Source organism: Triticum urartu, chromosome 6 (genome assembly GCF_003073215.2).
Source record: "Triticum urartu cultivar G1812 chromosome 6, Tu2.1, whole genome shotgun sequence".
NCBI classification, from domain to species: domain Eukaryota; kingdom Viridiplantae; phylum Streptophyta; class Magnoliopsida; order Poales; family Poaceae; genus Triticum; species Triticum urartu.
In genome coordinates, this window is record NC_053027.1 from 496,455,058 (window position 1) to 496,527,146 (window position 72,089).

General features: G+C 47.8%; 2 protein-coding genes across 2 annotated transcripts; one reads left to right on the top strand and one right to left on the bottom strand.

The window, feature by feature from the left end:
* Nucleotides 1-33,882: 33,882 nt before the first annotated feature.
* Nucleotides 33,883-38,905, top strand: LOC125514540 (mitochondrial metalloendopeptidase OMA1-like). The gene is made up of 3 exons (XM_048679878.1): nucleotides 33,883-34,959; nucleotides 35,142-35,293; nucleotides 38,342-38,905. Exons 1-3 carry the CDS (start codon nucleotides 33,997-33,999, stop codon nucleotides 38,592-38,594), a joined length of 1,368 nt encoding a protein of 455 aa, XP_048535835.1. The 5' UTR covers nucleotides 33,883-33,996; the 3' UTR covers nucleotides 38,595-38,905.
* A 2,832-nt stretch (nucleotides 38,906-41,737) lies between these two features.
* On the bottom strand, nucleotides 41,738-45,594 carry LOC125514541 (glutamine synthetase). Its single transcript, XM_048679879.1, has 11 exons — nucleotides 45,426-45,594; nucleotides 44,552-44,591; nucleotides 44,251-44,354; nucleotides 44,079-44,127; nucleotides 43,551-43,657; nucleotides 43,185-43,272; nucleotides 42,963-43,091; nucleotides 42,792-42,866; nucleotides 42,589-42,680; nucleotides 42,338-42,497; nucleotides 41,738-42,241 (listed from the first exon to the last, which is right to left on the bottom strand). Exons 1-11 carry the CDS (start codon nucleotides 45,497-45,499, stop codon nucleotides 42,089-42,091), a joined length of 1,071 nt encoding a protein of 356 aa, XP_048535836.1. The 5' UTR covers nucleotides 45,500-45,594; the 3' UTR covers nucleotides 41,738-42,088.
* Between the last annotated feature and the right edge of the window lie 26,495 nt (nucleotides 45,595-72,089).

The window sequence follows — 72,089 nt, forward strand, 5'->3', positions numbered from 1 at the left end:
AAAGACCGGTTTGTTCATGGCTAGACAGGAGGTCCGCTAATCCTTTCCCATTTCGAGCTTCTTCTTTATTTGGTTTCTCTGATGAGAAAGGCCAGGAGGATGACAACAAGTAGCGGAAGCAGCAATGTCAGGCAGCGACAACCATCAACGGGAGCGCCACATTGATTCCTTGGTGAGTTTCTCTTATCTACGCGATAAGTATGAATATCTAAGGTGCACAATATAGAATTAAGAAAGCATTAAAAATCTACATGAACTATGCATTCCTATCTTTGCACCGTAGTGTGTAGTCAGTTGGGATTTTTGCAAAAAAACTTTTGATATATTCATCATGCCATGACAGTACAAAGAACATAAAAATAACAAAACAATTGCATACATGTCCATATACCACATAGCGATGACTACAAGCACTAGAGCGAGCGGTAGGTGCGCCGCCTTCATCGCCCCTCCTTCATGAGCCGGGACAAACTTGTTGTAGTAGACAGTCAGGAAGTAGCCGTGTTTAGGCCCCATATGACTAACGCGCCAGAATAGCGATTGTCGCCGACGAAGAGATGTATAGATCAAAAAAAATCCAACCTGTAGACATACGAACAAAGACTGGATCCAAAGAGATCCACCAAAGACCAGCACCGACCAAATCTTGCGGGATCCATCAAAGACACACCTGTGCATGCCCTCTGGCGAAATAAACACATCACCGAAACAGGGGCTAGACGGGAAGAACCTTATTACATCCTCAGATAGCCACCACCGCCTCCTTTTTGAGAAGGACACAAATCCTAAACAAACCCATAAGAATATCTAAAATTGTAGCAAGATCCCTCCCACCGGCAAGGGTCGTGGTCCACCGTGCCTCCATGGCCCTAGGGCCATGGAAGACGAGGCAGACCAGCGACGGCAACGGGAGGCATAGAAATCATAAGCGTCTTTTCTTTGAAGAGGAGGCGGTGACTACGTTTGAAGATGCTATAGTAGTTTATTGGATTGACCACCCCTTAGGCTGCCCGTAATGGGAGTATTATAGGTAGTATCATGCATGCCAACTAAGCAATTTAGATGAGGTGGCATAGAATTAAATGAAGAAAGAGAGGCTTGAGTATCATATCATGATACCGTATCATATTAAATCATATGCTACTTTGTGTCATGTATGGCAATAAATGTAGTCCTCTATGATACCAACATATGATACTATGCATTACAGATGTAGTGTCACAGACTAGTATCATATGCATGATACTAGTACAACCAGCTTTATCCTCCGTAGCCTAATTTATTGATCTGCTAAGAGCAACTCTAGCAGACCCCGCAAAAACTTGACCCGCAAAACGCGTTTGCGGTTTCACGAAGATCGTGTTTGCGGGTCAAAAATTAGCGCGACCGAACAAAAACCGTATCTAAACCTGCATAATCTGAAAAAAAAACACTTTCGCGGGAGAAATTGCACAAACATGGTTCATCACATACTACATATATTTTACATGATCAACAAACTACAAGCATAGTTCACACTACATACTATGTGAACTAGTACTAGAGGGGGTCGGATCTGACGGTTGCGAGGTCACGGCAAACAGACGACGCTGTGGAGGAGAAGGACGCTCAATCCTCCTCGCCGGAGCTGCACAGGTCGACGTACTTTGCTGCCTGCTCCTCGTGGATGTGGCACCACTCATCCTCCTTCTCCTTGGTGGCGAGGTTGGCGGCGACCGCCTCCCGCCACTAGAGGGCTTCGAGCTCTTCGGTGTGGCGCTGGCGCTCCGCCTCCTCGCGCACGCTTCGCTCGGCGATGGCGGCCACAACGACGTCGACATAGTCTTTCGGCCCAACGACTCCACGGCGGCCGAGCGGAGCGGGCTCCTCGGGATCCTCCTTCACGAGGGCGAAGGGGAACGCGTCCGGCTCCTCCGGCTCCTCCTCGTCCTCTGACCACTCCCTCTTCACGGGGAGAAGGCCCGCGCCGGAGGAGGAGGAGCTCCCGGCGTACGAAGACCTCGCGGAGGAGAAGGACGCGTGCTGGCGGTCGTACTCCTTGGTCTCGCTCCGCTGGAAGCTCGCCGGCGGCGACAGGCCGCGGTTGGTCCACTTTTGGGCCCCGCGCTTCCTCGCGTCATCTGACCGAACGCGCCCGAGGGAGTCCTGGATTAGGGGGTCTCTGGACAGCCGGACTATATCCTTTGGCCGGACTGTTGGACTATGAAGATACAAGATTGAAAACTTCGTCTCGTGTCCGGATGGGACTCTACTTGGCGTGGAAGGCAAGCTAGGCAATATGAATATGTATATCTCATCCCTTGTAACCGACCTTGTGTAACCCTAGCCCCCGCCGGTGTCTATATAAACTGGAGGGGTTTTAGTCCGTAGGACAACATACAATCATACCATAGGCTAGCTTCTAGGGTTTAGCCTCTACGATCGCATGGTAGATCAACTCTTGTAATACCCATATCATCAGGAACAATCAAGCAGGACGTAGGGTATTACCTCCATCAAGAGGGCCCGAACCTGGGTAAACATCGTGTCCCCTGCCTCCTGTTACCATTCGCCTTAGACGCACAGTTCGGGACCCCCTACCCAAGATCCGTCGGTTTTGACACAGACATTGGTGCTTTCATTGAGAGTTCCAGTGTGCCGTCACCATAAGGCTCGATGGCTCCTTCGATCATCGGTAACGATGCGGTCCAGGGTGAGGTTTTCCTCCCCAGACAGATCTTCGTATTCGGCGGCTTCACACTGCGGGCCAATTCGCTTGGCTATATGGAGCAGATCGAGAGCTATGCCCCTGGCCATCAGGTCAGATTTGGAAACTTGAATTACACGACTGACATCCGCGGAGACTTGATCTTCGACGGATTCGAGCCCATGCCAGGTGTGCCGCTTAGTCGCGACGAGCATGACGTAACTCTGCCGTCAGACAATGTTCGGGAGATCACATCTGTAACTACTCCAGCCATCAATCCGGAGCAAATTGCGCCATCCGAGAGCGGAGGGATAAACCCCGCCATGGAGGCCGCACTCTCAGTGGTGATAGAGCCGGATACTAACTTCACCCCTTACGAGAGCTGCGTCGCCAAACCACTGGATTCTTCTCCAGCCACGGGCTCCGAGCCGCCTACATCTGCACCCATCGAATCCGATTGGGCGCCGATCATGGAGTTCACCTCCGCGGATATCTTTCAGCACTCACCTTTCGGTGATGTGCTAAATCCATTAAGGTCTCTCTCCCTGTCAGGAGAACCTTGGCCGAACTATGTCCGGCTAGAATGGGATGCAGACGGCGAAGAAATTCGCTGCCCACCCACCACCCACTTAGTAGCCACTATCGACGACTTAACCGACATGCTCGACTTCGACTCCGAAGACTTCGATGGTATGTACGACGACGCCGAAGATGAACAGGAACCACCGCCCACAGGGCGCTGGATCGCCACCTCAGCATATGATATATACATGGTGGAAACCCCCAAAGAAGGCAATGGCGACGAGACAGCGGAGGATGACCCCTCCAAGAAGCAACCCAAGCGCCGACATCAGTGGCGCTGCTCTAAGTCCCGCCACAGCAAGAACAGTGATACCGGCACAGGAGACAATAACACTCCGGATAGTGCCGAAGACAACAACAATCCCCTCCAGCATGATGTAGAGCCGGAGGACGAACAAGCTAGCCCTCCAGAGCGGTCAGCAGATGGAGAACCGAAGGAGGACAATTACATGCCTCTCTCCGAAGATGAGGCGAGCCTTGGCGATGAAGAATTTATCGTGCCTGAGGACCCCGTCAAGCAAGAGCGCTTCAAGCGCCGGCTTATGGCCACGACAAATAGCCTGAAGAAAAAGCAGCAACAGCTTCAAGCTGATCAAGACTTGCTAGCAGACAGGTTGTGACGCCCGGATAATCAAGCTACAGTAACCTCTGCTAATGATGCCACGTCACCACTCTTACTGTTGTAAACCTCGCGATGATTCAATCCCGTTCGAATTCAAAATTCAAAATCAAGTCAAATGGTAAAGTTTTCAAACATTAAAATTAAAATGTTCTAGAGGTGGCAAATAATGCATAGGTAATTATGGTGGAGGATCACATTTTTTATAAAATAATTAAAAGCACTAAACTAAATAAAACAGTGGCTTAAACAAATAATTAAATGCATTTTATAAATATTAAAACATTAAACTATTTTATTAGGTATGAGAAATTAATGTGGCAATAGAGTTTTTATAAATACTAATTTAGGGGCTAGTGGTATATTTTATAAAACTAAAAATAAAGTAAAACTAATATGAAAATAGGAACTATAAATAAAATAAATAAAATGAAAACAGAATGGTAAATAAAAAAACAAGAAAAGAAAATAGAACCCCCCTTCCCCAGTGGGCTTCGTGGCCCAGCCGGCCAACCTGGCCACCAGTCAGGCCGGCCCATTCCCTGCACCCCTCCCTGACCTATATGGCCCAACCCCTCCCGCCCCCATTAGCCCCCCCCCCCCCCCAACCCCCACCCCCCCACCCACTCACCCTACTCCCTCCCCCGATTCCCCCTGGATCGGGATCGACCCCTCCACTCTCCCCTCACGCCTCGCTCCTCTCCCTCCCTCCCAATCCGGATCGGGGCGCAACGGCGCCCCCTCGCCGCCGCTCCGCTAAGGCCGCCGCCCCTCCCGGACTCTTCCGCGCCCCTCCTCTCACCTCCCTCGACTGGATCGGGCCAGCGCCCCGCTGCCCACCTCGGCGGGCGCCTCCCGTCCCCGCCACCAGGCTGGCGCCCCTCGCCGAGTCCACCTCATCGCCGGACCATGCCGGCAGGGTCCCGCCGGCGCGCACCGAACCCGGCCGCAGCCACTCCCAGCGAGTCGCCCCGCTCCGACACCCTCCAACGCCGGCAGGCCGCCGGCCACGACCACCACGACCCGTTCTGGCCTCCCCAAGCTCCTCTACTGCTCGATGTGAGCACCTCGCATATCCCCCCATGATGCCGCTGCTGCTCTTACTTCCTGTTACTGCTGCTCATGCTTAGCTACTGCTGCTCCTGCCGTTGCGTTGCCGTTGTCGCTGCGTCGTCTCCTTGTTGCTGGTGCGCCACCGCGCCCCGGCTCCCCTACCGCCCGCGGGCCTGCTCGTTGCCGGCCCCGCACTCCATTTCCCCCACGCCGGCCGGCCACTGGCCTCGCCCCGCCACACTCCCTGCGGGCGAGCGCCCGCCCAGGCGCCCGTAGCCCCCTTCCCGTGTGGACTCGGGCGCACGCCCGCATGCCCGTAACCGCTATGGCCCCCTCTGGGCCTATGACACAGGGGCCCCACGCCCCAGAACGTTTATTAAAAAAATGAATTAAACGAATTAAGAATTAAAAATAAATAAAATAATAATTAAAATAATTAAAACATTAATTGAATTAGTTAATTAATTAGTTAACTTCAATAATCTAGATTAGATTAACCTAATCATTTAGATAAAGCTAACTAACCTTGTTTAATTATTATGAGTCTATGACAAGAGGGACCCACTAGTTAGTTTGACCAGTCAACAGTCAATGCTGACTGGGCTGTTGACTTTGACCGGCCCCATCAGTCAGCCTCTGCTGACTGGGCAATTGACCAAGTCAACTGGGCCTATTGGTCAGCCACACAAGCCCATCTGTGGGTACACTTCTGTGTACCCATAGCAATTTAACATTTAATTTTCGAATTAAAAATAATTTAAAATGATTAAATCCTTTTTAAATTCATATAAAATAAACCGTAGCTCGGATGGAAAAACTTTGTACATGAAAGTTGCTCAGAACGACGAGACGAATTCGAATACGCAGCCCGTTCATCCGCCACGCATCCCTAGCATAGCAAACACGCAACTTCCCCCCTCCGGTTCATCTGTTCGAAAACGCGAAACACTGGAGATAATTTCCCGGATGTTTCCCCCCCTTCACCGGTACCACCTTGTACCGCGTTAGGGCACACCTAGCATCACGCTTTGTCATGTCATGCATCGTTATGCATCTGTTTGCATTATATTCATTGTTTCTTCCCCCCTCTTCTTCCGCTAGACACCGAGACCGACGCCGCTGCTACCCAGTACGACTACGGAGTTGACGACCCCTCTCTCTTGCCAGAGCAACCAGGCAAGCCCCCCCTTTGATCACCAGATATCGCCTACTCTTCTCTATACTGCTTGCACTAGAGTAGTGTAGCATGTTACTGCTTTCCGTTATTCCTATCCTTATGCATAGCCTGTCCTTGCTACTACTGTTGTTACCATTACCTGCTATCCTACTGCTTAGTATAGGATGCTAGTGTTCCATCAGTGGCCCTACACCCTTGTCCGTCTGCCATGCTATACCACTGGGCCGTGATCACTTCGGGAGGTGACCACGGGCATACACTATACACTTTATACTGTTACATTACTTGTGATACTGTTCGGAGGTGGGGGCTGAAGGGGCAGGTGGCTCCATCCCGGTAGAGGTGGGCCTGGGTTCCCGACGGCCCCCGACTGTTACTTTGAGGCGGAGCGACAGGGCAGGTTGAGACCACCTAGGAGAGAGGTGGGCCTGGCCCTGGTCGGCGTTCGCAGATACTTAACACGTTTAACGAGATCTTGGTATTTGATATGAGTCTGGCTACTGGCCTATACGCACTAACCATCTACGCAGGGACAGTTATGGGCACTCGACGTCGTGGTATCAGCCGAAGCCTTCGTGACGTCAGCAACGGAGCGGCGCGCGCTGGATTGGACTGGAACGCCTACTAGGCTAGGTCTGCTTCCGGCCGCCCACGCAACGTGCAGGTGTGCTAAGGGCGATGGGCCCAGACCCCTGGGCGCTTAGGTTTAGACCGGCGTGCTGACCTCTCTGTTGGTCTAGGTGGGGCTGCGACGTGTTGATCTTCCGAGGCCGGGCATGACCTAGGAAAGTGTGTCCGGCCAAATGGGATCGAGCGTGTTGGGTTATGTGGTGCACCCCTGCAGGGAAGTTAATCTATTCGAATAGCCGTGATCTTCGGTAACAGGACGACTTGGAGTTGTACCTTGACCTTATGACAACTAGAACCGGATACTTAATAAAACACACCCTTCCAAGTGCCAGATACAACCGGTGGTCGCTCTCTCACAGGGCGATGAGGGGAGGATCATCGGTTAGGCTACTTGGAGGACTTCAGTCTACTCTCTTCTACATGTTGCAAGACGGAGGCTGCCAGAAGCGTAGTCTTCGAAAGGATTAGTTATCCCCCTCTTGTTCTGGCATTCTGCAGTTCAATCCACATATGATACCCTTACTCCATTTGATACCCATGCATATGTAGTGTAGCTCCTTGCTTGCGAGTACTTTGGATGAGTACTCACGGTTGCTTTCTCCCCCTTTTCCCCCTTTTCCTTTCATTCTGGTTGTCGCAACCAGATGCTGGAGTCCAGGAGCCAGACGCCACCGTCGACGACGACTCCTACTACGTGATGCCCGCTGACGACGACCAGGAGTAGTTAGGAGGATCCCAGGCAGGAGGCCTGCGCCTCTTTCGATCTGTATCCCAGTTTGTGCTAGCCTTCTTAAGGCATACTTGTTTAACTTATGTCTGTACTCAGATATTGTTGCTTCCGCTGACTCGTCTATGATCGAGCTCTTGTATTCAAGCCCTCGAGGCCCCTGGCTTGTAATATGTTGCTTGTATGACTTATTTTATTTGTAGAGTTGTGTTGTGATATCTACCCGTGAGTCCTTGATCTTGATCGTACACATTTGCGTGCATGATTAGTGTACGGTCAAATCGGGGGCGTCACACAGGTGGACCGAAGTCCTTGCGGCCGAAGAGTATGAACTCGAGCGCCCCTCCAAGAGTTACCCAAAACGCAGGTTGCTACCTAATACGTCTCCGTCGTATCTATAATTTTTGATTGTTCCATGCCAATATTATTCAACTTTCATATACTTTTGGCAACTTTTTATACTATTTTTGCGACTAACATATTGATCCAGTGCCCAGTGCCGGTTCCTGTTTGTTGCATGTTTTTTGTTTCGCAGAATATCCATATCAAACGGAGTCCAAACGGAATAAAAACTGACGGACATTTTTTTGGAATATATATGATTTTTGGGAAGAAGAATCCACGCGAGACAATGCTCGAGGGGCCCATGAGGTAGCGGGCGCGCCCCAGGGTGTCAGGCGCGCCCCTGACCCTCATGGCCACCCCGTAAGGTGGTTGGTGCCCTTCTTTCGCCGCAAGAAAGCTAATTTCCGGATAGAGATCGTGTCAAAATTTCAGCACAATCGGAGTTACGGATCTCCGAGAATATAAGAAACGGTGAATGGGAAGAATGTGGAAACGCAGAAACAAAGAGAGACAGAGAGACAGATCCAATCTCGGAGGGGATCTCGCCCCACCCGTGCCATGGAGGCCATGGACCAGAGGAGAAACCCTTCTCCCATCTAGGGAGGAGGTCAAGGAAGAAGAAGAAGAAGGAGGGGGGCTCTCTCCCCCTCGCTTCCGGTGGCACCGGGGGCCATGATCATCACCGCGATCTACACCAACACCTCCACCATCTTCACCAACATCTCCATCACCTTCCCCCCTCTATCTACAGCGGTCCACTCTCCCGCAACCCGCTGTACCCTCTACTTGAACATGGTGCTTTATGCTTCATATTATTATCCAATGATGTGTTGCCATCCTATGATGTCTGAGTAGATTTTCGTTGTCCTATCGGTGGTTGATGAATTGCTATGATTGATTTAATTTGCTTGTGGTTATGTTGCTGTCCTTTGGTGCCCATCATATGATTGGGCGCGTGGATCACACCCTAGGGTTAGTTGTATGTTGATAGGACTATGTATTGGAGGGCAAGAGTGACAGAAGCTTCAACCTAGCATAGAAATTGATGCATACGGGATTGAAGGGGGACCAATATATCTTAATGCTATGGTTGGGTTTTACCTTAATGAACATTAGTAGTTGCGGATGCTTGCTAATAGTTACAAACATAAGTGCATAGAATTCCAAGTCAGGGATGACATGCTAGCAGTGGCCTCTCCCACATAATACTTGCTATCGGTCTAGTAAAGTAGTCAATTGCTTAGGGGCAATTTCACAACTCCTACCACCACTTTTCCACACTCGCTATATTTACTTTATTGTTTCTTAACCTAAACAGCCCCTACTTTTTATTTACGTGCTCTTTATTATCTTGCAAACCTATCCAACAACACCTACAAAGTACTTCTAGTTTCATACTTGTTCTAGGTAAAGTGAACGTGAAGTGTGCGCAGAGTTGTATCGATGGTTGATAGAACTTGAGGGAATATTTGTTCTACCTTTAGCTCCTCGTTGGGTTCGACACTCTTACTTATCGAAAACTGTTGTGATCCCCTATACTTGTGGGTTATCAAGACCTTTTTCTGGTGTCGTTGCCGGGGAGCAATAGCGTGGGGTGAATATTCTCGTGTGTGCTTGTTTGCTTTATCACTAAGTAATTTTTATTTGCTGTCCTTAGTTGTTTTCTACCTTTATTTATGGGTAGGAAATGCAAAATACCAAAAAAATTAGTTGTACCTACTGAACCAATGGTTGAAGAACCACTCAAAATCTATCACACTGCTGAAGCTTTTTACTTGGATCATCTTCGATCCCTTTGTGCTCGTGCCGAAACCCCAACTAGCTTAGTTGAGGGCAAATCCTTAGATGAGCATGCTTGTTATGTGCGACACTGTATATCTAAAAAAGGGAAACTATTATGGAGTCAAATTCAACGTTTGCAATGCTATGCTTGGAATTTATGTGAGATATATGATTTTACTTGTTGTTCTGAAAACCTTAAGAACACCTTCCCTATCAATGTGAGTTTAGTAATAATGGAATCGTATCTTCGTATGCTAAGGGTGTTTATAATTACTATGATGTTCAACAAATTGAAGAATTTGTTGCTTTTAAGGGTGCTTCTGAAATTGCTTCTTTGATTGAAAAGTATGATGATACTCTTCACAAATCTGAAAATTTTGCCATACTTGAATATTGTTATGAGAATTATGCTTCTAATGCTTATGTTAAACTATTTATTGAGGACTACTCCGCTGTCCAAGAAGAGACTAATATTTTGCAGGAGTCTATGGAAGAAGAAATTGATGAAACTGTGAGCTCATTGGATGGAAAAGATGATGAGGAGAGCGAAGAACAAAAGGAGGAAGAGCGGATTGATCACCCGTGCCCACCTTCTAGTGAGAGTAACTCTTCAACTCATACATTGTTTAATTCCCCTTCGTGCTTACCGAAGGATGATTGCTATGATGACTGTTATGATTCCGTTGATTCTTTTGAAATACCCCTTTTTGATGATGCTTGTGGCCAAGATGCCAATATCAATTATGCTTATGGAAATGAACTTGCTATAGTTCCTTATGTTAAACATGAAATTGTTGCCATTGCACCCACGCACGATAGTCCTATTATCTTTTTGAATTCTCCCGACTACACTATATCGGAGAAGTTTGCACTTATTAAGGATTATATTGATGGGTTGCCTTTTACCATTGCACATGATGATTTCGATAAATATAATATGCATGTGCTTGCTGCTCCTACTTGCAATTATTATGAGAGATGAACTATATCTCCACCTCTCTATGTTTCCAACATGATAAAATTGCATGAAACTGTTTATACTATGCATTGGCCTTTACTAGGTGTGCATGAATTGTTCTTGTATGACATGCCGATGCATATGAAGAGAGTTAGACTTCGTCATTGCTTGATATATGTTGCTTTGTGCTTACTACTAAATTACAAATCATTGTTAATTAAAATTGGCTTTGATATACCTTGGGATCCGGGTGGATTCACTACTTGAGCACTATATGCCTAGCTTAATGGCTTTAAAGAAAGCGCTGCTAGGGAGACAACCCGGAAGTTTTAGAGAGTCATTTATTTCTGTTGAGTGCTTTCATATAGTTTAAAAACAACAAAAATAAAGAGGGGAACCCAAAACTTTTCAAAAAGGAAAGTGAAAGTGAGAAAGACAAGCACTGTTGAAGTGGGAGAGCTCCTTGAACTTTGTTCATGCTCATGACAACTTTGTGAATCTTGATTACAGAAAATTTTCAACAAAAATAATTATCCCCTTGTACAATTCTATTGTATTATAAAAATAATGTGCCAAGGTTTGCCTTTAGGATGTTTATGATGCTTGTTGGTTTGTGCGGTGCAGGACAGAAACTTTGGCTGTAGTGCATGAATTTTAATTTTTTACTGGAACGTCAAATGGTTCTGATTCTTTCTGCACTGTCTTTCTGTACAAATTGTTTATTTTTCCTAATTTTTTCAGAATTTTTCAAGTATCATAAGTATGGTGAATGTTCAGATTGCTACAGACTGTTCTGTTTTAGACAGATTCTGTTTTTGATGCATAGTTTGCTTGTTTTGATGAAACTATCAATTCATATCAGTGGATTAAGCCATGAAAGAGTTATACTACAGTAGACACAAAGCAAAAACAAAATATGAATTGGTTTGCAACAGTACTTATAGTGGTGATTTGCTTTATTATACTAACGGATCTTACCGAGTTTTTCTGTTGAAGTTTTGTGTGGATGAAGTGTTCGATGATCGAGAAGGTCTCGATGTGAGAAGGAAGAGAGGCAAGAGCTCAAGCTTGGGGATTCCCGAGGCACCCCAAGTAAATATTCAAGGAGAATCAAGCATCTAAACTTGGGGATGCTGGGGAGGCATCCCCTCTTTCTTCAACAAGTATCGGTATGTTTTCGGATTCATTTCGTTCATGCGATATGTGCAATCTTGGAGCGTCTTTTGCATTTAGGTTTTTATTTTTATTTTTATGAACCATGCTGGTATGAGATAGTCCTTGGTTGATTTATAGAATGCTCTTTGCACTTCACTTATATCTTTTGAGTATGGCTTTATAGAATGCTTCATGTGCTTCACTTATATCATTTGAAGTTTGGATTGCCTGTTTCTCTTCACTTAGACAACCGCCATTTGTAGAATGCTCTTTTTCTTCACTTATATTTTTTAGAGCACGGGCATATCTTTTGTAGAAAGAATTAAACTCTCTTGCTTCACTTATATCTATTTAGAGAGATGACAGGAACTGGTCATTCACATGGTTAGTCATAAAATCCTACATAAACGTGTAGATCGCTGAATATGATATGTTTGATTCCTTGTAATAGTTTTGCGATATAAAGGTGGTGATATTAGAGTCATGCTAGTCGAGTAATTGTGAAATTGAGAAATACTTGTGTTAAGGTTTGCAAGTCCCGTAGCATGCATGTATGGTGAACCGTTATGTAACAAAGTCGGAGCATGAGGTGTTTATTGATTATCTTCCTTATGAGTGGTGGTCGGGGACGAGCGATGGTCTTTTCCTACCAATCTATCCCCCTAGGAGCATGCGCGTAGTACTTTGTTTCGATGACTAATAGATTTTTGCAATAAGTATGTGAGTTCTTTATGACTAATGATGAGTCCATGGATTATACGCACTCTCACCCTTCCACCATTGCTAGCCTCTCTAGTACTGCGCAACTTTCGCCGGTACCATAAACCCACCATATACCTTCCTCAAAACAGCCACCATACCTACCTATCATGGCATTTCCATAGCCATTCCGAGATATATTGCCATGCAACTTTCATCATCATCATATACATGACTTGAGCATTCATTGTCATATTGCTTTGCATGATCGTAAGATAGCTAGCATGATGTTTTCATGGCTTGTCCATTTTTTGATGTCATTGCTACGCTAGATCATTGCACATCCCGGTACACCACTGGAGGCATTCATATAGAGTCATATCTTTGTTCTAGTATCCAGTTGTAATATTGAGTTGTAAGTAAATAAAAGTGTGATGATCATCATTATTAGAGCATTGCCCAAAAGAAAGATAGGCCTAAGAAGCCTAAATAAAAAAAGGGGGGGCCAAAGAAGCCCGCAAAAAAAGAAAAAAAGAAAAAGGGGCAATGTTACTATCCTTTTACCACACTTGTGCTTCAAAGTATCACCATGTTCTTCATATAGAGAGTCTCTTGAGTTATCACTTTCATATACTAGTGGGAATTTTCATTATAGAACTTGGCTTGTATATTCCGATGATGGGCTTCCTCAAATGCCCGAGGTCTTCATGAGCAAGCAAGTTGGATGCACACCCACTTAGTTTCAGTTTGAGCTTTCATATACTTATAGCTCTAGTGCATCCGTTGCATGGCAATCCCTACTCACTCACATTGATATCTATTAATGGGCATCTCCATAGCCCGTTGATACGCCTAGTTGACGTGAGACTATCTTCTCCTTTTTGTCTCCTCCACCATCATATTCTATTCCACCTATAGTGCTATGTCCATGGCTCATGCTCATGTATTGCGTGAAAGTTGAAAAGGTTTGAGAACGTCAAAAGTATGAAACAATTGCTTGGCTTGTCATCGGGGTTGTGCATGATGTGAATATTTTGTGTGGTGAAGATGGAGCATAGCCAGACTATATGATTTTGTAGGGATGAGCTTTCTTTGGCTATGTTATTTCAATAAGACATAATTGCTTGGTTGGTATGCTTGAAGTATTATTGTTTTTATGTCAAATGATAGACTATTGCTTTGAATCACTCGTATCTTAATATTCATGCCATGATTAGATTACATGATCAAGATTATGCTAGGTAGCATTCCACATCAAAAATTATCTTTTTTTATCATTTTCCTACTCGAGGACGAGCAGGAATTAAGCTTGGGGATGCTGATACGTCTCCATCGTATCTACAATTTTTGATTGTTCCATGCCAATATTATTCAACTTTCATATACTTTTGGCAACTTTTTATACTATTTTTGGGACTAACATATTGATCCAGTGCCTAGTGCCAGTTCCTGTTTGTTGCATGTTTTTTGTTTCGAAGAATATCCATATTAAACGGAGTCCAAATGGAATAAAAACTGACAGAGATTTTTTTGGAATATATATGATTTTTGGGAAGAAGAATCCATGCGAGACGATGCTCGAGGGGCCCACGAGGTAGGGGGCGCGCCCTAGGGTGTCAGGCGCACCCCTGACCCTCATGGCCACCCTGTAAGGAGGTTGGTGCCCTTCTTTCGCCGCAAGAAAGCTAATTTCCGGATAGAGATCGTGTCAAAATTTCAGCCCAATCGGAGTTACGGATCTCCGAGAATATAAGAAACGGTGAAAGGGAAGAATGTGGAAACGCAGAAACAGAGAGAGACAGAGAGACAGATCCAATCTCAGAGGGGCTCTCGCCCCTCCCATGCCATGGAGGCCATGGACCAGAGGGGAAACCCTTCTCCCATCTAGGGAGGAGGTCAAGGAAGAATAAGAAGGAGGGGGGCTCTCTCCCCCTCGCTTCCGGTGGCACCGGAGTGCCACCGGGGGCCATCATCATCACCGCGATCTACACCAACACCTCCGCCATCTTCACCAACATCTCCATCACCTTCCCCCCTCTATCTACAGCGGTCCACTCTCCCGCAACCCACTGTACCCTCTACTTGAACATGGTGCTTTATGCTTCATATTATTATCCAATGATGTGTTGTCATCCGATGATGTCTGAGTAGATTTTCGTTGTCCTATCGGTGGTTGATGAATTGCTATGATTGATTTAATTTGCTTGTGGTTATGTTGCTGTCCTTTGGTGCCCATCATATGATTGCGCGCGTGGATCACACCCTAGGGTTAGTTGTATGTTGATAGGACTATGTATTGGAGGGCAAGAGTGACAGAAGTTTCAACCTAGCATAGAAATTGATGCATACGGGATTGAAGGGGGACCAATATATCTTAATGCTATGGTTGGGTTTTACCTTAATGAACATTAGTAGTTGCGGATGCTTGCTAATAGTTCCAATCATAAGTGCATAGAATTCCAAGTCAGGGATGACATGCTAGCAGTGGCCTCTCCCACATAATACTTGCTATCGGTCTAGTAAAGTAGTCAATTGCTTAGGGGCAATTTCTCAACTCCTACCACCACTTTTCCACACTCGCTATATTTACTTTATTGTTTCTTAACCTAAACAGCCCCTACTTTTTATTTACGTGCTCTTTATTATCTTGCAAACCTATCCAACAACACCTACAAAGTACTTCTAGTTTCATACTTGTTCTAGGTAAAGTGAACGTCAAGCGTGCGTAGAGTTGTATCGGTGGTTGATAGAACTTGAGGGAATATTTGTTCTACCTTTAGCTCCTCGTTGGGTTCGACACTCTTACTTATCGAAAATTGTTGCGATCCCCTATACTTGTGGGTTATCACTACCTCACCTCGAGGGGGAAGCATTGAAACCTCATTTACCAGTGTACGATGCGGCTGACCGGCCACTACGCGGCCGAGCCAGAGAAGCGTTTCAGCCTGAAGTTCAGCTCGCACCCCATCGCCACTCAATCAAAAATACTAAGGATCGGGGAAACACAGAGGACCTGCGAGACATATTCGAAAGTAAGACAAAAATCGCAAGGTCAATATACGGGTCACGGACACACGTGCCAACACGGGACGATGATCGTCGCGTCGGATACACCAAGAGTAAATCTGGCCGGGCCGAATACAGCACACAAGATTCGTATGAACTGCGTTGGGATATAGCCCGGCACAGAGGCTCCGCACACCCCCTATGCTTCACTGATGAAGTTATGAATCACGAATTCCCGGAGGTTTCAAACCCGTAAATATCGAATCATACGATGGCACAACAGATCCCGCTGTATGGATTGAGGATTTCCTCCTTCACATCCACATGGCTCGTGGTGATGATCTACACGCCATCAAGTACCTCCCACTAAAACTCAAAGGACCAGCTCGGCATTGGCTGAACAGCTTGCCAGCAGATTCCGTCGGCAGTTGGGAGGATCTGGAAGACGCATTTCTTGACAACTTCCAGGGCACTTATGTGCGGCCACCGGATGCTGATGACTTGAGCCATATAACCCAGCAGCCAGGAGAATCGGCCAGACAATTCTAGACTCGGTTCCTGACTAAGAAAAACCAAATTGTAGACTGTCAGGACACAGAGGCCCTAGCGGCATTCAAGCATAACATCCGCGACGAATGGCTCCGCCACCTCGTCCAGGAGAAGCCGAAATCTATGGCATCCCTCACAACACTCATGACCCGCTTTTGCGCGGACGAGGATAGCTGGCTGGCTCGCAGCAATAACACATCGAGGAATCCGGACACCTCGGATGCCAAAGATGTTAACGGTAGGAAACATCATAACAGACCAAAGCGCCGCAATAACGGCGATAACACCGAAGATACGGCAGTCAATGCCGGATTCAAAGGCTCTAGATCCGGTCAGCGGAAAAAGCCATTTAAAAGAAATGCTCCGGCACCGTCCAGTTTGGATCACATACTGGATCGCTCGTGTCAAATACACGGCACCCCCGACAAGCCAGCCAATCACACCAACAGAGAATGCTGGGTGTTCAAGCAGGCCGGCAAGTTAAATGCCGAAAACAAGGACAAGGGGCTGCATAGTGATGACGAGGAAGAGCCCCGGCTGCTGAACACAGGAGGACAGAAGGGGTTTCCCCCACAAGTGAAGATGGTGAACATGGTACGCAACCCACATTCCCAAGAGGGAGAGGAAGCGTGCACTAAGGGATGTCTATGCGATGGAGCCTGTCGCCCCAAAGTTCAACCCATGGTCTGCTTGCCCGATCACCTTCGATCACAGGGACCACCCCACTAGCATCCGTCATGGCGGATCCGCCGCACTGGTCTTAGACCCCATCATTGACGTATTTCACCTCACTCGAGTCCTTATGGACGGCAGCAGTAGCCTGAACCTGCTCTATCAGGATACAGTGCGAAAAATGGGTATCAATCCCTCGAGGATCAAACCCAGCAAAACCACCTTTAAAGGCGTCATCCCAGGTGTAGAGGCCCATTGCACGGGCTCAATCACACTAGAAGTGGTCTTCGGATCACCGGACAACTTCCGAAGCGAAGAGTTAATCTTCGATATCGTCCCGTTTCGCAGTGGCTATCACACACTACTCGGACGGACAACATTTGCAAAATTTAACGCAGTGCCGCATTACACATACCTCAAGCTCAAGATGCCAGGACCCAGGGGGTCATAACAGTAAATGGAAACACAGAACGCTCGCTCCGCACGGAAGAGCACACTGCGGCCCTTGCAGCAGAAGCACAAAGCAGCCTTTTAAGGCAGACCACTCATTCGGCGTCACAGCCCCCGGACACCTTCAAGCAAGTCCGGAACAAGCTGCAACAGGATCGCCTGGCATGATTAGAGCTCGCCTAGCAATTCGGCCCCCGTCCCAGTCCCAATCAAGCGACAAAATCCGTGCCGCGCGTACATAACTACGCACTAAAAATACCATGGACATAGGTGGGGGCACGATCAGGACACGCCCCGCAATGTGTCTTAACCGCCCTAGGGGTTGTATAACTTTATCATTCCTTTTCTCTTTCAGGGCCTAACTCTCTGGAAGACCTTTCCGGCAGTACGATTGCCGGACACATTCCAGAAGCGACAACCAAGGCGGCAAGAAGCTAAGATGAACACGGGAACCCCCAGGTGGTCTCTAATAATAATTGATATACCCGTTTTTTACTAATCTATGTGCAGCTCGCCCTGGGATACGACATTTCAAATTGTCCTGCTTTCTGCTTATTGCACTACTTGTAGCAGTACGCTTCGACGTATTATTTAAAGAACAATGCATATCGATAGTCTATCATTGCATTATTTAAGTTTTTCTTCTTTTTTCTCTTATATGTCCATTTACGATAATCCGCACCCGCACGTTCGGGTGCGGTTAGTTCGCCAGGGGCTCTCGTTTACCCCATAATACGGCGCAAGAAGTCTGAACACTTTCGACAGTGCGGCACCCCGAACTTATAGCATTATATGCATCAGCTCTGAATCATGTCTTTGGTCAAATGTTGGGTTTGCTCGGCTCCCATGCTTTGGTACCTTACGTTCCGCTATATCGGCTAAGGTAGCGGTGGGAGAACTACTGCGATTGTGTCCCGGTTCTTCCGGACGAACACCTCAGTAGAGAAAGCCGAAAACTGACTATCATGATAAGGCGAGAGACTGGTCGCTGTTCGAGAGGTCTCGAGTCCTTAAAGACTTTTTCCGCTTCGGGCGAGGAGTCGGCCTTGTCCGGCTTAGGCGTGTATAGCGGCCCAAATTCAGCCCTCCGAATACCAGGGGCTTCGCCAAAATTTAAAATTGTAGACTTCTATGGCTAAGTGAGAGTGATAAAGCATTATAGTTTGATAGCCTGGTTCGTTGCGCTGAACACCTCCCTCGAAGGACCCAAAATTGGGGTAAAGAGTGCTCACTTTTATCCCGAACACCCTAGTACTAGTTACATGGGGGCAGAAGCCGACGACTGACCAACCCTCAGATTTTATAAACGGCCGCACAGAAGGTAATATTTTAAATTAAGAAAGCGTCGCATGGCGCAAATGAACTCGTTTCATATTACAGGATCACATGAGCATGTTCATTCAAAAACTACATCTTTGGCACACTCATCCGCCACTAGGCGGGAACCCTTCAGGACACTCTCATAATAATTCTCGGGGCAGCGATGCTCCTTGCCCTCCGGCGGCCCCTCCTTCACCAGCTTCACGGGGTCCAGCTTCGCCCAGTGCACCTTCGCATGAGCAAAAGCCCTGCGCACACCCTCGATGCAGGCAGACTGCTTTATGACTTCCAATCATGGGCAGGCTTCCACAAGCCGCCTCACCAGACCGAAGTAGCTGCCGGACAGGGGCTTGCCAGGCCACATCCGGACTATAAGGCCCCTCATGGCCTGTTCGGCCGCCTTGTGAAGCTCGACCAACTGCTTCAACTGGTCACTCAAGGGCACGGGGTGTTCGGTCCCAGTATACTGAGACCAGAACAACTTCTCCGTCGAGCTCCCCTCCTCAGCTCGGTAAAACTCCGTGGCATCCAGTACACTGCGGGGAAGATCTGCAAACGCTCCTGGAGAGCTTCGAACTCGGGTAAGAAAAAGGAAAGTCTCCTTTACGTGCTTGCTTTGCATAATGAATGCCTTACCTGCTGCTATCTTCTTCACCGCATCAATCTCCTGAAGGGCCTTGTGGGCTTCCACCTTGGCGCTCCGGACGCTGTCAAGCGCCTGCGCGAGCTCGGACTCTCGCGTCTTAGAGTCAAGCTCCAAGGACTCGTGCTTTTTGGCGAGAGCCTCGAGCTCTTGCTGCACCTCGCCTACTCGGGCTTCTTGCTTTTCCCATTCAATGCGATCCTTGGCCGCTTTGTCTTCGGCCTTGGCCAACGCCTTCCTCAGGGTCGCCACTTCGGTCGTGGCCCCTAACAAATCCATGATGATCCTATTACTTTACACCTGAACTTCTTTTTAATATATATACAAAGGTATTGCTTACCTTTGTTCTCCTCGAGCTGCCTCTTGGTAAGGCCGAGCTCAGTCTCGGACCGCTCTAGGTCCTGCTTCAGTGCAGAGACCTCCGCAGTACGTGCGGCAGCGGCCAGCAGCGAAGCCTGCACATACACATAGATACATTCTGATTAGACTCCTGAGTCATCATTTGATCCTCTATTCGGCTTTTCTTCTTGAACGCTGAACAGAGCATCAGGGGCTACTATCTATGCGGTACTATTTTCTTATATTTTGATTGCTTACCTCAAAGCCTGTTAGGAGGCTGGCGCAAGCTTCGGTCAGTCCATTTTTGGCGGACTGAACCTTTTCGACCACCATGCTCATGATAGTGCTGTGCTCTTCGTCGATGGAAGCGCTACGAAGCGCTTCCAGCAAGTTGTCCGGTGCCTCTGGATGGACAGAGGACACCAACACGGATGGTTGGCCCCCCTTAACGGGGGACCGCCTGCTGGAGTCCAGAACCATCGGAGGTTCCGGCGCAGTGTCCGGCTGGGGCCCGAACTCGGAGCCCGTAGGAGCCTCGCTTCCTTGGTACCCAGGGTCCGGGAAGTCGCCGCAAGGCGCCCCCAGGACCACCTCCCCTTGGCTCGGTGCCTTTTGAGACAACACCTCGGCATTGTCCGTAGGGCGAGGGGTGGAAGCGGTCGGAAGAGAACCGTTGTTCATATCCGACGAGTCCAAAGAGCCGCTCGACAACGGTACGTCGAGATGACCTCGGGACGGACTGCATAATCATGTTCGGCATGAGGAGAGGCAGCGCAATATAACATACCATGAAGTACTATGGTGTCCGGACACTTACGGCTTCGCCAGGGGCTTGTCCCTGGATAGCCACTTGTCGCCGCTGTCGGCGGCCGTCGTGGCGCAGTCCGGAGGGAGGGTCCTTCCCTTCTTGGACCCTTCGGCCTCCCTGGATGGGTCGGCCTTCCTTTTCTTGTCTCCCCCGGCTGGGGGAGAAATTTTCTCCTCCTCCTCCTCGTTTCTGTGGGAGGAGTGTGCGTCGGAGTCATCGGACGATGAGTCCGATACAACCTTGCGCCGGAGACCCTTTCGGGTCCCGGTAGCCTTCTTCTTGGCCTTCTTTGCCGGCACCTCGTAAGGTGCCGGAGTCAGCATCTTCGTTAGAAGAGCGTCTGCAGGATCCTCGGGCAGGGGGGCTGGGAAATCAAGCTGCTCCGCTGTCTCTATCCAGTCATGTTAATGACATGGAAACTTAGATCCTGCACATAACTAAACCGGGGCAAATAAATACCCTGAGAGATGTAAAACCTACCGGATTGGCGCGGCGCTTTGCGCTGAGTCCGCGGTCCTCGGTGAGGGAGAGAGGAATCTCGGCGCTCTTGAACAGCACCCTCCAGGCGTCCTCGTGCGTCGTGTCATAGAGCTATCGCGGCGTCTGGTGCTTGGTCGAGTCAAACTCCCACAAATCAAATGCCCGTCGTTGACACGGAAGGATCTGGCGGAAGAGCATAACCTGGACCACGTTGACAAGCTTGATTTTCTTGTTCGTCATGTTCTAAATGCAGGTCTGGAGTCCGGTCAGCTCTACCGAAGAACCCCAGGGCAAGCCCTTCTCTTTCCAAGAGGTGAGCCGCGTGGGGACTCCGGATCGAAATTTGGGGGCCGCCGCCTAGTTGGAGTCGCGCGGCTCGGTGATGTAGAACCACCCCGATTGCCACCCCTTTATGGTCTCCACATAGGAGCCCTCGAGCCAGGTGACGTTAGGCATCTTGACCACCATGGCGCCTCCGCACTCTGCCTGCTGGCCGATCACCACCTTCGGTTTGACATTAAAAGTCTTTAGCCACAGGCCGAAATGGGGCTTGATGCGGAAGAAGGCCTCGCACACGATGATAAACGCCGAGATGTTGAGGATGAAATTGGGGGGGCAGATCATGAAAATCCAGCCCGTAGTAGAACAGGAGTCCGCGGACGAACGGGTGGAGAGGAAATCCCAGTCCGCGGACGAAGTGGGTAAGAAAAACTACCCTCTCATGGGGTTCGGGCGTAGGGATGATCTGCCCTGCATCTGGCAGCCGGTGCGCGATATCCGCGGCCAGATATCCGGCTTCCCGTAACTTTTTGATGTTATCCTCCGTGACGGAGGAGACCATCCACTTGCCTCCTGCTCCGGACATGCTAGGAGTGGTTTGAGAAGAAGAACGCGAGCTTGGGCGCTAGAGCTCGAGTGTGCGGGAATGGGTAAGCGAGGAAGAAGATGGCGTGGGTGAAAATGGTAAATTCTTGTCCCTTTATAAGGGCGGAAGAGGCGATGTGTCTCCCCACTTGCCTGGTAAAACCACTTATTCCCCAGGCACCGTAATTGATGACGCGGTTGGGTTACCCACGTCCGTATTGATGAGAATCCCGTGATAAGGGGAACATGATCTCTGCTTTGACAAGACGTGTCAAGAAAACCGCCTCGCGATGTGTGCGGTGTTGGTTGAGAAAAACAGTTTGAATAATGATCGAGCCGTGGCGTGATGTCATGCTGTCGAAACGTGTCAGCAGATTAGATTGGTGGAAATATTATTCTCTCTACGGTGGTATGTGGAACTTGTTGTGCAGGGCCGGACACTATCCTTGTGTTCAAACTCTTCCATGGAGTATTCGGATGAGGAACCCGCCTTGCAATGCCGAAGACAATACTGCGCGCCGGACTCATCTTCATTGAAGCCTGGTTCAGGGGCTACTGAGGGAGTCCTGAATTAGGGGGTCTCCGGACAGCCGGACTATATCCTTTGGCCGGACTGTTGGACTATGAAGATACAAGATTGAAGACTTCGTCTCGTGTCCGGATGGGACTTTCCTTGGCGTGGAAGGCAAGCTAGGCAATATGGATATGTATATCTCTTCCCTTGTAACCGACCTTGTGTAACCCTAGCCCCCACCGGTGTCTATATAAACCGGAGGGGTTTTAGTCCGTAGGACAACATACAATCATACCATAGGCTAGCTTCTAGGGTTTAGCCTCTACGATCTCGTGGTAGATCAACTCTTGTAATACTCATATCATCAAGAACAATCAAGCAGGACGTAGGGTATTACCTCCATCAAGAGGGCCCGAACCTGGGTAAACATCATGTCCCCTGCCTTCTGTTACCATCCGCCTTAGACGCATAGTTCGGGACCCCCTACCCGAGATCCACCGGTTTTGACACCGACAGCGCCGCTCGCGCTCCGGGTCCCTTCCGCCGCAGGAGCCGCGTCCGGAGCTCCACATTCGGCCCCACATGGCGGCTGGAGGCGGGGCGGGTGGTCGGCGGCGGCAAGAAATGTGGAGAGTGAAAAAGGGAATCACGTGGCTTGGCGGCGGTGGGGGATAGGGTTTGAACCCGCAAACGAGTCGCGGAACCGCAGATATAGCATTCGGGGCGTGCGGTTTGCGGGGCAAAAAAATTTGCAGGCCGGGCGAGTATGTGTGCTCTGTTCTGGCCGAAAAATTGGGCCGAGCCCACATACTCACCGGAATTTTACATGTCTGTGTGTTTTACGGGGTGTGCTAGAGTTGCTCTAAGTTACTATTGAGAAACAGTAAAACGGGCGAGCTATGCCCCTCCACAGCGATTCGACCTCTTCAGCCGTTGGATTCTGCATACAAACGCACCAGGTCGCTCAACTATCCCGCAGTGCACGCGTGAGCCTTTTTTATCTCGCCAGTCCCGAGCTTCATGACTGGCCCACGTCTATGGGTCCTCACATTAATCGGGCCGAGGAACCATCAACGGGCCGCAGTTTCTCTCTTATGTACGGTGTTAATCCGTGGGCTTCTTGTATGCAGTTGTCTCATGAATCGTGGCGCGTGAGATGACGGGTGGCGGCGGCAGGCGATGTGGACAGGACGAGGTGCGGCACCACCAACGACTTAAGAGTACGAAGAAAGAAGAGGAGTGCTTGATCCATCTAGCACAGCTGCTTAGGAAGAGACAGGGGGTTGAAGAAGACATGGGATCCAATCCAAGTGTCCACCGCTGCACCATCTGGCCACAACATCTACGATTTACCAGAGTCAGCGCCTTCCATCATGGTAAGATTTCGTTATGAATTGTTACTAGGATTCCTGCATGGTACAATTATTTTGTTCTGCTCCAATTAGCACTCAGATCTTAGTTTGTGTTGCGAACGTTCCGCTGCCAACTCCCTCTAGATGCCCACTCAGCTCTAAATTAATGGTCTACCAAATTGTTTTGGGTATGTGTAAGAAAAGCAAGCAAACGACATGAGCAAATTGTACCATGTAGCTTGGTAGTCACGTCATGATTATAGATATATATGTTGCTTGCCATCAGAAAAATGCAGTCCACTATGATTACAAATATATATATATATATATATATATATATATATATATATATATATAGGTAAATTGTGTGGGGCACCTAGGTGCCTGGGCACCTAGACCCATTTCGGCAAGTCATATCCATTAGTGCATGCTATACAATCCATGTAATAATAGCTTTCCATATTCTGTTTGCATGCATTATTACCATAATGGTCTATGATTGCTTTCCAAAAAATAGTATTCTACTTATTTGCTAGCAATAGTTCCTTTTCCAAAACAAAATTGTATGGTGTTTCTTCTATACTAATGCATGCTAGTGTCGGTTCTACAAAAAAGATGGTGTGTCTACGTATATACACAAGATATATTTAATTTCAAGGTATCTGAACTTTTAAGAAAAATTAAGGCCGGTCTGAAACTTTTAACGACTAATTTATCTATATAATTTAATGTGACCAAATAATATATATGTAGTACGAGCCTTTCCTACTATTTCAATGGTCAAAAAAAATATAATACGTCGTCCTAGTTATCTTTCTTACTTTTAGGTATGTAGAAAGCATGTGCATACCGAGAACCAATACTTTTGCTCGTACATATACCTAAGATATTGTACACATATACTTTTTTAATAAGATGAATCATGTTGTACAATAGTTACTCAACAAGTATTGGGTTCCTGTATTTTGGGCGGTGTCATATATACACATCAAATGTATGATACCCGATATATCGTATGACTAATGTATGATACCCCATATATCATATGACTAATGTATGATACCCATGGTTTCATATACCCAATGATGATAAGAGTACAACAGACCTCTTATTCGGTATACGTTGGGTATACCCATGGTATCATATACCTAACGTACTTTATCCCTAATGTCCACAAAAAATATGTATACTCATTTGGTATATCTATATACCTATTGAGTATACCAATGGTATCGTATAACCAATGGATATTCTTGTGTATTTTTTAAATGATTTAATTTTCAAGGTATCTAACATTTAAAGAAAATTAAGGTTGGGTTACACTTTCTGACAATTAATTTCCCTATACAAATTAACGTGGACAAATAATATAATATGTCATCCTAGTTATTTTTTTGTGTTTTAGATTTGTACAAAACATGTTGATGCCGATGGCCAATTTTTTCATTCGTACATATACCTAAGATATCATATCCATATACTTTTTCTAGTACACTTATATTCCTTGGAGATGTACACAAAACTGATATACTTTTGCATGGGGATATACCAGAAAATGATAGACCCTTTGGTGATACATGTATACTTGTTCGAGACATACCTAAAAATGATACTAGAGACATACCCAAAAAAATGTATACCCCAAGAATATAAATAAATGTGACATACTCGAAAATTATATACCCAAAATCCATATACTCGCATGTGATGTACCCCAGATTAAGTACAAACTATCGGTCGAGAATACATCAAAGGTAGGTATATACCCAAAACATTAGTACGTGCATTTATATAATATGCATAAGGACGCACATGCAAGCCGCATAAGAATACTAAGTTTGTACATATATACCTTCATAGGAGTTTCTGTTTATACGTCCAATGAAATAAATTAAGAAGAAATTGCATTTATCACTTTCCTATTCAACACATGTTATTAATACACCTAAATCATACATTTATTGATACTTGCTAATTACTTCCATAAAGCATATATGGAAGTCGCTTAATATACTCGCACCCATTACTATCTACATGCATATGTCTAAGATCTGACGGTTACGAGGTAAGGAGCCTGGGCACCTAGGTGTCCCAAACTGTATATATATATATATATATATATATATATATATATATATATATATATATATATATATATATATATAGGTAAAATAGATGGGGCACCTAGGTGCCTGGGCACCTTGATCGTTTTGGAAACCATGATATATTTAATTCGTTTCCTAACTGTTCTTCATGCAAGACTTTCCATGCTTGTGTTTTATTTTTGGTTCTAACAATTGGACATGCAAGACTTGCCATAGAATCAAACTATTAATGTTGACTTTTTTTTGAATTGCTGCAGGTGTATAATGTGCGTATTTTTGTTCCTAACTATCTAATACGTGTATCTAATACCTACCGATGAAATTATATGCATACGCATGTATGTATGTATTCAATAATTTATTTATTTCAACTATTACATTTTTGTTTCGTAATTATTTAAAATGGGTATCATATACTTACTAATGAATGTATGTACGTACGCGGGTATGTATACACACAATAATTTATTTGTTGACTAATTGCATTTTATTTTTGTTTCCTAACTATCCAGTACGGTTATATAATACCTACTGACAAAAATATTGTAATAGCCGGTTGACGTATATAACCGGCTATATGAAAAAGGGTATAAAAATATTGTATATACCCGGTCGACGTATATACCCGACTATGTGAATAAGTGTAGGAAAATATTATACATTCAATAATATACTTCAAGTGGCACACTTGTATATCCGGCTGTACGAAAAAAACATAAAAAATATTGTACATAATCAGTCGACGTATATACCTAAAATAAATATGGCTACATGATGTACGTCTATCTAATATATACCCGATATATTTCGAGTACAAAAATATACTTAAAATATTTTGGGTTATGTATGTATATACCTAGTGATTTATTGAAGGTATTAGCTACTCAGTGAAAAATAAAGGCGAAGAAATAAAAATATATGATATCCATTATACGCAAAGAATACCCGGCTACATGACGTATGAGACATGCATGGGCTTAATTTGGTGGGTATTAAGTGTCCATATTAAGCAATAATTAGCAAAAATTTCTTTCCTAATACAAAACTAATTAATTTATCAATTAATGTTAATACTAATTACACGTGCACGCATCTTAGTGTCATCCAACGGTTTTTAGGCAAGGTGCCCAGGCTATATATATATAGTGTTACTATTCATCACCCAGGGTGCAGAATAAGTTATTCTTCACCCGAGATAATCTTACAATCATTTCATAATAAAGTTACGTTTGGAATTTAAATAGTTATATTTCTATTGATTCACTACATAAAATTTGACATAAGAAAATAAAAATATAGGTCATAAGACAAGAAAATTTGCAGTTTATGTGTATTTTAGACAATAATAATGCTCTCTTGAGCATTGCTGTGGCTGCCAGCAAGCACTCGTGGCGCCTTAGGCCTCAATTCATTTGTTCGTGTGCTGTGGCAGGTCTAGGTTAGCTAGGCTTTTTTTTTTGCTATTCGATGAGGACGGTTTGTTTTGTATTTTATTTTAGTAAATATTTGTACATTTGGCGATTCACACTATCTTAGTGATGTATTCATAAACAATGACGCACTCCCTGCCATGTTTAAGAAAAAAAATTGCTTGAATTTCTCCAGTGTTAATTCAATTGTTACAACGGTGGTTGTGCACTTAAATCTTTATGGCAGTAGATTAAACATGGAGACGGAGTGTTGTCGTTAATTTTAATTTGCTTCGATGAGAACATAGAGCAAAACCTTTTATCTTATGAATCCTCCTTTGTATTGACAGGTGATGACATTATTTGTTATGGCCTTTCATCTAATGTACTCTAATTCAGATGAAACAAATATTTATAATACCAAGATTTTTATTTTCAAATTTTTATGTCATTTCATTCTTAAGATGAACGGGCGCGGCAACGCGCTACCATGTTCTAGTGTCTGCGTAGAATGGAGCGCTTTCTTTCACTCTCGGTGACGTGCTTATGGGCCAGCTTGTCAGCCTGCGACTGGGGTGTGGTGCGCGCCGACCTAGCAACAGCCATGCGTGGCTTTATTTCAATGCCAGTACTATTCTCCCTTACTACGAGATGTAGCGCCCTCTTGTCTCTGTGTTGTGTGTTTCTTAGTGGGCTGGTCTAATAGAGCGATTTTAGGAAGGTTCTACAAACCGGTACCGACTGGTCTTTAGAACCTTTTGTGTGACATTTTCTTTTTTCTTGTTCCGTGTTTTTTTATTGCTTTTATTTGTGTTTTTGGTTTCTTTATGTTTTCTCTATTGTTTTTCTTCTTTTGGGGGATTTTGTATTCTTATTGTTTTTTTCCTCTTCAAATACATGTTGATTTTGTTTTAGTACATGTTGAAATTTTTCCGTATACATGTTCAACATTCTTCAGATACACGTTAAATATTTTTCAAAGGTACATCATTTTTAAAAACAAGGTGTATATTTGTTAAATACACATTGAGCATTTTTCATTCAAATACTAAGTCCTCGATCTGGAGCCTCCTGGTGTGATCTGTTATGTGACGGTCTCTATGAGGGCCACTTGTTAGGGGGTGTGTCACAGGTTCAGAGTAATGCATATGTATATAGTCGTAAGGGTTTAGCAGCGCCGCCGCTGGCGACTTCTGATCGCCGGGGGAGGTTTTGCTGTAGCCAGGTTTACCGAACCGCCGCCTATTACAGGCGACGGGGGAGTGTCTCTCGATCCCTCGTGTGTCTCATCCCGAGCCCTACAGCGGTACAGCCATGGCGGAGGAGAGGGGTGCGCCATCGCGATCTAGCGGAGCAGATGAGTTTGATCTAGAGGGTTTGATGAAAAACATGGAATTGCTTGATGAGGATTTGGACGAAGTTGTCATCGGTAAGGAGGAGGCGCAGAAGTTCAAAGCTGAAGCCAGATGGCTGGCGATTGCCCGAGTGAATACGGATAGAACTTTTAGTTCCACGGCGTTCTTTGATAATATGAAGTTCATCTGGGGATTGGCTCAAACGCCGAAATTCCGTGAGGCATGAGAAAATCTAGTATTTATCATCCAACTTTTCTGTCTAGGGGACTGGAGGAAGGTCGTGCACGGAGGACCTTGGCTCTTCAGGGGCCTAGGAGTGATCATTGAGGATTATGACGGCAAGACGGATCCTAAAGCAGTGGTGTTGGATGGCTTGTATGTATGGTCCCAAATACACAAGATCTCGGATGTTTATCGCCGGCAACCAGTGGTTGATCGGCTAGCCCGAAGGATTGGTAAAGTACGTGAAGTTCAGATGCGACCAACCCTCTACTATGAGGGAGACTATGTTCGCGTTCGTGCTAGGGTTCTTACCACCAAACCCTTAACTCGTTTTACTCCTCTTACGGTGGTGGACGAGGGCACACACATGTTGATCGTTAAATATGAGAAGATCCCTTTCTTCTGTCAGATTTGCGGTTTTATGGGCCACAGGTATGCTGAATGCGGCAATGGCGTATGGAGAGAGGAGGACAAAAAGTGGGGCAAATGGATGATTGCTAAACGTCGCACAGCGCATTACTCTCAGCCTTTCAGAGGAAATTTTTCTGCTCGGGGCGGTAGGGGGCGAGGTCGTGGCGGCACTGCAGGCCGTGGGTACATCCCAGCTCGCGGACGTGGTGAGGGTACGGAACCGACGAGTAGAAGCACTGCTCATGCAGCAAGAGTGAACGATAACGGGGGAAAACAATTGATGCACATGTGGACAGCAGCGGAGAAAATGCAGATACTGAATATGCACGCACAAGTGAACCAATACCCGGCACAGTTACAGACCGGGGTGAATGGGAGAATCAGGGCAAAACAACTGATGTACTTGTGAAGAATTTTGGTCAAAAAGATGCGTCTTCTGAACATGCAAGTGCGTCAGATGGGAGCACTCAGATGGTCAGGATGGAGACGGGGGCAACACCAAAGGAGCAGCAGGGAAAAAATAGCAACAAAAGAGTATCTCAGGACAATGCCCAGATCACTTCCTCTGGCCTAGTTGCTCCTATTTCAGAAACGAGTGGGGCTGCAATTGTTTTGGCTGAGAAGATCCCAACGGGGGTGCCTCCACTCCCGCCAGTTTATGTCTCGCCACGTAAGAATGTCAAGCGACCAAAGGGGATACCACAGCAAAAAGGAGAAGGAGGAGATGTGACAAGTGATACAACCAATGCAATATCGGCGGGCTCCTTCGGGGAGCGCCGCCGGGCACAATGAGTTACATATGTTGGAACTGCCGGGGCGCGGGCAAGGCCTCGACAGTTCGCGAACTTCGTGATTTAGCGAAGAACTATGCCCCTACTATGCTTTGTATTCTAGAAACTCAGATCGACAAGGCTAGAGTAGAGAATTTAGCAAGTTTTATAGGCTTTGATCATGCTTTTGCTATCAGTAGTGTGGGGAGGAGTGGAGGTATAGGCCTCTTCTGGAATAATTCAATAAAAGTTGATATTTTGGGCTACTCGGATTACCATGTGGATGTAAAGGTTCTTGACCTAGGTTGGGACCCATGGAGAATGACGGTTGTGTATGGTGAGGCGCAAACTCACTTGCGCCACCAAACATGGGACACTTTGAAAAATATAAGCTCTTCTAGCGGTCTCCCCTGGCTGTGTATAGGCGATTTCAATGAAGTGTTTCGTCCAGATGAACATGAAGGAGTAGGAGAACGAAGTAATGCCCAAATTCAAGCATTTAGGGATATGGTGGATGTCTGTATGCTCATGGATTTGGGCTTCAAGGGCAGATTTTGGACTTTTGAGAAGAAGGTAACGGGTGGTTCATTTACTAGAGTGCGGCTGAACCGTGCTTTGGCATCGGCAGAGTGGAGTTCCATGTTTCCCAATTCAAGTTTGACTCATCTGGTGGCGGCCACTTCTGATCATTGCCCTATACATCTTCAACTCAGCGACGTGCCTAACCTACAAAGAGCTACAGGGAAGATATTTAGATATGAAGTAGCATGGGAGTCTCATGATGGCTTAAAAGAGGAAATCCAAGGGGTTTGGTCGGCTGGGCACCCTACCTCGCGGGTGGAAGATGTTAAACATAAGCTGTTAACTCTATCTCAGAGTTCGAGGCAGTGGGACAAGTGCACTTTCGGCTCGGTACGTACAGAGATAAAAGAGTTGAAGGGCGAGTTGGGGAGGCTGATAGGGAACCCTTTGCGCACTGGTCCGAGCCACCGCGAGCAGAAGATCCATGAGCGGTTGGTTGAATTGTACCATAGAGAGGAAGTACTGTGGCGCCAGAGATCTAGGATCGAATGGCTAGCAGCAGGAGACAAGAACACAAAGTTTTTTCATATGAGGGCAAGTATGAGAAGGAAGAAAAAAGTGATCAAGGCTCTGTCCAATGCTTTGGGGATTATGGTGGATGATCCGACGGAGCTCAAAATACTTGTATCTAATTTTTACAAAGACCTATACACCTCAAAGGGTGTAACAAATATGGAAGAAGTGCTAGAACATGTACCTCGGAAGGTCACGGCTGCCATGAACAACACTCTTTGTGCTCCATATACAGGTAATGAGGTAAAAGTGGCACTTTTTCAAATGTTCCCCACTAAATCTCCTGGTCCGGATGGCTTTCCAGCACACTTTTATCAGCGGCATTGGGACGTGTGTGGGGAAGAGGTAACCAAGGCAGTGTTGAGAATCGTCAAGGGGGAAGGAAGTGCAGAGTGCATCAACGATACTTTTTTGGTTCTAATACCGAAGGTAATGAATCCAACCCTTCTCACTCAATCCAGACCAATTAGTTTGTGCAATGTTCTGTATAAAATTGCGTCAAAGGTGGTGGCGAATAGATTAAAACAAATCTTACCTGACATTATTTCTGAAGAACAATCGGCTTTCGTTCCTGGAAGATTGATCACAGACAACATTATATGTGCCTATGAATGCTTGCATTTCATGAAAAGAAGCAAATCCAAATCCAACAGTCACTGTGCTTTGAAGTTGGACATGATGAAAGCTTATGACAGGCTAGAATGGACATATCTGGAGGCAATTATGATCAAACTGGGATTTGCAAGATCTTGGGTGGAGGTTGTGATGGGCATGATCAAGTCCGTATCATTTGCAGTACTTTTTAATGGAGAGGAAGTGGACCATTTTAAACCCACCAGGGGTATTCGACAGGGAGATCCAATCTCCCCTTATCTCTTTTGGATTGCAGCGGAGGGCCTTTCGTGCCTCTTGAAATCTGAAACTCAATCATCACATTTCATGGGAGTGCAGGTGGCTCCGACAGCTCCGGTTGTTAACCACATTCTCTTTGCCGATGATAGCCTACTGTTTTTCAAAGCGAGTAACGAGGGGGCGACTACAGTGTCAAACCTGTTGACTACCTACTGTAATGCTTCGGGTCAGAGAGTGAACAATGCTAAATTTCAATATTTTTCAGCAAGGGGTACCCCCAATCTGTTCGAGATGGCATAAAAACTTCTCTTGATGTGCACAATGGACAATTGAGTGAGAAGTATCTTGGCATGCCCACTGATGTAGGTCAGTCGAGGAATGGAACGTTTAAATATTTGAGGGACGGAGTTTGGGAAAAGATAAAGGGATGGATGGAGAAGTTATTATCATATGCGGGTAAGGAAGTTTTGATTAAAGCAGTTGCCCAAGCTATTCCTGTTTTTTCAATGGCATGCTTCAGGTTACCGTGTGGTATTTGTGAGAGTGTGACGTCAATGATCCGCCAATTTTGGTGGGGAAGCAAGAGGGGCAAAAGGAAGCCTTGTTGGGTTTCGTGGGACGTTTGCACTAAACCAAAATCATTGGGAGGATTGGGCTTTCGTGATATGGAATTGTTCAATCTAGCACTCCTAGCAAGGCAAGCTTGGCGCTTGGTGGAAGGACCTGCAACTTTGAGTGCAAGAATTTTGAAGTCCGTATACTACCCGTCAAGCTCTTTCTTAAATTCTGAGTTGGGACCACATCCGTCGCAGACTTGGAGGGCGATCATTGATGGACGAGATGTTATTGCACAAGGAATCATAAAAAGGATTGGAACGGGGGAGAGTACCAATATATGGGGAGAGAATTGGCTACCCAGATCGGGCATGATGAGGCCGGTGGCTTCTCTAGTGGCTAATCCACCACAGCAAGTTTCTGAACTCATACATGCAGCAACAAATTCTTGGAACGAGGAAGAACTAAGAAGGGTTTTTGTTCCAGTTGATGTGGAGGTTATATTATCAATCCCACTTTGTACGAAACGGGTTGATGATTTCTGGGCCTGGGGCGAAGATCGCCGAGGAAAGTTTTCGGTCAGCTTGGTATACAGAATGCTTTTCAATGTTAAAAACCAAGGGGAGAACTTGTTGGCTGGTACTGGAAGCTCGTCCACAGCTGAACAAGAAAAGAAGGCGTGGGCTTCAATCTGGAATATCAAGGTTCCTTCCAAGCTGAAAATTTTTATATGGAGATTGTGCTCTGATTCGTTACCAACTACAGATGTTAAGCATCATCGGCACATGGCCCCATGCCCGGCCTGTCCATTTTGCTTGGCGGAGGACAGTTGGAAACACGCCTTGATCAATTGTATATCTGCTAGGTGTGTCTGGTCGTTGTCATCAGAGGACACAGTGGAGCGGATGTGTGAAAATCTAAGTCTGAATGCCAAAAACTGGGTATTCACAATGCAAGAGAAGTTGTCACATACAGAGTTCACTCACATGGTTGTAACCCTCTGGGTAATTTGGAGGTCGCGCCGAAGAGCCATTCACTAGGAGATTTATGACATCCCTATGCAAATTCATCTCTTCATCAATGCTTTCCTAAAGGATCTAGAGATTTTGACAAAACCTACTGAGAGGAGCAATGCTAACCGGGCAATTAGGCCAAATCATTGGCTGCCCCCGCCAATGGAGTATGTGAATTTTAATACTAATGCCGCTGTCTCAAGTGGAAGCTGTGGTTCTGTTGGTGTAATATGCAGGGATTTGGATGGCACTTTCCTGGGTGCTTCTTCTATCACTTTCAAGCATATGCTTGACCCTGTTACTTTGGAGGCATTGGCACTAAGGGAAGCGCTGACGCTAGCGGAAGATTTATATGTTCAGAAGATACATGTGGCGTTTGATTGCAAGACCGTGGTGGATGAAATCATGCAGCTATTAGACGTGAAATCGTTGAGAGATCGAATGCGTTTACTTCTTGTAATTTTGTCCATGAGTTTAGGAGCTCAAATATCGAGGCTCACAGTCTCGCTAGACATGCACTTTTACTCGGGTTAGGCCGCCATGTATGGTTAGGCCTTCTCGGGGAGTTTTACTTTCTTCATGTAAATGTTCCAACAATTTGAATAAAGCCTGGCATGGTTGTCTCAAAAAAAAAACGTCACCGAGCAGCGACATGATTTCCCCACCGCCCACCGCTCTTCCCACTTTGCCATCTGGAGGCTTCCAGAAGGCAAAACCCCCAAATCCTCCCCGGCTCTCCGCTGGACGATCAAGCGAACTCCCGAAAATCCCACACAAAAGAAGCGAAAATTAAAACGACATGAACCCCCTCAAGAACTCGCGCTCCGCCCTCTCCCGTCTCCTCCGCCACAACCCCGCCGCCGGCCGGCCGCAGCCCCCGGCCCCTCCCCCGCCGGTGCCGCGGGAAACGGCCGCTCGGCACTACCACGCCGCCCCGCGCCGCCCAGGGTTCATTCAGTCCTTCAGCCGAGGGCTCCTCCGCCACGAGCCCGGCGCCCTCTTCCGGCCGCCGCCGGCGCGGGCGCAGGCGCCGCCTCCCCGGCACTACTTCACCTCCTCGCGCCGCCCGGAGATCATCCACTTCGCGCGCCGCCGCGGCGGGGCGCGGTGGTACCACGACAGGCGGAAGGTCGCCGCGGTGGTCCTCCTCGCCGGCGGCGGGACAATCGTCGTCTACTTCGGCAACCTCGAGACCGTGCCCTACACCAACCGCACCCACTTCGTCCTCGTCTCGCCCCAGCTCGAGCGCCAGCTCGGCGAGTCCCAGTTCGCTGATCTCAAGAAGGAGCTCGCCCCCAAGATCCTGCCCCCGCTCCACCCCGACAGCGTCCGCGTCCGCCTCATCGCCTCCGAGATCGTCCGCGCGCTCCACCGCGGCCTCGCCGACCGCCGCAGCGACGACTTCGATGACGCCTCCTACGGCGACATCTCCACCGACATCGCCGTCAAGGCCCGGGACATGGATGCCGAGGACGTGATGCATCGGGTCTCGCCTGGCAAGACCGCGGGCACGGCCGCTAGGGCTCAGCGAGACGACGAGCTTCTCGATGACAGGTGGGTCGCCGAGAGCCGGAGACGGGGGAAGGCACGCGGAGCGCAGCCACAGACGAAGCACCTCAATGAGCTCAATTGGGAGGTCATCGTCGTCAGAGATAAGCTCATCAATGCAATGTGCTTGCCTGGTGGTAAAATTGTAGTCTTCACTGGATTGCTCGACCATTTCAAGACAGATGCTGAGATTGCGACAGTGCTTTCGCATGAGGTGGGTTTACTAATTGGGTAATGGGCTCATATGTACTTTGTGGTTGTTTTACAGTGCATTGGAACAGATATTGGTACCTCTATGTTTTAGATTGGGTTTACTGATTGGGTTAATGGGCTCATATGTACTTTGTGGTTGTTTTACAGTGCATTGGAACTGATATTGGTACCTCTATGTTTTAGATTGGGCACGCTATCGCGAGGCACTTGCCAGAGATGATCACCAAGGGCATGTGGTTTACTATCCTGCAGCTTATCGTCCTACAGTTTATTTACATGCCAGACCTAATTAATGCAATGTCGACATTACTCCTCAGATTGCCCTTCTCACGAAGGTATTCATTTCTGCATTTCATATTCTTCGTGGAATCACGGTTATTTACATTCTACACATGATAAGTTGCATATATGACTGAAATGAGATGCTACCAGATCTGGCAAAAGCCAATGAATTGGCACCAATGGGCTTGTTTTGTCTAGGTATCTAGTTTTGCTATAAGTTATGATATGACTCCTGCTTCAAGTGCCTCCATGTGGGCCATTGTATACTATTGTGAGCCATCCTATTATTTCAGCTTATTGTGCCACAGACCAGTGAGAATCTATCTAGGTAAAGTGATCAACCATGCATAGGAAAAAGCTCATATCAACATGAAAACATGCATGATAAATTTTTTATACTGTTCTATTTATACTTAATAAATATTGTGCAACTATACAATAATCAAACACAACAAATCATACTCCCTCCTCCCCAAAATAATTGTCTTTGATCGGGCACAACTTTGTACTAAAGTTGTACTAAATGAAAAACACTTCTTTGGAACGGAGGGAGTATGTATTTTCAGTTTATTTCTCACATTATTACTCCCAATGTTCATGTTCCATGCAACCAAATCACATCGAATTATATTGCAAACTCCGCAACAATTTGCGGGTTATCATCTAGTACCATTGACTTTTGCTACGGACTTAACTAACAACAGTGACAATTCTAGTAATAAAACATATGCCTCTTGATTGCCCAACAGATGAGATCATTACTGGTAATTCTTGTCCTCAACAGGGCATTGGACCTCGGAGAGACATCTAGTTCTCTGTTCTCATACTTTTTTTCTATGGTTGGCAGAGTCCATTTTTTTCTTTTTTTGAAAAAATGCCACCATGGCTAGCTTTATTGATTTGGCAAAATCGTTACATCGTTCACTAAAGAGTTTATAAGAAAATCTGGGGGTTCATCAACCCAATTACAAGAAACATTATTCTCATAAGAAAATTTAGCTAAATTGTGCGCAGCTTCATTTGTTTCCCTTCGGCAATGTGTGAACTCAACATTCCCAATCATTCCAGCTATAATAAAACAGTCCGCATATATAGCAGTAGCTTCGCTCCACATCCTCTCTTGGCCTGAACATGCATTAACGACCTCTAAGGCATCTGATTCAATTTGTATGGAGGTATATCCGAGAGATTCAGCCAAAATTAGTCCGCTCTTCATAGCCATTGCTTCTGCTAGAAGAGCATCAGCGACATATGGGATTGTAGCGCATGAAGCCGCAATAAAAACTCCATATCTATCTCTTGCCACGGCCCCTGTAGCGCCCTTACCTTCTTCATCATGGTAGGATGCATCAACATTTATTTTTACAAGACCTGAGGTGGGTTTCTTCCACTGTTCACCATTACGAATGACCTGTACATTTGTTGTAGCTTGCTGGAAATTAGCACAAATAGCCTGGACTTATTAGCTATTCACACAAGTTCTTAGAAAGTAGACGAAATCAGATTTACAATAGCATATGTCATGTACTCTTTTGTACTCCCTCCTCCGTCCCATAATATAAGAGCGTTTTTGTAGTGTCAAAAACACACTTATATTATGGGGCGGAGGGAGTACTAAATTCTGGATCTGCATGGAATTGATCCCAAAACACCAAATTGACTGGAATGATAATATGATATCTTTCTTGTACATCTCTTACAAATCCTACCGAAGTTGACGAGGATGATGCCCCTTCCTCTATAACTACTAGAATTTCATCACCAATGCATTGTGCGTGACTATTCTATTGTCCACCAGTTTTTTATCAGATGCACGTGTAAGAATCGTTTTACAACATGTGTGAATTGTGAGGATGGGGTGGTCTATATTTGAGATTTACAAAGTTAGTATTTAAGGTGGTAAGTTTGCACTTCTGACTTGTGGTAAAATCAGTCCCTTTCACAAGTGCTTGTTTTTTCCAGTATGAAGCAGTGGTCACTGGTCAGTTAGGATCTTCATGATGGTGAAACTTGAACTTCCCAGACCTGACCAAATTGGGTAATTTTATGCAGAAGTAACCCCCCCCCCCCCCCCCAAAAAAAAATTATTGAAGGGGGGAAGTAGCTCCATCCTTTTGGATGTCTTTACGAAAGACATATCTAACGTATGGTTTGAAAATAAAATACTCTGTACGGCAATTTCGAGAAAAAAATATCTTTTCAGACACACACTCAACTCTAATGGACTAACTACTGTTGCTTAGTTGTTGAGCCTCATCGGTACAAGCTTGCTGTGATCAAAGCTTCCTTTGATCTTTGAATTGATTGATGACATGACCTAGTGCAGACATTCAGCGCTTCTGCCTAGTGCATCTGAAATGATGCATCACAGTAGCTAGGGTGTTTAGCTAGCTGAAGCTGTATCCGTCAGTTTCCTCGAAACGATGAGGACAAGTAACTGAAGACATCTCCTGAAACGTGGACTGGCTACTGATCCATCTTGGCAGTCTGATCTGCCGCACATTATCTCCGACTTTACCCCACTCCTTGTTGCATTATTGAATAGCTGACTGTATCTCCATGTGTCTTTCCAATCAGGATCCGATGATGCCACTTTCTGTGGACATGATTTTCTAAAACCCCACCCCAGCTGTCACTTCTTGATGTAGCCTTCATTGCTTCAAAGATACAATAAAATTTCATATGATTAGGCGATGAGTTGCCTAGCACCTTCACCACATGAATCCCGCCCTGCTGTACTCTATCCAGTTGTTTTAACCATAGATAGTTCTTCATGATCTGAATATAAAATGATTTGCGAGGATTCTTTCATCCGTGCCCTAGCTGTTTTAATTCTAGTGAGATTTATTTGTAGGGCCGGTCCTGTCTTTTGTCCATCATAAGAGGTAAAGTACTATTTTTTTTAGATGGAGCCCTGCTGGTCAGATAAATTGTGGTTGCTCTAATATGACATAAGATTCAGTATATGTCATTACAGTCCTTCCTGGAAGAAAAAAAAACTCGTGTGTTGTACAGTTGCCATCCTTGTTACCGCATTATCAAACATATGCAAGTGTATCTTGTTAGAAGCCCTTGCGATGATGTATGTTGCATGTTTGCAGGATGGAGGTAGAGGCGGATCACATCGGGCTCATGCTTCAAGCTTCTGCTGGTTTCGACCCACGCACAGCTCCCAAGGTCTACGAGAAGCTAGGACAAATCGCGGGCAATCAGTCAGTGCTGAAAAGCTACCTCTCCACCCATCCTTCGAGTAAGAAGCGATCGGAGCTCTTGTCTCGAGCCAAGGTAATGGAGGAGGCGATGCAACTATACAGGGAAGCTTGCGCCGGCCACGGGACCGAAGGCTTCCTGTAGGTTGCAGCTTTGAACTCTCCTGCCTGTGGCTGTGTGGTAAGTCGCTCGGTGGCGGTGCCTGGCACGGAAACATGTCCTTTGTTACCTGCACGGTGACGGCCAGTAAGAAGAGTGCATTCTGTGTCTGAAGATGTTCGTTCTGTGCGTTGTTACTGTCTGTTCTTGTCAGGCTGAATCAGCCGCACTTTGGTAGCAGGATGTGATCGAGCTGCTTCATTTGTGATTAGGAGAGAACAGGGAATAGGAGAAGAGTTTCTGTTAATAATTGTCTTCCAAGAGCAGCTTTTATAGTCCCATCTTCCTTGGGTTTACCGGCGTTGATGATCGGCACGTTGGTTAGTTTTTGTCATCTACGCCAGCTAGTAGTCAGCTGGTGTCGGAATATTCATATAATATCGATGTTTGAAGTAGTCAGTCACAACTCACAAGGTATATAATATACTCCATCGGTTTCTAAATATTTGTCTTTTTGGAGATTTTAAATGGACTACCACATACGAAGGTATATAGACATATTTTAAAGTGTAGATTCATTCATTTTGCTCTGTATGTGGTTACTTGTTGAAATATCTAGAAGATAAATATTTAGGAACGGAGGGAATATAACTGAAGGAGTACTCTTCAAACCTCAAGTATTCTGGCTTTGCTAGCTGCCACTGTCCCGACGTGCTTACTTATTTGGTACTGTATTTATCAGTAGATACACCCACTCCGAGAACCACTCGATGTCATACACAGCCAGTCATGGAATATTCAGATGATCTTAGCTTCGAGTGGTCAATCAGTCACAAGGTAGGTAGGTCCAGGACTGAATAATCTGCAGGCCTCAATCACCCTAGCTTGCTTGCAACCTTTGACGTGATTCTGCGCTTCGTATTTACTCCCTCTATTTCTAAATATTTGTCTTTCTAGATATTTCAACAAGTGACTATATACGGAGCAAAATGAATGAATCTATACTCTAAAATATGTCTACATATATCCGTATGTGGTAGTCTGTTTGAAATGTCTAGAAAAACAAATATTTAAGAACGAAGGAAGTAGTCAATAGTAATAGATGCACCCATCCCGTGACACGATCGGGGACACACTCTGCCTACCACCTCTACCTGCTCAAGATTCCTAATCGCACGGGGCACCCGTCGTGACACGGCGAGCCCGCCCGGTCGCCGATGTCACACGCGGCCACGACGTTCGTACGCCGGCATGGCATCAGCGTCGAACAGAATGCATCGTCGGGTTCCGCGACGCACCGCTGGTCCCGTCTCCCACGAGCGTCAGGTTACTTGAAGAGCCGTCTGTCTATCTATCTGGGCGATTAGATTAGTCCTATCATACGCTCCTCTCCGGCCCATTGACCTCCTCCGTCTCTTCCCCTGGCGCCTCCCCTATCATACCTGCAAATTGGTGCCATATGCTGTAGGAGTACTACAATATGTACTCCTACTCAGCTACTCTCCTCCTCGTAATCTCAATCGTTTATCACAAAACCAGTACTAAACTGCAGCTAAGCCGAGGGTGTAGTGTGGTCATGTTAGCTTTTCGCGGCGCGAAGTGTCGCTCCCTGGTTCGTTTGTTTGCTGCTTCCATGGCGATCGGTCATGATTCATGCAATGGTGCAGAGCAGTGCAGGGTTGGACTTTGGACCGGCGATCGAGGGACCGGAGAGACCTTTGCGGCAGCTAAAGGATGGCGGCCCTCGGGTCGCCGGTTGGGTCGCGGTTTCGTTCCTACGCAGCCGATGCGTCCGCTGCCTTCTTTTGACCAAGTGGTCGTTTGTGTTGGACACGAGATTCCGAGAGGCGTGCAAGGCGAGGCTTGGACGCCGGACACCGTTGATAGACCGATGCTCACCAGCAAAGTGGCCGGCAGCGGGCTGACAAGTAAAGAAATGGGCTCTTGGGTCTTGGCCATTTGAAGATTGTGATCAAAAGTGACACTAGCAGCACAACAAAAGTTGGGGGAGTTGGTGAGCGCGCTGTACTTGGACCAAAGAGGTGCGTGACCGATGTTCGAGAGAGAGCGGTTGGGGGCACGTTGCCGTGCATACCACTGTAGCACTGTGCCGTCACATGGGGCCTAGCGACCTACTTGTGGGTCGTGACAAGCATGGACGAACGGTCAGGAATAAGGGTGAGGGGAGTCACAAGTCTGCGTCCACACCTGTAGTCGCGGCCCTGTGGGACACCACCGTTCATGGGGAGCAAAAGCGCGTGCACTGTACCGGATCAGCAACGTGCAAGCTTAACGCAATCTCTGATTGATTGATTCGCTGTGCTACCGGACGAGCATGCTGCCGAGGCTTTACCATCTCTTATCAGCTGAGCCGAGCGCTCTCTTTCCTTATCAGCCGAGTAATTAACATCAAACCGTCTTTTTCTTAAATATAATTGTCCTGAAAGAAAAGTAATTGTTGGTAGAATCTCTCGATTTTATATACCACTAGGAATTCAGGAAAAGTGATACCCTTGGTATAAAGCTGGTTGTAGCGGGAGTATCATAAGTAGTATCATGCATGCTAATTAGACGTTTTGGATGATGTGGCACATAATTAAATAAGAAAAAAGAGGATGTAGTATCATATCATGATACTGTCTCATATTAAATGCTCCGCTAGTTTGTATCATGCATGACAATTAATAAGGCAATCTAAGATACTAACTTATGATACTATGCATTACGGAGGTAATATCACACACTACTATCATATGCATGACACTAGTCTAAGTTACTCTCCACTATAACCAGGGCTGGTTATAGTGGAGAGTAACTTAGACTAGTGTCATGCATATGACACTAGTCTAAGTTACTACCTTCATAATGCAAAGTATTATAGATGGATTTATTTATTAGCTCATAGACTCATCTTGTATTGAAAAACGTTATGTTACAGTAACATATTATGTTACCATCTCTCATTAATTACTTGCCACGTAAGTAGAATTTTATCGAAGTACGCTATGTTACTAGCTAAGTTACTCCCATTATAACTAGCCTAATAATGTAGCTCCCCACTCTTGGCGCACTAATAATGGTCTAGCGCCATTTAAGCTTCGTCCACAACCATTGGAAGCGCAACAACCGCTTTACACAAAGTTGCATCATTATGAGCACTAATACCATCCGTAGCATGAGACAGGCGGTTTGGTGTGGTACCACGGCAGCGGTACGGACCATTTTATTACCATATCAATTGATGATTACACGAGGACCAGAGCACCCAAACGGCAAGGGAAAACAATCAATAGTAGTCTTGTGTGTTTGACACGCCTCTTGCCACCCACCACCCAGAGACGAGAGAAGAGAGACCAGACAACCTGATGCATGACGACGACGACGATGATGCGACCTACCTAAGCGGACTACGCGTAGTATGCAACCAAACGGAAAAGCAAATATGTTGGAAGAATTTCGTCCAAATCCTCCAGTGGCCACCCACCAAATCCAACCCAACCCATCACTGATCATCGCACGGCGATCGGCGCCGATCGGCTTCAGGGCTTCCACAGGATGGTGGTCTCGGCGATCATCGAGGTGACCACGTATGGGTCCATGTTGGACGCCGGCCGGCGGTCCTCGAAGTAGCCCTTGCCGTTCTGCTCCGTCTCCCGGCCCACGCGCACCGACGCGCCACGGTTTGCGACGCCCTGCAGTCATTCAGATGATTCAGAACCACTGTTGGAGTAACGAGATGTGGAAAGATTCAGATGATCCAGAACTAGAAGGCGAGGGGCGCGGCGTACCCAGCTGAAGGTGTTGATGTCGGCGGTCTCGTGCTTGCCGGTGAGGCGGCGCTCGTTGCCCTCGCCGTAGGCGGCGATGTGCTCCTTGTGCTTGAGCTTGAGCTTCTCCACAGCATCCACGATGACCTTGAACCCGCCGTCCTTCCTCATCGACTCGGTACTGAATGCAGCAGAGTCGTTCGTGATCAGCAAAACAGCACGGTAAGATGAATGACACTTATCGATCTGTTCGAGCATCTCATCTCAATTACCTGTAGTTTGTGTGAGCACCAGCACCGTTCCAGTCGCCTGGGATGGGCTTGGGGTCAAATGTGACGACAACTCCGGCGATCTCAGTGATCCTCTGAAGAAAGGGAGAGTAACATTTAATCGCAATAATTTTAACCGAACACGATGTCATTCCATCACAAAAGCCTCCCTCGTCAGAATAAGATCACATGACTATTATCATTACCTCAAGAAGGTAGCGAGCGACCCACACTTGGTCGCCAGCAGAAATGCCAACAGTCGGGCCGACTTGGAACTCCCACTGAAAACCAAACATAGTAATTCTACCATGGTCAGAGAGACAGTAATTCTCAAGATAGAGAAAATAGGAATGTCCTGTGTTGTAGCGGTGTTTCACCTGTCCGGGCATGACCTCGCCATTGATGCCACTGATGTTGACACCGGCAAAGAGGCAGGCCTTGTAGTGAGCGTCAACTATGTCACGCCCAAACGACTTGTCAGCACCAATACTACAGTAGTAAGGACCCTACACACATGAAGAAGAGATTGGTAAGTGTACACTTCACCAAAATTAGGGCCAAACGTCCAAATTCAGTCGGTCAAGCCGAAAGAGACGTACCTGAGGACCAGGGAATCCACCAACAGGCCAGCCGAGAGGCCAGTTGATGTCCTTCTGTAGGAGGGTGTACTCCTGCTCAATACCATACCTATCGTCGCAAAAATAACGCGATCAGTCAATCAATTATCATAAAACAGTTACTACTTCCTCCGTTCCTAAATACTTGTCTTTCTAAGCATTTCAACAAGTGACAACATACGGAGCAAAATGAGTGAATCTACACTCTAAAATATGTCTACATACATCCGTATGTAGTAGTCATTTGAAATGTCTAGAAAGACAAATATTTAGGAACGGAGGGAGTAGATCATTATTTTCTAGTGTTCGTAATCATCGATCGAGTTTGTGTATTGTATTTATATATACCATGGCTCCTCCTTGGCAACATCAGGGTTGCTAAAGATCTTGGCAGCGTTGTATCTCTTGTTGGTGGGGATTGGCACTCCAGCTGGGGTGTAGCAATCGCACATGACCTGCAAGTGGTTCGAATTTAGTAAGGGGGATCTTGATTACTAAGGATGTTGACAAGATGATGGCCATTGGATTCCCTCACTACTGCACTGTACTAGTTAGGTAGACCAGACACGCACGCCTAATAACCAAAAATATCCATAATTCACAACCCTGAGTGGTCCTTGACTGGGATATAATTTGCGTCAGAAATAGGAGTAGGAGTAGCTAAGAATACTGGACCAAAATCATTCAAAATCTGCATCAGAAGATGTTTAAGTTGATCTCCCCTCTTAATGATGCTCGTTAGTCTGTCGTAGTTGAGCAGAAGAGCTAGATCGATCAACTACAGTGACAAATACTACTGCACTAGAGCCTACAGGTGCAGATCACTTGCACGGTAGTAGTGCTACAGTCTATTACATGAGTGGGGTGGTCACTTACAAGGATGTTGTTGCCCTTCCTGAACGGGTCCTTGAAGATGGCCTGTGGGCTGCAGCACGGCACATGCCCCAAGGGAAACAAAAATTACTCCTTGGGTCCAAGGTAAAAAAAAGATAGAACTGCACTTCACAGAGGTAAATGGTTCTGGAGTGGCATGGCAAATGGCACTTACTACAGGATGACCTCGCTGTCCTCGCCGGGGGCCTGGCCGGTGCTGGAGCCGTCGTAGTTCCACTTGGGCAGCTTGCTGGGATCCGTGACCGGGCCGGGGAGGGTCTGCACCAACCAGAGCAACAACAACAGTAAATCCACACAGTTAGCCAAAAGGAATCTCGCAACCTCTGATATATAAGCACAAGAACAGCTCAGTGGATAACTAGGTAGCACGGCAGAAAAGTGATAGGACACGGCAAGGAGGTCATGGGATCCATGCCGGCCGGGGATGGGAATCTTTATCTGCATCTGTATCTTACCCTGGCCTTGCTCCTGAGATCCATGCCAGATCCGCCGATCCTGCAATAAATCCAAAATAAATTGACGGTGAATATACCAGCAGAAACAGCCCACATAAACGAAACCCATGACCGGCGTATCATTTACTGTTCACCACGGTTTTTTGCCGGGCACAGTGAAAATATGGGTATTGGCCTCGGTTCCGACATGGTGAAGATCGAAAGCTCGCGCGTGGGAAATTCATGGAGGAGGAGCAGAGCATCTGACCGCGCGCGGGCCGGGGCCATGCTGCGCAGGGGAGGGACCGAGGGGGCAGAGGATGCCGCTGCAGAGATCCTCTCCCCAACAGGACAAAACGTACTGCCGGTACGAATATGGCAGTGGCGCATCCATCCCTGCGTTGCGCATATCCGGAAGGGGAGTGATAAATCACCACCAACAAACCAAAAACCTCTTCTCGTCGCGCTGCCATGCCTAAAACCTACTGTATTTCCCAACTCTCTCTGAACGGAACCGAACGGAACGGAACGGAACCGAACTGAACTGAACTGAACGGAAGAAGAGAAAAAGGTGGCGTTTACCACCCGCACGAGCGAGCACCGCCGGTCGCTGCACCCACGGAGCGGATCGCGGGGCGAAAAGTATTTGGGTTTTTTATTAAAGAAAAAAAACACCACGACGAATCCGCGCTAACAGCGCAAACTACGACGACGGCCCCATGAATTTAGCATCGAGGAAAAACCCAGTCCCCCGAGCGATCCCGCCGCCTGCTCTCCACGAACCAGGCGGCGGCGGCGGCATGATGAGCCCGCGCGGTCCCGGGCGGCGGCCGACGCGGACGCAGCGGAGAAACGGCCGAGGTCCGTTCGTCCGGGGGAAGGAAGGAGGACGTACCATATGTACTCGGCGATGATCTTCTCCGTGGAGTCGGTGAGGTCGAGGTTGAGGAGATCGGTGAGGAGCGCCATGGCGGGAGGAGCAATCCGGCTCCGGCTGACTGAGGGCAGGAAGGCAGGAAGGAAGGCGGGTGGGGGTGGGGGTGGGGGTGGGGGTGGTGCGAGGCCGAGGGGAGATCGGGAGGGCGGCTATATAATGGCGACGACCCAGCACGCACGCACGCACGCACCCGGCAGGAGCAGCTGCTACAGGGAAACTCGTTGCGCGCGGTGCGTATCCGTGTACCGCCGCTATACGTGCGGCGCTTTCTCTCTCTCACAAAGATATCTTTATCTCTCTGCGGACTCCGCCGTGGCGACGTCTCCTTCGCGGGATAAAAATAAAATATTTTATTTCCGGTAGTCTGTTCGACCGGGGGTAGGTGCGCGATGTTACCTATCCCGCACCCGCTGCCGGCGCTCCCACGACGATGACCTGCGGGACCGACGCGACGCATGGGCCCGGCTGTCAGCCGTACGGTACGGAATACGGAGTCTGGGAAAACGCGCGTTTGTTGCTGAAAAAAAATAAGTAAAATATTTTTTTTAGTGCGTTGCGGGCGGCAGCTTTGTCGATGGTGTGGTGCTGCTGGGAGATTTGATTATCAGTTCCGAGCATAGGGGTAAAGTAAAGTAAAGTAGTAGTTTTTTTCTTTCTTTCTTTTATTTTTCAACGTTTTGCTTTGGAGTGGGAGAGGAGTCCAAAGCTCATAGATTGATTGAGTATTTGCTGGAATTTAAATCATGCTTCCACCTAATGCCGCCCACCTCATGCGCCAGTGGGAGTGGGGGGGGGGGGGGGGGGGGGGGGGGGGGGTGCAGATTCAGAGAATCTTCACCCGCCGGGGAATCTCGCGGATTTCTGCGTGCACACATAAATTTTAGGCGCAAAAATGAAGCGACTCCGTGTCTTTTTTTTAGTACTTATTACTCCGGAGAGCCACGTTTGAAGCACCGGGGGAATCTTTCTCCAGCGGTGTGCTTTTTGATAAGTTCAAAATTACCACAAAATCGGGGTTTGTAACCGCAGGAGTCACGAGGAGGGAAATGACGAGGTGGAGCGCACGTGAGGTGAGCGAAAAGGAAAGGTGCGGTGAATCGATCGCCGGTTCAGGAAAAAAAAAGCTGGGGTATGAACTGGTGCGACGGCAGCGCCACCACACATGTGACCCATTTGCGCATTCCGTGCGGGATCTTATCTTTCCACGTTTGATTGATGTGAATCTTGGTTGGCATGCCGGCTGCTGATCCGGTGCGGGTATCTGCCCGAATCGGTTACTCCTGGTAGATTTTATCCCAAGCGATATATATATGAAAGTTTGCATTTAATATTACTATTCAGCTTTTTTTTTGCAGGGGGTATTATTATTCAGCTGATTGCCTTTTTTTCTTTGTTGTGGTTGAAAAAAAATTGGATTCCATCGGTGTCGGTTAGGGTTGCGGGAGCGTAAATTTGCCGATGATGCTATGAGAGGAAACCACATGCGAGTGCTTTAGTCCCAAAGAGGAGACCCTATCGAAGTTAGGGGTCAGGGTTTAGGGCGGCTATGGTTGGAGCGTCCATCGGAGCCAAAGGCCCATATATGACAAGCCTGAGAAGGCAGTGCCTAGCTATGATGCAAGGTTGGACTGAGGATGAGGCGGTGATGATGAAATGAAGAAGATGGCTGAGAAGGAAGAAGGATTGGCCCCTATACGGCGAGCCTAAGAATGCGGTGATGACGCTAGGAAGAAGATGTCGAGAAGGAGGGAGAAGGATTGACCATGAAATCTTGGTCGCGTTTTATATTTTATTCGTTTCTCTCAGCTCCATTGTCGTCATCGATCAGTCGGTGGCTCAACGTCATGATCCTAATCGCTAAATGGAGGTCTTCTACCTCGGTGGTGCCTATGCTTCCGCCTTTTTGTCCACTAGTACCTTCAACTACGCCTCCGTTATAAGTAAAAAACATCGTAGTAATATGAAAATGTGAGGGCCAATATAACCAATGAGATAATTTTCAAACCGATACAAACATATATGAAAATTATATATCTTGAAGAAAGAGGAAGAAGAAGAAAGAAAAAGAAGAAGGTCGAGAAGGAAGAAGAAGGATTTGCCATGACTCTGATTTTAGGAGGAGGAAAACCAAAAAATACATATATCTATATTACTCAACTTTTCATTTTAATATTTTGCTTGTTCCTCTTGACCCCGCCACCGTTAACACTCATATCTAGACGGTGGCCCCATCGTGTGATCCTAACCGCTCTGTCGAGTTCTCATATTTCGGTGGAGTCAACACTTCCACCTTGTAATCCACTCCCAAGTGAGTTAGAGCGGAGGGAATAATGCATCCAAAATAATACCCTCTCCGTCCCAAAACATTGTAATCTTTGACCGAGTTTATAGAGAAACTAATCAACATTCAAAATACCAGAATCAACATCATTGGGTTCAGCATGAAATATATCAATTCACATGGTATATATTTGATATTATAAATATGTATGGCTTTTGCAATAATCTTGGTCAGAGTTTATGAGTCTCTGTTGGATACATATTATATTATGGGATGGAAGGAGTATCAGACATGAAAATGTATCTCTATTTTCATTGGGTACATTTCTAGTGCACGTTTACTTCAGCTTTGTCTCTGAACACTCCGCAAAAAGGGTTGCTCTTAGAGCAACTCCAACGCGTCGACCCAAACGAACGGTGCTTTTGTCCGTTTGGGTCGACCACCCGTTCGGCGTCCATTAGATTTGAGATTTGAGTCGACGGTGCACCTAAGGCGCCGAGTTATATTTGTCGGCGTGGACGTTTGGCCGCTCTTTTTCAACAAATATGCACAAATTTTCACAAGCAAACATATAGTTTCAAACCAAATAAACAGCATAGTTTAACAAGCCGAATAAAAATAAAATAGTGTCACATAGGGGCTGTTTGGTTTCCAGCCACACTTTGCCACACCTCACCTTAGTCAAGTTTGATCAAGTTAGGTGGGTGTTTGGTTCTAGCCACATCTAAGGCAAGAATTTTTTTATGAGCAGTGAACCCCACATGTCATAGACACAAGAAGTGTGGCAAGATTCCCTTAGGCAAGCCAAAGTGTGGCTAACAATTTGAGCAACTCAAGTTAGGCAAGTGTGGCAAGTGTGGCAAAAAATAATGTGACAACATAAGGCAAACATAGTCACAATCCAAACAGACCCATAGTTTTGCAAACCGAATAAAAAAGATACATCTATTGGTTGCTAACATGAGCTCACATATGCTCAACCAAATCATTTTGCAATTGCATGTGAGTTTTCCAATCACACATGTCATGACGAGAATTGGGTGAACTGTTCAAACGTCGCCGCTCCTCCATGCTCAGGCACAACATTCTCACCCTGAAACTGAAAGCCTTGATCGTAGATATGTTCCGGGCGCTTATCTTCTACGATCATATTATGCATGATCACACAAGTAGTCACCACCTCCCACAACTTCTCCGTGCTCCAAGTCCTAACAGGATATCGAACGATGCCCCATTGAGATTGCAAAACACCAAAGACACGCTCGACGTTCTTTCTAGCACTCTCTTGCTCTTGGGAAAATCTTTTGCTTTTCTCTCCGACGGCGTTGGGGTTTGTCTTCACAGTAGTGGTCTACTGAGAATAGATAGCATCACCTAGGTAGTATCCTGTAACATTCACCGGTGGGGTGTTGTCTTCAACAAGCCTAGCAAACACAGGCGAGCACTGAAGCACATTGATATTATTGTGTGATCCGGCCATGCCAAAGAAAAAAGTGCCAAATCCAGAGATCTTGTGAGGCCACGGCCTCAAGTATGACAGTGCAAACCCTGACATGGCCCTTATACTGCTATTGCCAAGCAGAAGGGCCGTTCTTTCACTCCAAGTGCATGCAGTCTATGCTGCCAAGCATCCCTAGGAATCCTCTGCCGGCATTCATCGCCAACAAGCGGGTTGTATCTTCAGCAGTCGTCTCTCTCAAGTACTCGGGGGCCAAACACAGCAATCACAGCCCTGCAGAACTTGTACATGGAGTCTAGACATGTAGACTCGCTCATACGGACGTACTCATTAATGAGATCATCGGGCACTCCGTATGCAAGCATCCAGACGGCTGCAGTGCATTTCTGATAAGATGAGAAGCCATTCTTTCCAATGGCATCCTCTTTGCACTTGAAATAGTCATCATATCCGACTACCCCCTCTCTGATACGGGTGAAAAGATGCCTACTCATACGAAAAACGCCGCCGGAGTTTCTGATGTCTGAACAGCGGGTTGGTTGTGTCAAAGTAATCCTTCTAAAGAAGGAAATGGTCGCTCTCTCGGTTGCGATTCAACACCGGAAGATGCCCCGGAATTGAGCCATGAAACAACGGCCGTTGGCTATTAAGATGGTGATGGACCAACATGGCAGCCAAGATCTCCTCCCCCCTCATCGGACGAGGAATGGTCTGATTCGCAAAGGAAATTATGAAAAAAGAACTCGTCGGCGAACTCCATTTTATACCTTAGCAAACTGTGGAACAACTTGAGGGCGTTGACGAAGGAGCCGGCCGACGAGGAGATGTGCGCCTCCCTTGGACTAGGTGGTTCCCCTGGAGGCATCCGACGAGCGTGCCGGCATCAGGCCGGAGGAGCTGGCCAGGGCGGCGAGGCTGCTTCCTGCTCGCGTCGGCGTCGGGTGGTGGGGGTGGGAAGCTTCGGTGCCCCGGCGGCGAGACGGTGGTGGGGGCGACGTGGGAGGTGGCGGCGGCGGCATTAGGGGAGGTGTATCGGCACCGGCTGCTGGCAGAGGCGCCGCAAATGGGTGGCGGCGACGACGCGCCGGAGGTGGGCGAGGGTTCACTGTCGATCTCGGGGTGGAAGAGGATGGCCAATGTGCCACCGACTAGCGGGCAGGGGGAGGAGGAGAAGGGCGCCGCACGCGTTCGTTTCGTGTCCGCGCCGATGCAAATGAGGCTCAAAAATGAACAGGGAGGCGGTCGAAAAGTGAACGTGCGTCCGTTTGGGTCAGCATGTTAGACCGACTTTTCTGCCCACGTCAACCCAAACGGACGCGCGCGGATCAAATGGGTCGGCGCGTTGGAGTTGCTCTTATACTCTAAATAAACTTGTTATGCTAAGCCCGGAATACCCATTTTGAATCAAACACGGGAACATCTGTATAGCGAGATGGAACTCGCAAGGTGTGAAATCGTGCTTTTGTGGTCCTCCATCGGCCCACGCTCACGGAATCAACTCATGACGCTGGCGCCCCAACGACTCGCACGCGCGCTGCCCATCGTTGAAAGATTGGACACTCGGTGTGCGTCCGTACAATAGAAAATCCTGACTTTCGTCGCTACAAATTTTGCGTATTTGACACGGCGTTTTTCCAGCGACGGACGAAATTACTCGGCCAATGGCAATTCTTGTTCTTTGGAGAACAAATTTTATTCACCTAAATCTCGACAGGATTTCCCCAGATATTCCTGCTGGCATTTGATTTGAGAAGAATCGTGCGAGGTGCATCTGCATGTTCTTCTAATTCCCTGGCTTTGCCGCCGTCGAGAGCATAACGGAACCACGAATGGGCGGCAGTATCTCATGCTGGTACGTCAGCTGCTTTCCATCGTCCATGGGAGATGAGTGTACCACAACTCGTTGGCAATTGCATCAGAATCACCTGCTACTACTTCCCCCGGTGCTGGACCTATTCGCGCCCCAATACCGCGGCAATGCGGCCTGACTAGATCGAGCCTCCCGTCCAATTCCAAGTTCCAACGTGCGCGGGATTTGTTAGGCCGTGACGATCGAGCGATGATGTTCCTGAATCCTTTATTCCCCCTTTCTAAAGCATCCAAAGTTTCTTCTGGAAACATGACATAGACTACTAAAGAGCATCTACAGCCCGTCGTCCCAAACCGGCCTCAAACGTTCGGGTGGCCCGCTCGGTCACTGACCCGTCATTATTTTTCGACTCAAACGGGCCTCTTAAATGGGCCTCAAACGTACGGTTAACCAGCATCCCTCATATCTAGTCCAAATATGAGGCGAATATAGGTGCGCCCGCCACGTCGGTCAGGCGGCGGGTCCCACGTGAAAACGCACGCCCGGGAACCCAAATCCGGCTATTTAAGCGGGCCGGCGCCCCGCAACCCTAACCCATCCACCTCCTTCCTATCTCCGCGCCGCCAGTCCGAGTCCATCCAAGTCCTCCCCATCTCTGCGCCGCCAGTCCGAGTCCATCCACCTTCTCCCTCTCCCGCTCCGGCGCTCTGGCCACGCTTCGGCGCTCTGCCATGGTCCGAATGAAGATCACATACTATGCACTGCTTACGCCGGAGCACCGGTACGAGATCCGGGCGAGACAGGCCGCACGCATCGGTTGCATCACTGTCGGGCTGCCTTCGGACTCGCCGGAGCCGGAGGAGGAGGAGCCCGGGGAAGAGGAGGGAGAGGAGCTGGCTCCGATGGAGGTGGAGGAGGCGGAGCAGTAGGAGCCGAAATTGCCGGGCTTCAACATGGAGCAGGCGGAGGCGGATTTCGCCGTTGCCCAATCGGAGGAGATGACGGAGCAGCAGGCCATCCTGGAATCCATCCAGGATAAGGCCTATGTGGAGGCCAATCGGGCGTTCCTCCGGCAGGAGCAGTCGGCGTCCGACGCGCTCTTTGTCGAACTCGACCCGAAGATACACTACTAGGGAAAAGCCTATACACAGAATCTTATCAGCAGCGCTCTTTAAAATAAAGCGCTGCTGCTAATTAGCAGTAGCGAGCTCAAGAATAACTCGCTGCTGAAATAAATATAGCAGTAGCGCGCCAGCTCAAAGACGCGCTACTGCTATAATTCCCACGAGGCCGCCGCGAGGCTAGCTATAGCAGCAAGGCGTTATAACGACGGGCACTACTGCTACATAGCATAGTAGCAGCGCATTTCGCCAATAAGCGCTACTGCTAAGTTTACTACAAAAATTTAGTCCCACCTCGCTCCGTGAAGAGAGTTTCTACCACCTTAAATATGTTACTTCTCAAACTTTGACAAGCACTTGGTCTTCATTGAACTCTATGTGTAGAATTTGTGGCTGCAATATGAGTCTTCACCTGTTCTAAAACCGGTGAGGACTCATATTTACAAATCATATTATACACAAAAAGATCGTTGATAATCAATGTATTTTTGATACATTGAACTAAGTCTATTTTTACATGCTGACACATAGCAGTAGCGCTTCTTTGTGAAAGGCGATGCTGCTAGGTAGTTTAGCAGTAGCGTCTTTCTCTATAGCGCGCTACTGCTAAGCCATTCCATCTCCCACCCCCATCTCCTCTATTGATCCACTCACAGTCACACACTCACTGGATCCCTCTCAATCCCCCACGCCGGTCCTCCCCCGTCGCCCCTCCTCCCTCTGCGCCGCCGTCACCTCCTCCTCCTTGCTGGACTCGGTACTGGCCTCCTCCTCCGTCCTCCCTCTCCACTCGCCACTGGCCGGCCCCTCCTCGCTCCGCCTTCCTCCTCCGTCCTCCCTCCACTGGCCGCCGGCCGGCCCCTCCTCGCTCTTCCTTCCTCCTCCGTCCTACTCTCTTCTGCCTCCTCGAGTCACCCCTCCTTCTCCCTCCCGCCTGCTACATTTTTATTTAGTAGGCTAGTTCATATGCAACATTTTGATTTAGTTGATTTAGTAGGCTAGTTGATTTAGTTGATTTAGAACATTTTGATTTAGTTGATACAGTAGGCTAGTTGATTTAATTGATTTAGAACATTTTGATTTAGTTGATTTAGTAGGCTAGTTCATTTAGTTGATTTAGAACATTTTGATTTAGTTGATTTAGTAGGCTAGTTCATTTACTTGATTTAGTATGCACCATTTTCATTTAGTTGATTTAGAACATTTTCATTTAGTTGATTTAGTTACTTTTTGGCAAAATGTAGGTGGTACCTTGTCATCTACTCCTTCCGTCCGGAAATACTTGTCGCGGAAATGGGTATAAATGGATGCATCTAAAACTAAAACGCATCTAGATACATTCATTCCTCCGACACGTATTTGCGGACGGAGGGAGTAATATGTTACTAGATCTTAGGATTATAATTGTCCATCAAATTGCTTCTCGCGGAAGAACCAAAAATATCTCATGCTACTGTTTTTCTTTCATGTGAAGTGGATCATTAATCCTTTACTCATATTGCTTTAGGAAAAATGGCGCCACCACCACCACCACTATGTCGACTGTGCAAGTCAAGGTGCGCCAGCAGCCTTGCAACTGGCAAGCTGTTCGGCATCTACTTCCAGCCGGATTTTCGGCATGCGGTGGTAAGAAATTAGATGAAATGTAATAACTATTTTATTTTTAGTGCTGGCATTACTGCATTGTGTCATTTTGCTTATTTTACACAGATCGTCCTATGCAATGTGAGGTTGAAATTCAAAAAGCTGACAGAAGACACTATGACATTTGAGGCTCCTGGGGGCCGTACACTATGAAGGTCGAGAAAGGACGCAATATGTCGCAGATTGGAGGAGATGGATGGGCCCGTTTCGTCGCTCGCATGCGTCTTACTGGTGGTGAGTTGACCAGCTTCTCCTCCAGAGCAGAAAGACCCAAGCTGCCTGTCATTTATCTCAACCTGGTGGAAGATGATGAAGATGACGAAGATGATGAAGATAATGAGGACCCACTCGATGAAGATGATGAGGACCCACTTCATGAAGCCATCGTAGCTCAAAGAACAAGGTTGAGCGAGGAGGAGGTGTCCAACCAGTGGGACATAATTCCGCCACGTGCTGACTTTGTCGGGTTGCCATTCGTGACCCGCCTGACAAATACCATGGTTGATCGACATGATATGGTATGTTATACTTACAAATGCAAATTATCCGATGAAATACTTAGTGTACAGTCCAATGATATGGTATGTTGTGTGGAATCTAGTCGATGATATGTTTTAGTGTAGAGTTCGATCACATGCTTATTAGTGTAGAATTTAAGGGAACTATTAATAGTGTAGATAATCCATATGTACTTATTTGCGAGGCTATTTGTTAATTGAAATGTTTTTCTTATTCAGAAATTGGTAAAGAGCATATCTGTGAGTTATGGTATCGAGCCTGATGAAGAAGGCTCAGCTGGACTACGCCTTACGGCAAGGGGCTCCGTCACAACCTGTACTTACCGCGTGGACACGGACGGTCGCACACACTTAAACTCGGTTGGGTGGAAGAAATTCCTCGATGGCAAGAATCTTCGTATTGGACAGGCCATCCTAATTACTATCAGGAACACCAATCGCCTAGGCTTGAGGATAATGAGTGTCTTCGATATCATCTAGAACTACATATGTGTGTGTGGCTATATCATCTAGAACTACATATGTGTGTGTGGCTATATCATCTAGAACTACATATGATGATCGTCGTCGATATCATCTAGAACTACATATGATGATCGTCGTTGATATGACCTTGTATTGCTTGAGGATGCATGTTGACTATGCATGAAATTGTTATCTAGTACTCCCTTCGTTCCAAATTACTCGTCGTGGTTTGAACTAAAACCACGACGAGTAATTTGGAACGAAGGGAGTACTACCCAGTAATAGTTTATGAATTTGATATCTACTAGCAGTACCTAGTAACTAGTATCTGAAAGGGAAACTGAAAAGGAAAGGGGTACGGAAGAAAATGATGAAAGATATAGCAGTAGCGAGGGACTGCGAAATCGCTACAGCTAAGTAATAGTAGCGCGTTCATAAAAAGCGCTGCTGATATCGTCAACAGTAGTAGCGCGGGTAAGGACCGCGCTACTACTATAAGTTAGCTGTAGCGCCTTATTAGTAGCGCGGCCACCCGCGCTGCTGCTAGCCTCAAAACCCGCGCTACTAATAGGGTTTTCCCTAGTAGTGATAGAGGAGAAGGAGGCCGGAGCGGAGGCGCCGAAGGAGCCGGAGCTGCAACTGCCGCCCATGATGCTGGAGCCGGGCACAGAGATCGTCGACATCTCCGACGACGAGTAGCTAGGTGATCGACATAGTACATGTTTTTATTTAGTTTGCATGTCTTTGCATGGATTTAAGAATCTAGTATGAGATGTCTGGATGCAACTCTTGAAATTTGAGGTGCGCAAGGTCATTGCCCGCGGACGCGTCCGTAGACGTTTGAGGGGCCATATTTGACATATCCAGCTGTGGATGCTATAACTGGGTATTTTTTTTCCTCTTCTTCTACAACGAATCGACGACATGCCAATCGGATTGAGATAGGCTCCAAGTCCTTGGTTACATCAGAGTTGGGTCTGCCGGCCAATGATGCCCTAGCTTCGTGCTTGCCGGGTCCGGGAACAAGAAAAGGAGGGCGTTGCTTTCTTGGCTGTTGACAAATTCAGGAAAATTATAAAAGTTGCAGAAAAAGACAGTGAAAAAAACATATACTGAACGTAGCGCACGACAAGAGAATTAGCCCCGCCGATTCGTGGAGCACTTCAACAAAGCGGATTGCGCGCATTGCTGTCCACGTCAGGCTTTGAAAGGCCCAGGAGGCATTTCATCAGTAATATAAATCTGCAAAGCTTCGTCGCTGTCAGCCACCGTCTGCTCCTAGGTGAAATGCGTGGGAGCTTCAGATAACCCAAGGACGAGCAGGGATCTCACTAGGACAGAGCTTGAAAAGCTTGTGGCCTCGCTTTGCCGGGCTGAGCCAATGGAGGCGCCCGCACGGGCTGCGCGTACGGCAGACAGTACAGTACATAATAAGCGTCCGGTCGCACGCACGCGTAACGTGGAGCACGCCCGGAGCGACTGATTCGCCCGCGATATCGACTGGTTGATCTGGATCTTCAGTTGCCTGTATGTACTACTGGTCCTCCCGGGAGACACGAAGCATCTGGGGTTCTGAGTCGTTGCACCACCGTCATTCGAGTCACATGGACAGTTGGACACATGGGTTTTAGTTGGCCATGAATCGTGCATGCAACGTTACCTCTGGATCTGAATGGCCATGATGTGCAAAAACTATTGGGCACTGTGTTTAGTTAACGAAACCTAGAGATCGCCGGATCCAGATATCTCTTAAACTAGAACTGGGGCAGTGGACTGGAATATAATTGCACATTCATTCGCACTGCCATCTCTTTTCTGTCTCGCCGCGTATGGCCCTTGTGCTTGCCAGTTGTTTTCTTCTGCATTTTCCTATCTCAATGCTTGTTAATATTATTATCGTTTACAGAGACGCGTTATGTTTTTCTTTGCTAATCGTGGCTAGCGCCTTGGAGCCAACGGCCAAAATTATCTCGGGAAGGCATCGTAGTTTCAGGGATTTTCTTCGGCTCTGTCGATCGCCGCATTGATCTCTTCTAGTCCGAAACGGACCTGTCTAAAATCCGGACAGAAAAGGAGTACGAATGCAATTCTGGATGCTGAGAAAGCGAGGTGGATGGACGTTGCTTTCGCAGTTCTTCGCTTGTCGCGGCGTTCCATGCAACGGGAGAAGATCCGAGGAGTAACGCAAGTGGCTGCGTCTGAATAGGCAGATCCAAGGTGCGATGCAGGAGTACAGCTGAATGCGTAGGCTATGCAAAAACTATTGAGCTCTGACCTTAAACAGAACCTAGAGATTACCAGGTCCAGATATGTCTTGAACTACTGCTGGACCAAAATATAATGCCCAATGGCGGGTACAATAATCAGCAGGAGGAGGAGAGCGTGTCGCTGGAAGGGAATGCGAATTCGTCTAATGACTCGTACGCATGCCAGCTATGTTTATCTGCATTTTGTTTCCTATTTCAACGCTTGTTAATCTTATCATCTCGAGATGCCATGCATTGATCTGTTCTGCATTATCCTAACCACCCTTGATATTATCACCGGTAAAAGATATGCTTAGTTTCCTTTGCTAATCTCACAGACACCTTGGAGCGAACGGCCAAACGCATCCTCGGGACCCAGGAGACACCGAAGTTCCAGTGATTTTCATCAGCTCCGTCGGTCGCCACAACGACGCCTTCTGGTCCGGGGTGGACCTGAGTGAAAATCGGCTAGCATCCACCCTAGAAAGAAACCACCAGCCGGCGTTCAGACCTGCGTGCTCACATATACACTTCCTCCGTCGCAAAATAAGTGTCTCGATTTTGTACTGACTTGAGGTACCTCCCGAATCCTGAGACGGCGAGGCAGACGGGCGTTGCTTTCGCAGCCTTCTCTTGTCGCGGGGGAGAAGATTCATCCAAGGAGGAGTAACGCAAGTGGCTGCTGCGTACGCAGATTCCAAATCTCTGCATCGCTTTCGCCAACCCTACCGATTGGTTGGCAGCGTCGCCGTCTCGCCTCTCGCGCGGTGGTTGACGCGGGCACGCATCGCCTACGCCGTACGCGGCCACCTCGTTGTACAGTGCAGTGGATCTGGGGATCACGAGGCCCGGGCCGCCATTGGTTGGGGGCTGGGACTTGGACTTGGAGCACCAGTAGAGCAGAACAGGAGTGGTCCCGGTTTATGAGAGAGCCTTTAGTTTCGGTTCTGAAATCGGGACTAAAGCGTCGGTACTAAAGCCCCCCTCTTTAGTCTCGGTTTTAACTGGAACCGAGACTAAAGGTCATCACTGCTCAATTTAATCTTTAATCATCCCTCATCATTTCAAATCATCTAACTTCCTGAACGGTCACCCATCCTCTCACTACTCCAGCCTGAGCACGCTTAACTTCCGGGTTCTATTCTCCATCGTTTCCAAGTCTGCACTTGTTGTTTTCCTGACAATAGTAAGATGTCAATCCTATTAACCCTCGGGAATTTAGCTTGAGCATGATGAAGTCACACATTTCACTGTTTGAGTTTGAAACTATTGTTCTAAAAATCAATAATTATTTAGTAACACTAATATTTCTTGAATAAGTAGTTTGACCACAGTTGACCAAAATTCAAAAAAACTGAAATAATTATTTAGTAACACTAATATTCTTGAATAATTATTTAGTAACACTAATACTTCTAGAATAAGTAGTTTGACCATAGTTTGACCAGATTTAACAAAAATTCAAAAAAAAACTGAAATTTGAGCATAATTTTTTTTTCTTTTTAGAATTTCAAGATTCTAAAAATTTGCAAACAGGCCGTAGGCTGTGTCCATCCCGGTGAAGAGTTATTTTCTAACCCACGAACTGGTACTAATGGGGTTGAGACCTTTAGTACCGGTTCGTACCACAAACCGGTACTAATGGGCATCGCATCCTTTAGTACCGGTTCGTGCCACGAACCGGGACTAAAGGTCCCATTTGAACCGGGAGTAATGCCTGTATGGTGCCCTCGCCGCTTGAACCGGGACTAATGCTCACATTAGTCCCGGTTCGTAATGCAACCGAGATTAATACTCTTTTCTGGCTGGACCAAAGCCTCTTTTTCTACTAGTGATGGGAGAAGCATCGTTGATTGTTTGATATCCATAGTCCTGTTACAGTTCGCTGTCAAAGTCTCGAGTCGTCGGTCTTGCATCTTGCTCTTGCCAGCAACGAAGCAAGCGCTTTCTTTCATTCATGTAAACTTACGCTGGCCGATCGCTACCACTGCGCTTGACTTGCGTGCAGTCTTGTTTAATCACACTGTCGTTTCAAGTGTGACGTTTTCTCCTCTTGCGTTTTGTCAAGGGGACGAGGTTTCCCTTTGGAACCATCTCTGGACTTTGGGCCCTTCGGGAGCCTTGGGACTCGCTGGTACCCAACGTTGATGCGAGTGCGACCAAGGGTGGTGGTGAGGGAAAATCGGACCACGGACAGCCGGTCAGCTAGCCACCTACTCCGAGGTTCATTTACGCGGTGCAACTACTACACGAGGATACAGAAAAGAAGCAAATCTTGATCCATGCATCCGGTTGGATACAAAACACTGCACGTTCTGCGTAGCACGGCCATCGTACGACTGGTTTATTGGACTGAACACGACAGTTGCCGAGGCCGACTTGCCTGATGGCGCCGGGGCCCTCGGACGTACCATGGCCGGGTTCAGATTCACCGGATTGCGGCGCGGTACCGCCCACCGCTTTCTCTACAGTACAGCTCTCCTTCGCTCCGGTCGTGCGCGTGGCCTGTAGAGCCTCTACAGCCGGACTCTGCAAATCCGGCCCCTCAATTGTCCGTGGACATGTCCGGCATTTTCTATATCCGCGTCTCCACACCTACGTATCTCATATTCCGTCTCTTAGGTCAACTTTACTGCGCAACCTCAAACGGACGTCCGTTTTGTCCGGATTCTGTCCGTTTGGGTAGGGATTTGGGGTCGTGTCCAAGCGTGTCCTGAGATGCGGTGACCGTGCACCCAGCGCGCGGTCGCATCCGTTTGCCCCATCATGTCCGCGTCTATTTAAAAAAAAAGAGCAACGTTTCAAATGCCAAGCCCTAGTTCACGGCCCCAGTTCATCACGCCGGCAACAAAGCCAGTGGCCTACACGTCCATCGCCAGCGGCCGGCAATATAGTCAGCCTCCAAAATGAATAGTTGTCCTCGCCGGCAACACAGCCATCGGCCGACAACATAGCCGGCCTCCAAAATGAATGTTTTCTCGTCGGCACACAGCCAGCGGCCTAGCGGGCGGGCGACACCCATGCCAGCCTCCAAAAAGAACGGCCACGCCAATCAGACGACCTACTTCAGGCCTTCGGCGTCAAGCATCTCCTTCTGCCTGGCCTCGAACCAGGCCCTCGTCTTGTCGCTCATCTTCGACAAGTCCACGCTCATGATCGCAAGGGCCACCTCCTTCGCTTTGGTGGCGGCATTGGTGGCCTCGATGTCGAGCGGCCTCTGCCTGGCCTTGACGTTGTCGGCCTCGATGTCAAGCTGCCTTTGCTGGGCGGCCTCTTCCATGTCGAGCTGCCTTTGCCGGGCCGCCTCCTCCGTGTCGATCTTCCTCTTCTTGGCCGCCTCCTCTTGGAGGCTTCATTTGCTCGTCCTTGCTTTGCCGCTTCTTCTCGTCCCTCACATCCTTTTGAGACATCATGCCATGCAAAGTGTCATGCAATGCCATGGATGAGGCATCACGTATGTCATCAACCTTGGAGTTGGTCTTGCCCCTCGTCCTCTTCAACGCCGCGCCATCTCCACCTCCGGCGAACTTGGCCGTCTTCAGTCCTCTCTTCCTTTGTAGTTCACGGTATTGGTCCTTGAACTTAGGGCAATTGTTGATGAGCGTCCAACAATGCGTAAGAGTGAATGGCTTGCCATTGTGCCGGGCCTTATATGCCTCCAAAGATTGAAATGCCTACAACACATGATCAACAAGAAGTGAACATGCAAACATATACAAGGCCGAAGTCTCATGGTCGTAGCAAGGAAAGGGCTAGGAAGAGGAGAGCATGCCGTGTCCCCAACGCCAAGGCCACTCACGGGCCGTGCTTCAGCACTCTCAAATGCGGCTTGATACTTGTTGCACTCTTGTTGGATGAACAACCATCTCTTTTGAATCGAGCCGATGTCACGGTTGCTTGTAATTTGGTAGGGCTCGAACATCTTCCTTTCATGGAATGTTTTGTGGACTCTCGTCCAAAAAACAATGCCCTTTTGTTGCGCGCCGGTTCTCGGATCTTGACTAATCTCCATCCAAGCTTGGCAAATCAATTTGTCCTCATCTTGTGTGTATGAACCCGTGCGAATGCTCTTGCTCTTCTTTTGTGCTTCCGCTTTTTGGGTGAGCTCGCCGATGAACAATGGCTCGCCACTAATATCAACGTCATTGCCTTCTTCTTCATCACCATCACCTTCGACATAGATGTCATCGTCTTCATGCCACGAGTCACCATGGTCGTAGTCAGCACGGTCGTCGGCCTCTTCATCGGGCACGTACTGGGCACGGCCATCCTGACTTTGGGTCTCCTCGGGGTCGTAGGCACGGTCATGCCCACCCTCGAAGATCACGTCCTCCATGTAGTGGTTGTAGAAGGGGTCGTCGACCGTTGGCGTTGGGGTTGGCATTCCGTCAAACAAGACGCGCGGGGGGGGGGGGGGGGGGGGGGGGGGGGGGGCGGCATGGTGCCCGTGAACGGTGCCCGTGCCTGCTTTCTTTGCATCTCGACGGCCGACCGGCCGCCGCTGCTGGTGTGGCGCCCCGAGACCGATGCTCGAGAAGACTTCCATATGTTCTGGGTTTCGCCGTGTGTTTCGTTTGTGCCTGCCCTTTTATTTTTGCATTGCATCATGTCATCATGCCATCATCTTATAAATCTTTTGCAACTCAACTAAATAAATTGCATGGATCTTCGGTCCATTTAAATCGAGGGAATTCACATGGTGAGTTCTCTTTATAACATATCCTCCCAATATTATTAGGGAGCTATATAAAATATTCCATTAGTTTGGAATTTACCGCAACACACATGCATGTTAAATCCCTTCCTTTCCTTCTTCCAGTTTTGACTGTCTTACTTTGCCTAATTCTTTTCCCATCTTCGGGGCTCTCTCTTTAATCTCAACATTTTTTTGAGCACTTCTAAAACCTAGCCCCAAGTCAAATCCATTTGAATGATATTCAAATGAGTTTAAATTTAAATCTTGCATTCGTGCCACTTCGATTTTTTTTCCTTGGATAAAAATCATTTGTATGAGTCCGGGAAAATAGCCCCCTTGCACAAATCCTTTTCTTAACCCTCCTTTTCTTTTCTTCTCTCTATTTCTTTTCTCTTAAAAGAAAAAGAGAGAGAGGGAGAGAGAAGCCCAGCCCAGGCCGGCCTCTCTAGGCCCATCCTTCCCCGCAGGCCCACCTAACCTAAACGTAACCCCTGGCCCGATCCCCTCTTCCCTCGTACCCTTCCACCCAGCGCCGCCAGGGAGAGCGCTGCCCGATCCCATCCCCGTGCGCCCGAACCTCCCTCTCCTCTCGATCTCGCTTCCTTCCCCTGCTCCTCTCTCGCGCCGATCCCCATGGCGCGCCCCACTGCCTATGCCGCCGACCTGCCCACGCCCCTGCCGGCCCTCCTCCGACCTCATCCTCACGAGCACGGCCGCCGGGGCGCCACTTCGCCGGTCCCCATCACTCCGCCGCTCCAGGAGCCAGCAGGCGCGCCGCCGCCGTCCAGGATCTCCATGGTGCCGCATTGCTGCTTCCTCCAGCGCCCAAGCCTACCTCCCCTGCTTTGACATCTACAGCCACCTCACCGTGGCCTCTCCGAGCTCCGCATGCATCGACGCCTCAAGCCGCCATCGTCCCTTTGTGCGTGAGCAAAGGACTCCGACGCCTCCAGCTTCTCCTCAAGCCCCGTCCGACCCTGCCTCGTTGGGGTCCACCTCGTCGGAGCTTCGGTCCTGCACCGTTCGACCGTTCCTGCCCTCCTCGCGCTGGGTCCGGGAAGATCCGGCGAGCCCTCGCGCCGCTGACGCAAGCCCCTGGCTGCTCCACGGCTACCACACCGCCTATGACTCGTGCTTCTTCGTGGCTTCGTGTTGGACTGCTAAGACCGCCCGCATGACTACAAGGTTTTACGCCAACTACCTCGACGCCCGACGCCTAAAACAACCACCGAACTGGAAATAACGCCAAGTACTAGTTCTATGAGAACCGCCAAGTTCGTCCACCCCCGTCTCCGTAATTACCAAATACCACGATGATACGAGAACAACTACCGTCGACGTGCATTTTGCCAAGTACCATTACCGTCAACCCTTACTCCGTGGATGTCAAGTTTCTCGCCGTGAACCTGAACATCTACGAAAACGGTGTACGACTACGACCGTGGCCGAAGAACCATGTACAACTACCGTCGCCATGTACCCCTGCTTCCACTTTCGTCGCCGAGGATCGATAGTACCACTACTACCCACTGCGCCCGTGTATGACTTCTTCCACTACGAACGTCCGGAGAACGTCTACTTCCCCTACATCGCATCGAACTCGAACCGCTCCGATAATGCACGCTACAAAGGTATAACCCCGAGACGACCGCCCGTGAACGAATGCTTGTGTTGTATGAGATGCACCCTTTGTCTGCACCGTGTCCGTTTTGTCACTCGTTTCCATGCCACTAACCCGTGGGAACCCGGTTACTGGGAGCACCCCACCGTTCATCGCATGACACGCTCCCGCCACTTTCTTTTGCACCGACGTCTCAATGAGTTGTCGTAACCGGAATGTTGATGTGGCACCGTTTCGTTATCGTCGTCGTGGCACCGTTTCGTTATTGTCGCCGTGGCACCCCTTTCATTTCCGCCATGATGACAAATGCTTCTTAATATGCTCTTATCTACATTTTTCATAAATATTGCATAACACTTGAACATGTCATCCGCGTCATGCTAATAACATTTAAATGTTTAAAATTGTTGTTTGCACTAATTTGCTAAATGCATATGGGGGTTTACCGGATTTGTTGTTTGTTATATCCGGCCCCATTTAAATTGTTTAGATAGTATAGTTTTCTTATGCTTCAACCTCTTGCCATGTTAATCAACATTTAATTTTGTTGAGTACTTAAATGAGATCGAACTAAATAATGGAATGTGGTGTTTTGTCAATATGCATCCCGATGCATATTGAGCTCCACTTAACTTGTAGTGTTGTTTGTGCACTTTGCCATGCCATGCCTCATTAAACCGGACATGCATCATACTTGGTTGTGCATCATGCCATGCTTATGTGATGGTTGATTACTATGTTGTTTGTTTCTTTCCGGCGTTGCTTCTTCGGGTTAGTTCCGAACGTCGCGTTTGTGAGGATTCGTTCGACTTTGTCCGTTTGTCTTCTTCATGGACTCGTTCTTCTTCCTTGCGGGATATCAGGCAAGATGACCATACCCTCGAAATCACTTCTATCTTTTCTTGCTAGTTGCTCGCTCTATTGCTATGCCTATGCTGCGATACCTACCACTTGCTATATCATGCCTCCCATATTGCCATGTCAAACCTCTAACCCACCTTGTCCTAGCAAACCGTTGTTTGGCTATGTTACCGCTTTGCTCAGCCCCTCTTATAGCGTTGCTAGTTGCAGGTGAAGATGGAGTTTGTTCCATGTTTGGAACATGGGTATGTTGGGATATCACAATATTTCTTATTTAATTAATGCATCTATATACTTGGTAAAGGGTGGAAGGCTCGGCCTTATGCCTGGTGTTTTGTTCCACTCTTGCCGCCCTAGTTTCCATCATACCGGTGTTATGTTCCTTGATTTTGCGTTCCTTGCGCGGTTGGGTTATAATGGGAACCCCTTGACAGTTCGCCTTGAATAAAACTCCTCCAGCAAGGCCCAACCTTGGTTTTACATTTGCACTAACAACCTAGCCTTTTTCCCTTGGGTTTCCGGAGCCCGAGAGTCATCTTTATTTTAACCCCCCCGGGCCAGTGCTCCTCTGAGTGTTGGTCCAAACTAGAGTCCTTTACAGCGCCCCCTTGGGGAAACTCGAGGTTTGGTTTTAGCTGTACGGAGCGCTCATCCGGTGTGCCCTGAGAACGAGATATGTGCAGCTCCTATCGGGATTTGTCGGCACATCCGGGCGGCTTTGCTGGTCTTGTTTTACCATTGTCGAAATGTCTTGTAACCGGGATTCCGAGTCTGATCGGGTCTTCCTGGGAGAAGGAATATCCTTCATTGACCGTGAGAGCTTGTGATGGGCTAAGTTGGGACACCCCTGCAGGGTTTTGAACTTTCGAAAGCCGTGCCCGCGGTTATGGGCAGATGGGAATTTGTTAATGTCCGGTTGTAGAGAACTTGAAACGTAACTTATAAAATGCATCAACCACGTGTGTAGCCGTGATGGTCTCTTCTCGGCGGAGTCCGGGAAGTGAACACGGTTCTTGTGTTATGCTTGAACGTAAGTAGTTTCAGGATCACTTCTTGATCACTTCTAGTTCCCGACCGTGCTTTGCTTCTCTTCTCGCTCTCTTTTGCGTAAGTTAGCCACCATATATGCTAGTGCTTGCTGCAGCTCCACCTCACTACCCTTTTCCTTCCCATAAGCTTAAATAGTCTTGATCGCGAGGGTGTGAGATTGTTGAGTCCCCGTGACTCACAGATTACTTCCAAAACCAGTTGCAAGTGCCGATGATAACCGTGCAGGCAACGCAACCGAGCTCAAGGAGGAGCTCGATGAAGATCGTGTTCGTTGTGTTGTTCCGTTTCCAGTTGATCAGTAGTGGAGCCCAGTTGGGGCGATCGGGGATCGCATTAGGGGTGGTCTTCTTTTATTCTAGTTCCGTAGTCGGACCTTGATTGTATTCTGGATGATGTAATGCTTTATTCATGTATTGTGTGAAGTGGCGATTGTAAGCCAACTCTGTATCTCTTTCTTATTCAGTACATGGGATGTGTAAAGATTATCCCTCTTGCGACATGCCTACAATGTGGTTATGCCTCTAAGTCATGCTCCGACACGTGGGAGATATAGACGCATCGTGGGTGTTACAGCTAGACCCAGGCGTGACGTTGAGGTCGATGACGGCCACGGGGCGTGGTGTCGACGGCGCGAACAAGCCCACGTCTGGCGACCCCGAGAAACGGGTCTGGCCGTCGTGCCTTGGCAAAGGAGAGCCAGACGACATGGGCGCGGTGCGCGAGGTCGGCGACTGGCAGTGCGTAGGCCGGGCGACCGACAAGCCTTTGCTCGCCGGGCCGACGACCGCTGCAGGGAACCCTGCCGGACGGCCCATGCCAAGCATGAGGATGGCGTGCGCTTTGTTGACGAGGTCCTCCTTCTCGTCGGCCGCGGCCTTGCGCCGCGCGGCCTCCAGCTCATCGCACTGGGCGGCGAACTTGGCCGTGGCGGCATTGACCTTGACGACCGCTCTTCGTTCCCTCCTCTTCGCCGATTCCGCGTCCAACTTGGCGATCTCCTCCGGCGTGCACTCTGACCGCGGCTTCCTTGGCGCCTTCTTCTTCACCTTTGCAGGCGGGTCGACGGCCAGGCCGCCGGAACTCGGCAGGGCGTCGGCCATGGACGGGGGAGAGAGGGGGCGGCGGGAGGGACGTGGGAGGGTTTGGGGAAAATGGCGCCAAATGGGCGTGGGGGGAGTTGGTTTCTCCCACCGACAGGCGGGCCAGGGGAGGACAAGCGTGCGCGTCCTGCCCGTCCGCGCGCTATCCATTTCACCCCAAAACCGGCGCAAACTTGGGCCGGGGATGGGTCAAAAGCGGACACAAAGCGGACAAAAGTCCATTTGCGCCCGCGCGCTGGGCCGTCTCGTTTGTCCCTTTTACCCCAAACGGGCGGGGACGGACAGGATAGGGTCGCATGGTGGAGTTGGCCTTATTTTCATACTAAACCATGCAACATTCATAAAAACTACGTAGATCATGAGCGGACATACAAATGCATAATCGGTTCATTAAAAATCACAGTTGGATCATCGAAAGATAGTCAAAGTTCACATAATACACATAGTATGGCGGACAAGTTCAAACTACAACTAAAAACTTGAAATAAAGACAGATCTTCACCACTTCCTCGCCGGCCCTTTGCCCTTCTGGTCGTCGGCGCAGCTGTAGGAGTCCGCGACAAGAGGTGGGTCCATGTCGGACCCGTCGGAGGAGGCGGAATTGGAGATGACGATGAAGCCTTGCAAGCGTCGGACGACGTGGTCTTGCCGGCGCTTGAGCTTGGCCACCCTCACCGCCTCTGTCGCTGCCTCCGTCGCCTCCTGCTCGGATTGCTCAATGGCGAGCCAGGGCTGCTTAGCGTTGAGCCTCCGGAGCCGTCGGGCCTTCGTCTCCGCCTCAGTTAGTGACCGGCGACACGTCCACTCGAAGAGACGGTCCTCCTCGTCGGGCACCCGACGTTGGTAGGCAGACTACGCAGACCCGTCGGACTCGCCAGCCATTTCCCTAGCCCTCTGCCTCTCGCGGCGGGCAGCTCGTGCCTCCAACTCCGAAGTTCGCATTCGCGGCATCGGCTGAGCAGCCGGAGGTGGAGGAGGCCGTCGGGTGGGAGGAGCAGATGTGGCAGGCCTTGCAGATCCGCACGCAGGGCGGGAAGGGCCAGCGCTGGCATCGGCGCTGGCGTGATGGGCCACAGGGGGCATCACACCAAACCCGGAGCTGCCGCCCGTATCGATCCGCGAGCGCTCGAGCGCGATACGGAGCGCCAACTCCTCCTGGCCTCCGGATCTGCCGTTGGAGAGGCTGCCAGTGCTGGACATGCTCGCCGGCGCTAGGGATTTGACAGATCATGGAAATAGCAGCGACGGGAAGGGGAGGGGGAGCGGAGTGAGCTAGGGTTTCTGTCGGGCGAGTTTTATTATGGGATTGGGGTGGGCTAGCTGTGGGTCGGGCTGATGTGGTGGGCGCGCCCGGGTGTGTCCGGACCGCCTCATATCTGCCCTACATTTGGGACGGATATGACGGGTGCCGGTCAGCCCGGGCGTTTGAGCCCCGTTTGAGAGTTTCGATTGGGCGGGTATTTCGTTACCGGTCAGTGAATGGACGGCCTGCCCGGGCATATGAGATAGATATAGGTCACCCGGCTGTAGATGCTCTAACGCCCTATAACATTTGGGATTAAGACTATCCCCATAGATTAATGATACATCTCCGTCGTATCTACTTTTTCAAACACTTTTGCCCTTGTTTTAGACTCTAACTTGCATGATTTGAATGGAACTAACCCGGACTGACACTGTTTTCAGCAGAATTGCTATGGTGTTATTTATGTGCAGAAACAAAATTTCTCGGAATGACCTGAAACTTCACGGAACATCTATCCGGAAATAATAAAAAATCCTTGCAAAAGATGAAGACCAGGGAGGCCACCACCTATCCACGAGGGTGGGGGCGCGCCCCCTACCTCATGGGCCCCCTGGAGCTCCCCTGACCTCAACTCCAACTCTATATATTTTGTTTCGGAGAGAGAGAAATCAGAGAGAAGGATTCATCGCATTTTACGATACGGAGCCACCGACAAGCCCTAAAACCTCTCGGGAGGGCTGATCTGGAGTCCGTTCGGGGCTTCGGGGAGGGGAATCTGTCGCCATCGTCATCATCAACCATCCTCCATCACCAATTTCATGATGTTCACCGCCGTGCGTGAGTAATTCCATCGTAAGCTTGCTGGACGGTGATGGGTTGGATGAGATCTATCATGTAATTGAGTTAGTTTTGTTAGGGTTTGATCCCTAGTATCCATTATGTTCTGAGATTGATGTTGCTATGACTTTGCTATGCTTAATGCTTGTCACTAGGGCCTGTAAGTGCATCTAGTGCCACCCCTAGTTGGTTTTGGAGTATTGACGACAAACCTAGTTGAGGGACTAATGTGTTTGTGAGAATTGCAGGATAACACAGGTAGAAGTCCCTCATTGATTCAGTTTTACTACCAGAGATGACCCCTAAAAATGTATGAAGACATTGAAGCCAAAGGTGGTATATGAAGATATTCACATTGAAGACTATGACAAAAGAAGACACGCTATGAAGCCTATGGAGCTCGAAGACTTAGATCTTTCGTAGTTCTTTTTCTTTTGTGTTGAGTCATAGGAACCACCGCACTGTTAAGTGGGGTCCAGGAGAACCAGTTAGAATGACTAAAGTGATGCCTAAACCAAAAAACCTATGTCTTCGAGTGAAGACAATGAGAGGGAATCTTGTCCAGAGCCGGACAAGTCAGCTTTGCTTGTAGCCCAAGTAAAGTTGCCATGAGAGTTTGAAATCTGACCGTTGAGACACGTGTCAGTTCCTTAGTGACCCAGGGTCATTTCGGACAAATCAGGTCGGGTTGCCAAGTGGCTATAAATAGCCCACCCCCTACAACCATAAATGGTTGGCTGCTCGGATTTAAGTGCACGGCTTTTGTCGTTTGAGAGCAACCCACCTCGAAGCCTTTGAGAGAAAATTCCTAGCGAGGAGAAAAGCCCTAACCACCCAGAGCCAGAGAACGTTGGGCATCACTTAAGTCTTCTTGTCTGTGTGATCTGAAGACTTATTACACTTGAGGACTGTGAATCCTCCAGACGGTTAGGCGTCGCGTTCAGAGCATCCAAGAGACATTGTGGATTGCCAGTGAACGAAGTCTGTGAAGGTTTGGGAGTCTACCTTGAAGACTTACCAGAGTGATTGGGCGAGGACTATGTGACCTTAGCTCAAGGAGAATACGGTGAGGACTTGGTGTCCTGAGCTGCGTGTTCAGGACTGGGTGTCCGGGACCGTATGTCCTAATGTTTAAATACCTAGCCGCTCCAACCAGACGTACAGTTGTCACAGCAACTGGAATTGGTCCAACACATCATTGTCTTCAACGAGTCACCGGTTTCATCTTCACTTCCTTTTTTTTCTTACTGTTACTCATTGTGAAGCCATTGCATGCTTGCTCTATCTTGTGTCTTCACAACGTGAATGTATGATCTGGTTGGCTTCATAACTTCTTCCTACCTGATCCTTATTACACTGCAGTTGTTTGTCTTTGTGCTTTCACTCTATTGAATACTTGACCATGGCTTGCCTAGTGTAATCTAACTTCCGCTGCATAGTAATAGGCAAAATCTTCACTGTTTGTCTTCATAACTCCCACGTTTTGAAGACTTTCATAAAAATCGCCTATTCACCCCCCCTCTAGTCGATATAACGCACTTTCAGGGCCCGAGTGCCATGATTTCAGATCTGAACCTATTATGTTTTCATCAATATATGAGAGTTTTTGATCCTATCTTGCAAGTCTATAGTCACCTACTATGTGTTATGATCCGGCAACCCCGAAGTGACAATAATTGGGACCACTCCCGGTGATGACCGTAATTCGAGGAGTTCATGTATTCACTATGTGTTAATGCTTTGGTCCGGTACTCTATTAAAAGGAGGCCTTAATATCCCTTAGTTTTCATTAGGACCCCGCTGCCACGGGAGGGTAGGACAAAAGATGTCATGCAAGTTCTTTTCCATAAGCACGTATGACTATATTCAGAATACATGCCTACATTACATTGATGAATTGGAGCTAGTTCCGTGTCACTCTATGTTATAATTGTTACATGATGAACCGCATCCGGCATAATTCTCCATCACCGATCCATTGCCTACGAGCTTTCCATATATTGTTCTTCGCTTATTTACTTTTCCGTTGCTATTGCTATCATCACTACAAAATACCAAAAATTACTTTTGCCATCATTACCTTTTGCTACCGTTACCACTACTATCATATTACTTTGCTACTAAATACTTTTCTGCAGATATTAAGTTTCCAGGTGTGGTTGAATTGACAACTCAGCTGCTAATACTTGAGAATATTCTTTGGCTCCCCTTGTGCCGAATCAATAAATTTGGGTTGAATACTCTACCCTCAAAAACTGTTTCGATCCCCTATACTTGTGGGTTATCAATTAACACTAGTCTTTTCTACGCACTTTGTCCTCACTCGTGCGTACTCGGGACTAACTTCCCGGTCGGTTATCCATCCTGGAATTACTTCAAGCCAAGCACGCCGTGACACCCCCGATTCAATCGTACACTAATCATACAGGCAAATGTGTACGATCAAGATCAGGGACTCACGGAACGATATCACAACACAACTCTAGACACAAATTAAAACCGTACAAACTTTATATTACAAGCCAGGGTGCCTCGAGGGCTCGAATGCATAAGCTCGAATACAAACAAGTCAGCGAAAGTAACAATATCTGTGTACAGACATAAGTTAAACAAGGTTGCCTTAAGAAGGCTAGCACAAAAGTAACATGATCGAAAAGGCAAGGCCTCCTGCCTGAGAGCCTCCTAACTACTCCTGGTCGTCGGCGGCCTTCACGTAGTAGTAAGCACCCTCATGGTAGTAGTAGTCGTCGTCAACGGTGGCGTATGGTTCCTGCGCTTCACCATCTGGTTGCGACATCCGGAAAGAATGGAAACGGGGGAAAAGAGGGAGCAAAGCAACTGTGAGTACTCATCCAAAGTACTCGCAAACAAGGATCTACACTACATATGCGTCGATATCAATGAAATGGGTTGTATCAGTGGACTGAACTGCAGAATGCCAGAAGAGAAGGGGGGAAGTCTAGCCTATTGAAGACTAGCATCTTCAAGCATCTTGCAACATTTAGAAGAGTAAAGAATATCATATTATATTTAGCAAGTATGGTGTATCATTAGCGCCCAAAGATCCTTTCTCGACTCCATGCGAGAAAGCGATCCCGGAGCCATCATATCCATTTCTCATGCCCCAACATTCAGTTCTAGATGTATTGATCGGGATACAACTCCGAGCGTCTGTTACCGTGGACCCGGCTATTCGAATAGATCAATCTTCCCTGCAGGGGTGCACAAACTTACCCAACACACTCGATGAACTCCGGCTGGACACACCATCAGGTCATGACCGGCCTCGGTCGATCAACACGTCATAGTCCTACCTAGTCTCAATAGAGAGGTCACACGCCGGTCTAAATCCTAAATGCGAAGGGGTCATGGGCCAATCGTCCTTTGCAATCCTGCGCGTTGCGTGGACGACCAAGATCAGTCCTGGCTACCTCCTTATAAAAGGCCGGTGCTTACGCGGACCACCCGGGCGCGTGTCGCTCAACTGTGGTGTCTGAAGAGTTTTCAGGAGAAACGTGTGACGCAGAGTGCCCATACTTATTCCCTCGTGGTGGTCAGTGTGAAAAGGCCAGAGGACTACTCGGATCAAATATTCAAACTGTTAGTGTCTTGGTAGTGCGCGGTAATGAGTAGAGACTCACGATCATGTGACCCCGTCGCCCCGTCT

Excerpts from the sequence above, each read along its gene's own strand:
- LOC125514541 (XM_048679879.1), bottom strand. The coding sequence starts at position 45,499 with ATGGCGCTCCTCACCGATCTCCTCAACCTCGACCTCACCGACTCCACG. Across the intron at positions 42,681-42,791 it reads TCGCTCGCTACCTTCTTGAG|AGGATCACTGAGATCGCCGG; the intron begins GTAATGATAATA and ends CCCTTTCTTCAG. Across the intron at positions 42,498-42,588 it reads GGTGCTCACACAAACTACAG|TACCGAGTCGATGAGGAAGG; the intron begins GTAATTGAGATG and ends TGCTGCATTCAG.
- LOC125514540 (XM_048679878.1), top strand. The coding sequence starts at position 33,997 with ATGAACCCCCTCAAGAACTCGCGCTCCGCCCTCTCCCGTCTCCTCCGC. Across the intron at positions 34,960-35,141 it reads CGACAGTGCTTTCGCATGAG|ATTGGGCACGCTATCGCGAG; the intron begins GTGGGTTTACTA and ends TCTATGTTTTAG. Across the intron at positions 35,294-38,341 it reads AGATTGCCCTTCTCACGAAG|GATGGAGGTAGAGGCGGATC; the intron begins GTATTCATTTCT and ends GCATGTTTGCAG.